Genomic DNA, 72,089 nt, shown 5'->3' on the forward strand with positions numbered 1-72,089 from the left:
GTGAAGCCCGATATCCAGCCCATAAACTTGAATTCCTGGCGTTGAAGTGGGCCATCGTAGAAAAGTTTCAGGATTACTTGTATGGAAACAACTTTACAGTGGTGACTGATAACAATCCGTTGACCTACGTACTGACGTCTGCAAAGCTCAATGCTGTGGGTTATCGTTGGCTAGCGGCCTTGTCAACGTTTAACTTTGAGATCAAGTACAGGGCTGGGGCCAGAAATCAAGATGCTGATGCGCTCTCCCGAATTCCCCGTGCATCATGGGATGACCCATCGTCTGTGGAAGAGAGAGAGAGAATCCTTGAGTTTGCAGTACAGCACCTGGACTCTTCAACAGAGTTAAAGAGCCTCTCCTGCAATGTTATCGACGCCGTCTGTACCCGTCACCTGTCTGACCGGGGTGGCTGTGACCTGCCTGACATGACCCTTGTTGAGTCTCTCGCCATGGACGTCGATGCTGTCCCTGACGTCTATGGCGATGAGCCAGACTTTGAGAGATGTGTGCTCATACCCACGTACACCAATGATGAGTTGATCCAGCACCAAAGAGACGACCCCACCATTGCATGTGTGATCAAAGCTCTGGAAGCAGGAAACAGTGTACCGGGAGATCCGGCCACTCATTCCCAAGACCCCAAGCTGATGATCAGAGAGTGGAAACGTTTTGTCATGAGAGATGGCCTCCTGTACCGAAAACGGCAATGCGACGACCACCTAGCTTACCAGCTTGTGCTTCCTGAACCGTTGAGGGCCTCCGTGCTGAAGTGCCTTCATGATGATATGGGCCACATGGGGATCGACCGCACTGTCGACTTGGTGCGGTCGCGCTTCTATTGGCCCAGAATGTCATTTGATGTTCAGCACAAAATCAAGACCTGTGGACGATGTGTCAGGAGGAAAGCACAGCCCGAACGTGCCGCTCCCTTGGTCAACATCAAGACATCCAGGCCGATGGAACTTGTGTGCATGGACTTCCTTTCCATTGAGCCAGACAGTCGAAACATCAAAGACGTTCTAGTCATCACAGACCACTTCACTCGCTACGCTGTTGCCATCCCAACAAGAGACCAAAAAGCATGGACAGTGGCAAAATGTCTCTGGGAGCAGTTCCTGGTGCACTATGGCTTCCCAGAACGTCTTCACAGTGACCAGGGACGAGACTTTGAGTCCAACATCATCAAAGAACTTTGTGCTGTTACAGGAATACGAAAAGTCCGAACGAGCCCTTACCATCCGAGAGGCAACCCAGTTGAGCGTTTCAATCGTATGCTCCTGGATATGCTTGGCACTCTGAAGGACAAAGAGAAGAGTCACTGGTGTGACTTTGTGAAGCCGCTCACTCATGCGTACAACTGTACCAGGAATGAAGCTACTGGTTACAGTCCATATGAGTTGATGTTCGGCCGACACCCAAGATTACCAGTCGACATTGCGTTTAACCTGCCAGTCAGAGAAGCAACACCCCAGTCTCATTCCCAGTACGTTCAAAAACTCAAGTCTCGTCTTCAGGAGAGCTACAAGACTGCCACAGCCAATGCTGAGAAGCTAGCGCAGCGAAACAAACACAACTTTGACCAACGGGTGCGAGAAACCAAACTGGAAGTGGGAGATCAGGTTCTGGTCAGGAATCTCCGTCTAAGATGCAAGCACAAGTTGGCTGATAAATGGGAGCCTGTGGCCTATCGTGTTCTGCAGAAAATGGGAGATTTACCTGTGTACAAGGTCCAGCCAGTGAGTGAAGATGGACCAACAAGAACTCTCCACCGAGACCTCCTGTTGCCATGTGGACAACTATCTGATGGAGATGATGAGCCAGCTGCCCCAGAACCCATCTGTCAACCACGTACCAGAGCAACTGACAAGGGAGATGAGTCAGCTACCCAAGAACCTGTTCGCCGAACTCAGACCAGAGCAAATCCATCCCTAAATGCTCAGGAGGAGCCTGATGATTCATCGGATGATGATGAGGGTCCAGCCAGCCCATCACCTTTCATTGAAAGACGGTTCACCCGAACCTGTGACGTCACAAAGACATTGCCCCTTGCTGCAACCTCTGATTGCCGTCCACTTGACAGACATTCCCCTTCAGTGATGCCACAACAGGCCATCTCAGCTCTGAACCGCCCTCAGACAGGTGTCACTGACATGCCTGTGGTGAATACATCAGAACACAATGATGAACCAATTCCTGTGACAGAAGGTGAGGTGTCCCACGGTCCTGAGGATATCCCTACTGTAATCTCCTCGGAAGAGGAGACTGAAGCAGAGCCAAACTTACCTGGTCCCAGTAGTGAACGTCAGCAAGCTGAGAAACATGCAGACACTCTTACACCCACAGAACCTGTAGCTTCACAGCCCCAAAATACCCCCACAGACACTGTTACAGATACAGCAGGTGAAACCCTAGTGCGTAGGTCAACTCGGACCCGACAACCCCCAGGTCGTTTTCATTACCCCCAACTAGGTCAACCCCTAATTTCATTTGCACAAACCATCCTAGAAAGCTTTAACACTGCACTCAGTTCGATATCCACTAGTGATAATTCTTCGTTAATACTGAATGTGTAATCGAATGTAACGCATGAAGGGACTCATGCAGATTCAGGAGGGGAGTGTGTAGCCCTGCTAGATTTTAATGCACCGCACGCGCATGCGCATAGACTCTGTCGCGCGCATCTGTAGATTGAACGTCAAGACTTTAGCTCGAACCTCACGAACCCTAGAACGTCACTTTGAACTTGTCTTGATATAACTTTTTACAACTTCTTCTTTAACATCTTATACTTCTTTCCACCGTTGAACTTCTCTTTTTCCCGTTTTCTACTTGAAGAACACCTTTTCTCTTTTGTAATACACCTGAAGAACTTCGGTGAGTTATTCAAACGCTTCGTGAATCAGAATTTCCATAGTGAATATAATAGTGATTTAGAAGCCATAAAGGTTATACAAAAACCAATCGAAGTATTTACTCTGTAGTATAGACCCTTACCTGTTGAATATGAGTGGTATTCCCACGTTTACTTTTGTTATTCAATCTTAACATTGAATTTACTTGACGTGAATGTCCGTAGCAAATGTGTTTATGGAATATGTAATGGTATTAGCCCACCAATAAATTAATATTAGCCTGCTAATATTGTGAGGGAAATAGTAATTTGTTTGACTTCTGATCGACATTTCAGTGTATAGTGTGTATTGGTATACACTTCCTTTCATTATACATGTAGTTTTCCTTAATGATTCACATTTGTTTGCCTTGTAATTCATATGTACTGTATACGGTCCGCTTAAGCTAGTGTTGGTTTACTGTTAGCTTGCACTAGCCGTCAGCTAGCTACAGCTGAGACATTGCTATGTTTCAGGGCACTATAGCGGTACTGACTGATTGTTTACATGTTGATACTGATGGAGATACTGATGCTATAGAAAATATCACATAAAAATTTGGATTGGAAGTTGATGAGTAACTGTCATGATATTTCGTGTAGATTGGTTTTTTTGATACGGATTGATTCACCGCGAGCTCCAGAGAAAACCTGAAGATGGCGAGCCTGTCCCTTGAAACCCCCCGTTCTCTGATGCGCCTGTAGCAGTCTGGCCAACTGCTGCAGGTCGCCTTCACCAACTGTTCCTGTCTCAAGGAGTACAGATAAGACATTTAAGATACTTTTCTCTTTCCTGGAAAAAAAGAAGACCCTACTTTATATACTCTAACTTGACTTGACTTTCTTTAATAGACTTGTGTGTGAATGAATGCTTTGTGAACGACTTTTGAGTGGGATTGCACTGTTACCGTATCAGTATTACTTGCACTTATTTTTGTTTGTATGTACAAAGTTGTGTATTTGGGTGAATACCCAACAATTGCCATACGGCTTTTATTTTATTCTGGTTTACAAGTTGTAAGGTCTTTTCCCTCAATTTAATAGTGAGCTGAACGGCTCACTATTATTGTTATCACTCTGATATCTGATTTGTAGTTGAACACCTGGGAAGTGAATGTGAAGTGCACTATTATTAGCGATAGTGGTGTTTTTTTTATTTATTCACTACTCCCAGAGCACAGATGTGAATTACATTCTATTACTATTTTGTTTAATTTTGTATTGGATATATACGTATCGCTTTTGCAACTCTGCCTGTTTTCTCTTCTCTAATAACTCTAATCTCTAATACTCTTCTTTTAACCGCTCTTCTCTTCTTCATACCAGGAATCTGTACAAAATAAAGTTTTACAGTTTTTTTTATATATTTCTAGTCATTACCTCATTTCACAACTCAGGAATCTAGTAGTCTAAATAAGTGGTAAATAGCACAATACAGGTCCAAGTGAGAGAAGTGCTACATTATGCTAAGAACCGAACAACTAAGTAAAGAGACACGACATCCATCATTACTTTAAGACGTGAAGTGTCTTTTTAATTAATAAAAATAAAGAAAACTTTGAATTAGGTGTGTCCAAACTTTTGACTGGTACTGCTTATAAATGTTTATGTATTCAATGGGAACACTGATGTCTCATAGTGGTGACTGCTGATCTCAGATCCAACCCCATGCCGAGTGTAATGGGAAATATGTGCGTAACTTTTACAGTAGGGTTATGACTGAAAGTGTTTTCAAAATTTCTACTTTCCTGATGTTGCATTTGGTGAACTTTTACTTACTTTTTATATAACAATAAGTTGCTTAACAATTGTAATAATAATACAAATTTAATAATAAATTAAATTTGTATTAATTAACAATTATTACAACAATTGTTCATTATAATTGTTAATTAATACAATTGTTAGTTAATTAGAATTGTTAATACAAATTTAATAAAATTATTACATTTGTATTAACAATTATAATTATTACAATTGTTAAGCAATTTATTGTTATATAAAAGTACTTTACACATCTTTCAATGAATTTATTTTATAATCATGATTTATTTATTTAATATACATGTATTTATCAAAAGTGAGGTGATGCTGGGTGCGGGAGGTTTTTGCATGACCCAATAAAAATAACTTCAAAAAAGTAATATATGAGTAAAAGTTCACCAAATGCAACATCAGGAAAGTAGAAATTTTGAAAACACTCACAGTCATAACCCTATTTTACAGCACTGCAGCAACAATGGCATTTTAATGAAATGATTAAGTGAATTTGACATCCACTTTGTCAACATCTGTGAAATATGTGCATAGAAGTGTATATATTGAGTGTTCAAATTTAATCTATATGTAAAACTGCACATTATTCTTTATTTAATAAATTGACTTTCAGAAAGACAAACCATTTGGATTGAGGTTATTACACAGTGGCTTTATTTATTGTTCGCAGACTTTTTTTTTTTAATTACAGTTCTTCCTTGTTAAGGTGTGTTCATTACTATACTGAAAGTGAGTTAATTTATTACATTTATTTGATTATGGTTTACGCTATAAGTGTCTAACATTAAAACTTTACGGTGGTGTCTTTTCTTACTGTCACTGCTTGAGCTTGAGGGTTGTATTCAGAGTCAAGGATTTAATACAGAGCTCAGACATTACAGAATTGATCGCTATTCAAAAGTTGGTAATTTGCATACTCTGAACATGAAGTCCAGAAAATTGACTGAAGTAGCCAAGTACCAGGACTCTGAACATACAGTGGATATAAAAAGTGTTCACACCCTGTTAAAATGATAGGTTTTTCTGATGTAAAAAAAAAACGAGACCACAATAAATAATTTCAAAACTTTTCCTACCTTTAATGTGACCTATAACCTATACAATTCAATTAAAAAACAAACAAATCTGTTGGGGGCGGCACGGTGGTGTAGTGGTTAGCGCTGTCACCTCACAGCAAGAAGGTCCGGGTTCGAGCCCCGTGGCCAGCGAGGGCCTTTCTGTGCGGAGTTTGCATGTTCTCTCCGTGTCCGTGTGGGTTTTCTCCGGGTGCTCCGGTTTCCCCCACAGTCCAAAGACATGCAGGTTAGGTTAACTGGTGACTCTAAATTGACCGTAGGTGTGAATGTGAGTGTGAATGGTTGTCTGTGTCTATGTGTCAGCCCTGTGATGACCTGGCGACTTGTCCAGGGTGTACCCCGCCTTTCGCCCGTAGTCACCTGAGATAGGCTCCAGCTTGCCTGCAACGCTGTAGAACAGGATAAAGCGGGTAGAGATGATGAGATGAGATGAAACAAATCTGTTTGGGGGGGGGACATAAATAAAAAAAAAGTACAATAAGCTGGTTGCATAAGTGTGCACACCCTTAAACTAATACTTTGTTGAAGCACCTTTTGATTTAATTCCAGCATTCAGTCTTTTTGGGTTCATGCTTGCCATCAATGAAAATGACTCTGATTAACCCCAAATAAAGTTCAGAGATTTACTCAGTTGCATCCTCCAGCAAAAGCCAGGGTTCGCAGAGAGCTTACAAAGTGTCAATGTTTCAAACATTGTTGAAAGGTATCAGTCAGGAGAAGGGGACAAAAACATGTCCACGCCATTAGATCACAGTGAAGACCATCATCAAGAAGTGGAGAAAATATGGGACAACCGTGACATTACCCAGAACTGGACGTCCCTCCAAAGTTGATGAAAAGACGACAAAAACTGGTCAGGGAGGCTGCCGAGAGGCCGACAGCAACACTGAAGGAGCTGCAGGGATTTCTGGCAAGTACTGGTTGTGTACTACATGTGACAACAATCTCCCGTATTCTCCATATGTCTGGACTATGAGGTAGGGTCAAAGAAAAACATCCGGGCCCGGCTACATTTTGAAAAAAACAAAACAAAACATCAACTCTCCCAAAAGCATGTGGGAAAATGTGTTCTGGTCTGATGAAACCAAGGTTGAACTTTTTGGCCACAATTCCAAAAGGTATGTTTGGCGCAAAAACAACACTGCGCATCACCAAAAGAACCCCATACCCACGGTGAAGCATGGTGGTGGCAGCATCATGTTTTGGGGTTGTTTTTCTTCAGCTGGAACAGGGGCTTTAGTCAAGGTGGAGGGAATTATGAACAGTTCTAAATACCAGCCAATTTTGGCCCAAAACCTTCAGGTGTCTGCTAGAAAGCTGAAGATGAAGAGGAATTTCATCTTTCAGCATGACAATGACCCCAAAAAAGTTTTGGAACGGCCCAGCCAGAGCCCAGACCTAAACCCAATTGAAAATCTGTGGAGTGACCTGAAGAGGGCTGTGCACAAGAGACGCCCTCGCCATCTGACAGATTTGGAGCGCTTTTGCAGGCTGATAGACTCCGACCTAAAAATACTGAATGCTGTAATTAAATCAAAAGGTGCATCAACAAAGTATTAGTTTAAGGATGTGCACACTTATGCAACCAGCTTATTGTACGTTTTTTATTTTTTATGTTTTTCCCCCCTAACAGATTTGTTTTTCAGTTGAATTGTACAGGTATTGTATAGGTCCCATTAAAGGTGGGAAAAGTTTTGAAATTATTTATCATGGTCTCATTTTTTACATCAGAAAAAACGATCATTTTAATGGGGTATGTACACTTTTTATATCCACTGTATACAAATGTTGATGAACAGATTTCTCATGTCAGTGTGGCTGATCAGGGAAACTCTTGGATGAAACGGAGATGGAAATTCTTCAGCCTCTGCAGCACATCCTTCATGGTCTCCTCCGGAGTTGCCAGGGAAATCCTTTAGAAAACAGTACATGCACATGTTCAATTAAGAGACCATACAAGGCTGAGTGTCATGTGCCGAGACAGTGCATAAAAACTGAGCACACATTGTCAAGGATAATTGAAACATCACAGATAACATCCCAAAAAATACACTACCACTGACTTTATATAGGCTCCCTGGATAATTAAGTTATTCCACAAAATCGAGTCGTACATGAGCTGATAGCCAACGAGGCATGTCACACCGAGTTGGCTCTAAACCATGTACAACAAGATTGAGTGGAATAGCTGTTTTATTCTAAACATTCCCTGGATTTTGAGAAATGGAGCATTTTTGTTTTTTTGCAAATATGATAAATAAAAAACGACAAAATGACAGGAGCAATTTGTGAAAAATGCTATAATAATTCTTGGGGAAAAAAAGTTCTTACCATCAAATACTTTCATTCCATTTTTTGTTGCTTTGTTTTTATTTTTTAAATTTGTTATTTTTGGGGGTTTTGTTTTCAAGTCGAGTTTTTATTTCGTCCTTGGTTGGTTCAGCAACATGCGCCGCCATTTTGTTTTTCTCTATTCATGGTAAATGAGCTGATAGCTTAGTAGTAGAGTGGCCAATCAGAGCACGCAATTGCTCATATCCAGTGAATGTGGATAGCATAATAAATTATAACCACCAATAGCAAACTAGTAGTTCTTATTTCTGCAGTAAGATCATTCAGGAAAAAAAAAATGTATATAACTCCAAGTGAAGGTATGAAGAGCACCTAATGTGATAGGTTTCCTCTTTTTGTCCGTGCATACATCCAGGTCCGACGCACAAGCCTTTATCCTCCAGCAAATACAAACAGTACAAGAAGTCTGGCTCCAGCTGCTTGTCCTATACACATACATATATACACAAACATATATACGATATACATTTGTGGTCAGAAGTTTACGTACAGTGACATTTACACTACCGTTCAAAAGTTTGGGGTCACCCAGACAATTTTGTGTTTTCCATGAAAAGTCACACTTTTATTTACCACCATAAGTTGTAAAATAAATAGAAAATATAGTCAAGACATTTTTCTGGCCATTTTGAGCATTTAATCGACCCCACAAATGTGATGCTCCAGAAACTCAATCTGCTCAAAGGAAGGTCAGTTTTATAGCTTCTCTAAAGAGCTAAACTGTTTTCAGCTGTGCTAACATGATTGTACAAGGGTTTTCTAATCATCCATTAGCCTTCTGAGGCAATGAGCAAACACATTGTACCATTAGAACACTGGAGTGAGAGTTGCTGGAAATGGGCCTCTATACACCTATGGAGATATTGCACCAAAAACCAGACATTTGCAGCTAGAATAGTCATTTACCACATTAGCAATGTATAGAGTGTATTTCTGATTAGTTTAAAGTGATCTTCATTGAAAAGAACAGTGCTTTTCTTTCAAAAATAAGGAAAGTTCAAAGTGACCCCAAACTTTTGAATGGTAGTGTATGTCATCTTGGATATGAATGTCATGGCAATATTTGGGCTTTCAGGAATTTTTTTGAACTGTTCTTTTTCTGTGGCAGAATGATTGTACAGCATATATCTTTAATAAAAAAAAACACTAGAATTTGGTGCACAAGTTTTAATTTTCTTTGGGTTTTCTGAAATCAGCATAGGGTCAAAATTATACATACAGGGTCAAAAATTGACAAATGCTCACTTAGATTATTAATTCAGAGCTGCTGAAACTTCCAAAATGTCTTTTATCTTGCCAAGGCCAAGGTTTCTTTACTTCCTGTTAGTGATCATGATTGACTACAACTGGTAGCTTCTCTGTGCCTTCATAAAAAGGGTTTGTTTACAGCACTCATTGGATTGACGAACACACAGTAAAATGGGAAAGTCCAAGGAGCTCAGTGCAGATCTGAGAAAGAGGATCGCAGATATACACAACTCCATAATGTCTCTTACAGCCATTTCTAAACAACTGCAAATTCCAAGATCAGTTCAAACAATTGTATCCAAGTTATTGTGAGGTGTAGACACTTTGCCAAGCCACTTTGCTTCAAGAAAACCCAAACTGTCACCCTCAGCTGAAAGGAAATTGGTTTGGATGGTCAGGAACAACCTGGGAACCACCATGGCACAGCCCTGCCATGAACTGGAAGCTGATGGATCACTGTCTACAGTTCAGATCACCATGGACTAAGAGGCTGCTATCCAAAAAATAACCCCCTGCTCCAAAACTGACACCTTCAAGCTTAACTAAAGTTTGAAGCTGACCACACGGACAAAGAAAAAGCCTTCTGGAGGATAGTTGTATGGTCAGATGAGACAAAGATTGAGTTGTTTGGCCACAATGACCACCATGTGCAGAGGGACACTGTACCAGCTGGTGGTGGTGGTGGTAGGATCATGTTCTGGGGCTGTTTTGCTGCCAGTGGAATTGGTTCATTGAAGAAAGTGGATGGAATAATGAAGAAGGAGGACGACCTCAGAATTCTTCAGCATAAACCATCAGAAACTTGAACAAGACTTGGGACTTACAACAGGACAATGAACCCAAACACGCATCAGAGCTGGTTGTGGAGGATAAAGCAGGCCAATATTAAGCTTAAAACAAGCCCTGACTTCAACTCTATTGCAAATATATGGACCGTGTTTATAAGCCGAGTCCATGCCAAGAAAAAAAAATTAATTGAACTCTACCATGAAGAGTCGTGAAACATCCAACCAGAATTCTGCCAGAAGTTTGTTCATGGTAAACAAAAATGTTTGGTCAGTGTTTATCTTGCGAGGAGACATTTTACCCAAATATTAGGTGTGCTGTATAATTATATATATACAGTGGTGCTTGAAAGTTTGTGAACCCTTTAGAATTTTCTATATTTCTGAATAAATATGACTTAAAACATCATCAGATTTTCACACAAGTCCTAAAAGTAGATAAAGAGAACCCAGTTAAACAAATGAGACAAAAATATTATACTTGGTCATTTATCTACTGAGGAAAATAATCCAATATTACATATCTCTGCGTGGCAAAAGTATGTGAACCTCTCGGATCAGCAGTTAATTTGAAGGTGAAATTAGAGTCAGGTGTTTTCAATCAATTGGGATGGCAATCAGGTGTGAGTGGGCACCCTGTTTTATTTAAAGAACAGGGATCGATCAAAGTCTGATCTTCACAACACATGTTTGTGGAAATGTATCATGGCACGAACAAAGGAGGTTTCTGAGGACCTCAGAAAAAGCATTGTTGATGCTCATCAGGGTGGAAAAGGTTACAAAACCATCTCTAAAGAGTTTGGACTCCACCAATCCACAGTCAGACAGATTGTGTACAAATGGAGGAAATTCAAGACCATTGTTACCTTCCCCAGGAGTGGTCGACCAACAATGATCACTCCAAGAGTAAGGCGTGTAATAGTCGGTGAGGTCACAAAGGACCCCAGGGTAACTTCTAAGCAACTGAAGGCCTCTCTCACATTGGCTAATGTTAATGTTCATGAGTCCACCATCAGGAGAATACTGAACAACAGTGGTCTGCATGGCAGAGTTGCAAGGAGGAAGCCACTGCTCTCCAAAAAGAACATTGCTGCTTGTCTGTAGTTTGCTAAAGATCATGTTGATAAGCCAGAAGGCTATTGGAAAAATGTTCTGTGGATGGATGAGACCAAAATAGAATTTTGGTTTAAATGAGAAGCATTATGTTTGGAGAAAGGAAACCACTGCATTACAGCATAAGAACCTTATCCCAGCTGTGAAACGTGGTGGTGGTAGTATCATGGTTTGGGCCTGTTTTGCTGCATCTGGGCCAGGATGGCTTGCCATCATTGATGGAACAATGAATTCTGAATTATACCAGCGAATTCTAAAGGAAAATGTCAGGACATCTGTCCATGAACTGAATCTCAAGAGAAGGTGGGTCATGCAGCAAGACGACCCTAAGCACACAAGTCGTTCTACCAAAGAATGGTTAAAGAAGAATAAAGTTAATGTTTTGGAATGGCCAAGTCAAAGTCCTGACCTTAATCCAATGGAAATGTTGTGGAAGGACCTGAAGCGAGCAGTTCATGTGAGGAAACCCACCAACATCCCAGAGTTGAAGCTGTTTTGTTCAGAGGAATGGGCTAAAATTCCTCCAGGCTGGTGTGCAGGACTGATCAGCAGTTACCGGAAACGTTTAGTTGCAGTTATTGCTGCACAAGGGGGTCACACCAGATACTGAAAGCAAAGGTTCACATACTTTTGCCACTCACAGATATGTAATATTGGGTCATTTTCCTCAATAAATAAATGACCAAGTATAATATTTTTGTCTCATTTGTTTAACTGGGTTCCCTTTATCTACTTTTCAGACTTGTGTGAAGATCTGATGATGTTTTAGGTCATATTTATGCAGAAATATAGAAAATTCTAAAGGGTTCACAAACTTTCAAGCCCCACTGTACAGGGCTCGTGCCATGTCTGTGTTCATCAATGTGTGTATTGAGGTTTTTCACCCACATGACCAAGTCATGTGAGGCTGCCATTTTGGACATCACGGCTCGAATCAGTTTGAATGCGAGGAAGGCGACAAACGAAAAACATAAAAGAAAAAGGAGCGAGATGCAGAAAACACCTTCACTATCCAGCGACGTAGGGCATTTACAGGGTGAGCAGAGGGAGAGGTATTTGCAAAAATTGAGGTTAGCAGGCTTAGAGAATGACGTTTACCTGCTTCCACCAGGATTGTTCACTGACAGCTAAGGTTTGTTCATTTTCATTTACTTTCAGTCCTCAGGATAAACAAAATGTTATTAAATGCCATTGAAATAACTTCTTAGTCTGTTGAGACATGGCCCATTAGAAGTTTTTCCTTTACTGTATTTACTAGTTTACTGAGCTAGCGCGCTCCGGGGCAGGCTGGCTAGCGCGCACAGAGCACCATAATATAATATCAACAAATAATAATATATTGGACGTTTTTCTCCGGTCTGCACGTTGAGATGTCTGTAAACCAATCAGGATGCTCTTTGTCTAGCATGCGCTTCATGAACAGGCACACGCGCAGTCTCTCTCTCTCGCACACTCCATCATATGCACGATGCAGACATTAATGTTTTGCGTGCACGCGCTTGCTCGCTTACTCTAGATTCCGGGAGATATTCTCCAATTTGCGGGCATCAGGGAGCCACTATCAATATGCGGGAGACTATTGAGTCAGAGGAGGTCTATGTTTATGGAAGACAGGATGGCAAAACAAATTTGGTCTGTTATGCATATTTTGGATGGAAATGGAAACATTCTTGAGCTAAATTATTTTAATGCTAAATATAGTATGAGTTGCTCCAGTGAGACCTATAGGAAAGTCACACAAAATATCCCAAGAGCCTTGATCCAATTGTTAAAGGTGTCATTGCATCTTTTTTTCATTAATTGTGCGGTGGTCTCTAGTATGAATGAATGCCATGTGAGCCGGTTTTGGTGAAAAAAATGCTGTGGTTCTCCTGTTTCAGGCTGTTCTAGTTTGCTGGAGGAGTGGGTGGCAGGAGAACGACAGGATTTCAGCTCTTACTCATTAATATTCATGACATGTAAACGTGTTACCTCTGATTGGCTAACAGCACTGTGATGCTACCTCCAGTGGGTCAGAACAAGCGGATGTGGGTGTCTTTGTAAAAACTGTTTTGATTGGCTATTATGGTCTCGACATCGATGTTTTGACGAATAACAATGTAAACACGAATTTTACATCCCATTCAACGAGATTTAAACGAGACTAAAGATGGCGACTTACAAATAATGTGTAAACATCGTTGGAATTAATAAAGTTTGAACAGCATGAAGGAACATACCCCAACCCTCCGAAATTAATAAAAAAATTCTCAACGGATTTGGCATAATATAAAAAGGTCGTTTGTTACTCAGAAAAAGTGGAAAAAACTCTCATCCCTGCCTAGCTTGTGACCATGTTATGCATGCTAATGTGGAGAATATGAACATGCTATTTTGTAACAAAAACCTTTGAAGAAAAAGTTCATGTTTTAGTTACAGCTTGTGAGCTGGTGGTCGATCGTCTTGACTGCACAGATCCAGGGATTAAATGAAACCTCGAAGCAAAACCACTACTGAAGGCACCGAAGTTTGAAAAGTCACTGTGGTTGAAATGATCAGAACACAGTACTAACGCTGCATTATACTTCACTGGTGGTGTTCCAAAGATAAATTCCAACCATTTCTTCTTCAGATCTTCTATCTTGGGCAAGAAATGTAATGTTGATGTGTTACTGCCACAAATAACACAGGCACGAACTTGTTCAGACATGTTTTCTACTTGCTGTTAAGCCTCGGTTACAACCGGCCGTACGTGCTCCTACGGCCGGTCTACGCGCAAAAAACGCAAGAAACACACGGAGGGCACGCGTGAAACGCACGGCGGGGGCGCGTGTGACATGCTGATTTTCAAGCCGTAGACTGGCCGCAGACCGGCCGCAGAGGTTCTTTGTCATGTCAAACAAACTCTACGGGCGCTTACGTTTTTTTTCAGGTTGCAAGACCAACTTATGGCCAACGTGTGTCTTTCTCCATGAACAAAAAAAACGCAGCGATTTGGGAAACGCCAAAAATCGCACAGCCAAAAAATCGTACGTCCGGTTGTGACCTAGGCTTTAGGTCCTCTTCGTTAGCTACTGACGAGATTGGCTCTGCTCAGTGTTGCCAGATACTGCTGACGTTTTCCAGTCCAAAATATGTTCAAATCCGCCAAAATGCACTTAAAACCACCCAATCTGGCAACACTGGCTCTGCTATCTCTCCTCGCGCTTAAATCCGAACTTCCTTCCCGTGGGCGGTCGCAAGCCAAGGTGGGCGAGGCCATGAATACTAATTTTCGAAGTGACGTCACTTCGTATGGCTTTTTCTGATCCGCTTGTTTTTCCGACTATTTTCTTTCATAAGCTAATGCAGGGAATGGGAGTAGAATTACATTTTCACATGCAGCATGCATATGCAACTCGGAGTGAACTATGGTATTTCAAAAAGAGCCAGTATTAAACGTTTTTGGTGGAAGGGCACCTTTAAGAATAATATTTTGAACATACCAACTCCAAATTTACACAAAGTAAAGATACATGGTCTGGATTTAGTAGACGAAAAATGTAACAATAAATTTTTAATGCAGTACTTAGTAAACACTTTATATCCAAGTATAACAAAAAGCTCACTCATTCTGAAAGATTATAACAATTCTGATTTATTATCTATTCGAACAAGATACTTAAAATTCCCAATTTCCCCAAAAGGTAAAGAAGTTCATTTTAAAACTATAAATAACATTGATCCCTCAAATGAATTTATAAAAAGAAGATTTAAATTTGATGTAGAAAACTGTTATATTTGCAAAACAGATATGGAAACGACAGAGCACCTGTTTTACAAATGTGAAATTGTCCAAAGTTTGTGGAAATCTCTCCATGATTTAATATCGTCCAGCTCCAGAAACATTGGCTCCTGGTCCTTTCAAAATATTCAAATGGGAGTAATCCTTAAAGATAAGAAAACTGAGTTTTTGGTGAATAATCTCATTATTTTTTACAAAATATTACATACACAAGTGTTGATATGCCAAATCCCCCCCTTCATGGCCTGCTCTTAAGAATGAACTGTCCTTGTTACAAAATTGTCTGAAATATACAACCCCGATTCCAAAAAAGTTGGGACAAAGTACAAATTGTAAATAAAAACGGAATGCAATAATTTACAAATCTCAAAAACTGATATTGTATTCACAATAGAACATAGACAACATATCAAATGTCAAAAGTGAGACATTTTGAAATTCCATGCCAAATATTGGCTCATTTGAAATTTCATGACAGCAACACATCTCAAAAAAGTTGGGACAGGGGCAATAAGAGGCTGGAAAAATTAAAGGTACAAAAAAGGAACAGCTGGAGGACCAAATTGCAACTCATTAGGTCAATTGGCAAAAGGTCATGAACATGACTGGGTATAAAAAGAGCATCTTGGAGTGGCAGCGGCTCTCAGAAGTAAAGATGGGAAGAGGATCACCAATCCCCCTAATTCTGCGCCGACAAATAGTGGAGCAATATCAGAAAGGAGTTCGACAGTGTAAAATTGCAAAGAGTTTGAACATATCATCATCTACAGTGCATAATATCATCAAAAGATTCAGAGAATCTGGAAGAATCTCTGTGCGTAAGGGTCAAGGCCGGAAAACCATACTGGGTGCCCGTGATCTTCGGGCCCTTAGATGGCACTGCATCACATACAGGCATGTTTCTGTATTGGAAATCACAAAACGGGCTCAGGAATATTTCCAGAGAACATTATCTGTGAACACAATTCACTGTGCCATCCGCCGTTGCCAGCTAAAACTCTATAGTTCAAAGATGAAGCCGTATCTAAACATGATCCAGAAGCGCAGACGTCTTCTCTGGGCCAAGGCTCATTTAAAATGGACTGTGGCAAAGTGGAAAACTGTTCTGTGGTCAGACGAATCAAAATTTGAAGTTCTTTATGGAAATCAGGGACGCCGTGTCATTCGGACTAAAGAGGAGAAGGACGACCCAAGTTGTTATCAGTGCTCAGTTCAGAAGCCTGCATCTCTGATGGTATGGGGTTGCATTAGTGCGTGTGGCATGGGCAGCTTACACATCTGGAAAGCACCATCAATGCTGAAAGGTATATCCAGGTTCTAGAGCAACATATGCTCCCATCCAGACAACGTCTCTTTCAGGGAAGACCTTGCATTTTCCAACATGACAATGCCACACCACATACTGCATCAATTACAGCATCATGGCTGCGTAGAAGAAGGGTCCGGGTACTGAACTGGCCAGCCTGCAGTCCAGATCTTTCACCCATAGAAAACATTTGGCGCATCATAAAATGGAAGATACGACAAAAAAGACCTAAGACAGTTGCGCGACTAGAATCCAACATTAGACAAGAATGGGTTAACATTCCTATCCCTAAACTTGAGCAACTTGTCTCCTCAGTCCCCAGACGTTTACAGACTGTTGTAAAGAGAAAAGGGGATGTCTCACAGTGATAAACATGGCCTTGTCCCAACTTTTTTGAGATGTGTTGTTGTCATGAAATTTAAAATCACCTAATTTTTTCTTTTTAAATGCTACATTTTCTCAGTTTAAACATTTGATATGTCATCTATGTTCTATTCTGAATAAAATATGGAATTTTGAAACTTCCACATCATTGCATTCCGTTTTTATTTACAATTTGTACTTTGTCCCAACTTTTTTGGAATCGCGGTTGTAGACAATAATATATAATTAGGTGTATTTTTTGGTGCGCACTGCGCGCGCACTATGACTCAAAATAATAGTACCGGCAAGAAATAAGTTACTTTCACTCCTGAGTAAAATTCATACATGAACAAATTTTGGCGAGTTGATTTTCTGTTTGGCTAGTTACTTTGGAAGGTAACTAGTCTGGCTGGCTGGTGAACAAATATATACTAGTGCATCTCAAAAAATTAGAATACCATGAAAAAGTTCCTTTTTTTCATAATGTAATTCAAAAAGGTAAACTTTCATATATTCTATATTCCTTACATGTAAAGTGAAATATTTAAAGCCTTTTTTGTTTTAATTTTGATTTTTATGGCTTATAGCTCATGAAAATCAGAAATCCAGTATCTCAAATTATTAGAATATTCCCTAAGATCAATCAAAAAAAGGATTTACAATACAGAAATGTTCAACTTCTGAAAAGTATATTCATTTATACACTCAATACTTGGTTGGGGCTCCTTTACCATGAATTACTGTATCAATGCCGTGTGGCATGGAGGTGATCAGTCTGTGGCACTGCTGAGGTGTTGTTGAAGCCCAGGTTGCTTTGATAGTGGCCTTCAGGATATCTGTTTTTTTGGGTCGGGTGTTTCTCATCTTCCTCTTGACAATACCCCATAGATTCTCTATGGGGTTCAGGTCAGGCAAGTTGGCTGGCCAATCAAACACAGTAATATCATGGTCAGCAAACCATTTGGTAGTAGTTTTGGCACTGTGGGTAGGTGCTAAGTCCTGCTGGAAAAGGAAATCAGCATCTCCAAAAAGCTCATCAGCAGATGGAAGCATGAAGTGCTCTAAAATCTCCTGGTAGAAGCCAGAAACCGGTTTGGCTTCAAAGCAGCACATTCCACAGGGACTGCCCTTTTGGCTGTCATTGAAAAGCTACTTGCAGATCAGCCAAACTGTCATCAGTCCTCATCCTCCTCAACCTTTCAGCAGCATTTGACAACCACAAGACTCTTGTCCATCCTCATGAGTCTCGGAATTCATGATACTACATGGCAATGGTTTGCTTCCAGCCTGGAAGGTCAGTCATGCCAGGTAATATGGGAGGATCTACATCTGCTCCATGTAGATTTTCCACTGGTATCCCACAAGGTTCAGTATTGGGTCCCCTTCTATTCTCGCTTTCTACTCAATCTCTTATTGAGGTCATATCCTTAAATGAATCCTCATACTACTTTTATGCGGATGACAATAAACTCATCCTCTTCTTCCCTCAGACACTCATATTTCTGCTCTCATCTCAGCATGGATGGTAGCACATCAGCTGAAACTTAATGCCAGCAAAACTGAACTGCTGTTTATCCCAGATAATTCATCCCCAAATCAGGATCTTGTGATCTCCCTGGACAACTCACCTTTGGTCACTGCATGCAACCATGGACAATCAGCTGTCCTATTTGTCTCACGTTACTAACGTGTCACACTCCTGTTGATTTTCCCTTTACAACATCAAAAGGATTCATCCATTCCTGTCCGCATAGGCCAATCAGTTGCTTGTTCAGTCCCTTGCCATTTTGGGACTGGGCGACTGCAACTCGGTCCTAGCAGGTCTGCTTCTGAGCACCATTTGATCTCTGCAACTGATCCAGAATGCAGCTGCATGACACTTTGCAATCTTCCTAAGTTCTCACACTACCATGTTGCTGCGCTCCCTCCACTGGCTTCTTCCTGTAGCTGCCTGCATCAGATTTAAAACACTGATACTTGCCTACAGAGCCAAAAATGGACCAATGCCCACTTACTTCAAAGCACACCTCGCACTGCACCACACTCTCTACGATCCTCTTGCACTGCTGAACCAGTTCTACCATCTCTCAAGGTACAAGGAAGGCATGCATCAAGACTCTTCTCTGTTCTGGCACCTAGGTGGTGGAATGAATTTCCCCTAGATATCTGAACAGCTGAGTCACTGGATGTTTGCAAACGACATCTAAAAAACTACTGCTTCCCAAAGTACTTAATTTGGTACTTTCAGAAAAGATCTTGTGTTGTCTGTGCTTTTCTTGCTACATTACCTCCCCAACAGAGTTTTTAGATGGATAGTATTTAGTCTATGACCTAGTGAATTGGTATCAGAATGTATTTATTGATAGAGATTTCAAAGCACTTATGTAAATTGCTCTTGATAAGAGTGTCTACCAAATGCAGTAAATGTAAATGGACTAACTCCTTTCACAGTATTCCATAAGTCACATGTTCTACAGAAGATCACATCATCTGAGTTTCCTGAAGATCACAAGAAGAAGAAAAGTAAGTTTTGTCAATCCATTTTTGTTTGTTTGTTTGTTTAAATTTGGATATTCACAAAGGGTGGCACAGTGGTGTAGTGGTTAGCACTGTCGCCTCACAGCAAGAAGGTTCTGGGTTTGAGCCCAGTGGCTGACAGGGACCTTTCTGTGTGAAGTTTACATGTTCTCCCCATGTCTGCCCAGGTTTTCTCCAGGTGCTCCGGTTTCCCCCACAGTCAAAAGACATGCAGTTAAGTTAACTGGCTACTCTGAATTGTCCGAGTGTGTGAATGGTTGGTTCCCAAGCCCAGAAATGGGAGAGTTGTGGTAGGAAGGGTATCCAGCATAAAACTATGCTCCAATTAATATGACGTGGATCAATAGTGCTGGACAAGGGAGAAGATGATGATGATTCTGATATTCACAAATGAGATCACTTTGAAAGTATAGCCCTATTGCCTAAATTATATTCTGAAAGTAAGTTCATAACAAAAACAAATTAAATAATAATTAGAAGGTGTTTTATGTTCTTATTCGCATAGATGCAAATTAGCCACCTTTTATATATTTTATCATTTTGTTTCTTTCTTAAATATAATCCTGTTTCTTTCTACTCTGTTAATCATTTCAGAACAAAATGCAGCCTTTCAGGAAAGAAATATTATTTATTAAAAAAATAAGAAGAAGAGGAAGAAGAAGAATGTTGCCTGAACATTTCTGAATGGTTTAATGTGCGGAATCGTCCAAATGTCCCTTAAACAGACTATTTGGTTCAAAATGGTACAAGAAAGCAAGTTATAAATTAAGTTACAGCAAGATTTTTAAAAAAAATTTAAATCCAGGTCTGGTTTTAATATGTTACAAGGAATATGTTCTATTAGCTAATGGTATATGATAGTTTGAATGCAATTAGTGTTGTTAGCGACTTTAGTATATTTGGTTATCTTACCTTGGCATGTTTTATTGCAGACTGGGACAAATGCAGACGTGGGAAGGCAAAAATTCCTCCATTCACTGGCTGACAGCTGATTCCAGGTAAACCACTGAGAACCTCCACAGTCTTCTGGGCATTATTCCTTATTGTGTTCCTAATAGACTGAACTTCCTGGAAATTCAAGTTTATAATGAGAAGTATAAATTTGAAATTGGTAAAAAAAAAATTCTAGTGAAACAAAATTATTGCATTAACACATCGTACTTGAGTGTAGAGTTCATACGAAGGCTGTGTGGGTTGTGGAGGGTTGACCATCACATCCACAGCGATTTGTCCACTTAATGAACTGCATGAAGTTGTGGAGAAGAATCTGAGGATGTATGGAATCACTAAAGGGTCAAGGTTCAGCAACTCCAAATAACCTCCACGCAGACCGCACCTGACCACACAAGGGGTTTTGCATAAGATCAGTTGCTGATTTTTTAAAAATTCCCAGACATGGATATTATTAACTGCCATCGAGTTTAGAATCCAAGGATTCTGAACTCGATGAATTTAGACACTAAATGAGTTTAAATTTGAATTGGATACAATTCAGTATTACATTAATACACTTTTCAATATATGTTTTATAAATTATATATGTATATTAATACATGTGTATTTACAGTACATGGCCAAAAGTTTGTGGACACCTGACCATCACACCCATGTGCTGAAGATCCAGATGCTCAAAGTGGTTCTTCCCTAAACAATTGCCTAGATTTCCCATCACATAAATGGCATTTAGCAGATGCTCTTATCAAGAGTGACATACAACACACCCAGAGCCGCCTGGGGAGCAGTTGGGGGGGTAGATGCCTTGCTCAAGGGCACCTCAGCCATTCCTGCTGGTCTAGGGAATCAAACTGGTGACCTTTTGGTCCCAAAGCTGCTACTCTAAAGTGTTAACAGTTTCAGTCACTTAAAGTTAAAAGCCAAGTGCTTCAATTAATTTTTTTGTTTTATCTATTTGTTAAAACAAAATTGACAACTCCATGTAGATAAATGCCATGGCTTCAAATTAACAATGAGTCATGTTATTGGTTACATTTGAAGCAGGAAATTTTACATCCAATCACACTAGTGATGTTAAAAAATAAATTGCACAACGCAAAGGCAATTTAGTAAAATTTCCACAGTTGTGGTCTTGACTGGTCTTGAAATAAAATCCTGAGTCCTCTATGTCTGAGACTGAGACAAAACTGAGTAAAAATGTGGTCACTTCCGAGACTGAGACCTTCAAAAAGTGTTCTTGAGACCAGTCTTGAGTACTACTACACTAGTTGGCACTGTGTTTTGGGTCATTCTCTGTGGGTCATTCTCACTTTTTCTGCAAGCCCAAGCCATGACGCCAACTCCACCATGCTTGACCCATGCGGTTGTATGGTCTTGAAAACAAAATCCTGAGTCCTCGATGGCTAAGACCGAGTAAAAATGCGGTTGATTCCGAGACAAGATCTTCAAAAGTGGTCTCGAGACTGGTCAACGCTAGTATCACTGATTTGATTTAGCAGATGCTCTTATCCAGAGCAACATACAACACACCCAGAGCAGCCTGGGGAGTAGTTGGAGGTTAAGTGCCTTACTCAAGGATACTTCAACTATTCCTGCTGATTCAGGGAATTGAACCAGCAAGCTTTTGGTCCAAAAGCTACTTCTCTAACCATTAAGCCATGGCTTTCTAGAAAGGCTTTGCATGCTGTAGCATTACAATGTCCTTTCAATGGAACTAATGCTGCTTTTCCACTACAAACGCGGCTGAGTTGGGCTGAACCGTGCCGTGCTGAGTCGAGCTGAGCGGGGCTGTTGGGGTTGCATTTCGACTACAACCGCGCTGAACCGTGCTGGCTGGAAGTGGGTGGACACATTGGGTGGAGTTAGCGAAAGTGGGTGGACGTCACATGATGTCGTTAAGCGGCGCAAACAGTGACATCAGTGAGCTTTTAAGCGGTAGTCTCACGACCCGGAGAGTAAACAATAAACATGGAGGACATGGAGTCGTTAGTGTTGCTGATCTTGGTGCTGTGGCTTGCTGTCACCGACAACGCCAACAGATACTGGCAAGAGCGTATAGATGAGGCGAGGCGCATAAGGCTTCAGAAATTCTCGTAATTCTTCTTCTTCCGGGTTTACGGTGTTTACAGATCCCAGCGTGCTCGCGGGGCGTGTGTGGGCATGTGAGGACACTCCTCCTCACCAATCAGTGCACAGGGGAGTGTCTGCTCACGCCCCCAGCCTCACTCGGCTCGCTTTGGCTCGCTTCAGCCCTACTCCAAAACGGTGCGAGTTTTAGGGGCTAAGCAGGGCTGAAGCGAGCCGAGTCGTGCTGTTTTTTGGTAGTCGAAACGCGAGCCATGTCGAGCTGAAGCGAGCTGAAGTGAGCTGAAAAAGGGTAGTGGAAAAGGGCTATAAGAGGCTCAAACCTGATCCAGCATACATTGTGCCCTTTCCTGGATGCTGATTTTGTACCAAATCATGATTAACATCACCTGTTCCAAATCACATCATTATTTAATTGTTTTACATCATTACTAGCACTAAATTGCCCCTGTTACAACTCTTTTTGGAATGGGTTGCAGGCCTGAAATGCAGGAAAGGATGTATATTAACAAATGAAATGAAGTTGATGGTGGTGTAGTGGTTAGCACTGTCACCTCACAGCAAGAAGGTCCTGGGTTTGAGCCCAGTAGCTGGCAAGGGGTTTTCTGTGTGGAGTTTGCATGCTCTCCCCGTGTTTGTGTGGGGGTGCTCTGGTTTCCCCCACAGTCCAAAGGCATGCAGGTTAGGCTAATTGGTGGCTCTAAATTGACCATAGGTGTGAATGGTTGTGTGTCTCTATGTGATAGCCTGGTGACTTGTCCAGGGTGTACCCTGCCTCTTGCCCATAGTCAGCTGGGATAGGCTCCAGCTTGCCTGCTACCCTGTAGGACAGGATAAGTGGCTACAGATAATGGATGGATGAAGTTGACCAGACAAAACATGAATTATCTTGGGTTCATACTGTCTGCAATGAAGTCAAAGTCAATTTAGAAATCTTTGTTTATTTGCATTTTTCATACTGTTCGAACTTTTTTTTTGATTTGGGATTGTAAATGAATGGGCACATATCCTCACAAACATACTCCAAAATCTAGTGGAAAGTTTGAAAGTATGAGATGTTCAACAGGCACATATGGGTGTGATTGGTCAGGTGTACACATGCTTTTGGCCTTACAGTGTATATACAGCTGCAGTCAGAAGTTTGCATTCACAGACATGAATATCATCATCATGGACATGAATGTCATGGCAGTGTTGGGCTTTCAGTGATTTCTTTGAACTGTTCTCTTCCTGTGGCAGAATGACTGTACAATATACATCTTTAATAGAAAAATAACAAGAATTTGGTTCACAAGTTTGAAATTATTTTGGATTTTCTGAAATCAACACAGGGTCAACATTATATATGCAGGGTCAAAAATATACATACACCCACTTAGATTATAATTCAGTGGTGCTGAAAGTTCCAAAACATCCCTGAACTTGCAAAGACCAAGGCCTCTTAACTTCCTGTTAATGATTATGATTGACTACAGCTGGTAGGTTCTTAGTGCCGACATAAAAAGGGTTTGTTTGCTTGTTAGCACTAATTGGACTGACCAGCACACAGTACAGGGCGGCATGGTGGTGTAGTGGTTAGCACTGTCGCCTCACAGCAAGAAGGTCCCGGCGAGGGCCCTTCTGTGTGGAGTTTGCATGTTCTCCCCGTGTCCACGTGGGTTTCCTCCGGGTGCTCTGGTTTCCCCCACAGTCCAAAGACATGCAGGTTAGGTTAACTGGTGACTCTAAATTGACCATAGGTGTGAATGTGAGTGTGAATGGTTATCTGTGTCTATGTGTCAGCCCTATGATGACCTGGCGACTTGTCCAGGGTGTACCCCGCCTTTCGCCCGTAGTCAGCTGGGATAGGTTCCAGCTTGCCTGCGACCCTGTAGAACAGGATAAAGCGGCTAGAGATAACGAAATGAGATGAGTACACAGTACAATGGGAAAGTCCAAGGAGCTCAGTGCAGATCTGAGAATGAGGATAATAGATTTACACTTCATTGAAAGCCCAACATTGCCATGACATCCATGCCCATGTTGACATTCACATCTGTGCATGTAAACATCTTGACTGCAACTTTAAAAAAAAACATACTCTCCCATGACACTCTTGGAGATGGAGTGAAATGACGCCAACTCCATGGTGTTGGAGTATGGGGGACCCATTTCAGACAGCACTCTTCTATATGAATAAAACTCAATTCCTTTCCCATACACATTGTCCTGATACACCTGTTGTGACAAAATGAAAAAGAAGAAAGCCATTTATGTTTTAAATATCTAATATGGCTCTGGGGCGGCATGGCGGTGTAGTGGTTAGCGCTGTCGCCTCACAGCAAGAAGGTCCGGGTTCGAGCCCCGTGGCCGGCGAGGGCCTTTCTGTGCGGAGTTTGCATGTTCTCCCCATGTCCGCGTGGGTTTCCTCCGGGTGCTCCGGTTTCCCCCACAGTCCAAAGACATGCAGGATAGGTTAACTGGTGACTCTAAATTGAGCGTAGGTGTGAATGTGAGTGTGAATGGTTGTCTGTGTCTATGTGTCAGCCCTGTGATGACCTGGCGACTTGTCCAGGGTGTACCCTGCCTTTCGCTAATAGTCAGCTGGGATAGGCTCCAGCTTGCCTGCGACCCTGTAGAACAGGATAAAGCAGCTAGAGATAATGAGGTGAGATGAGATGAGATGAGAATATGGCTCTGTGAATTGTCTAGTTCACAGAATATACAAAATGCAGAATTAAGTGCAAAGAATAGGATTCACTTCAGATATGAAGCTATCTTCTCGTGTTTATGTGGTGGTACTCTTAAATGTAGGAAAGAAAACATACAAATTATGTACTTAAGGAGGTATCTTCAAGAATTTGCTTTAATTAAAGATAGCTACCTCATCTACCATTAAGAAGAGCCGTTCTTCTGCAGCAAAGCGAATCACTTCTGCAATCGAGTCCTTACTCTGCACGTGACCTGGTGAAACATTCATGCAACTTTGGTTAAAGAGCTTTACAGAGCAATGAAAATGACATGGTTTTTGTTTTTTGTTAGTGATTTAAATGTGTAAAACTGGTTCCTGGGTGGTCTTATTAATTTTGCACCTTCATGTCAATCGCATTTTATGCTCTAAAACCCTGGTATAAAGAAGAGTTTTTATTTAGTCGTGCAGCAAGGTGTTTCAACAATTGGCATGCCATTTAATCCCTGTAGCTCTTTAAAAAAATTAATGTTTTTTTTTTCTTAACAGGGCTGAGAGTTTAAGCACAGAATTAGCAAAATCACAAAATGTGGTTAACAAGCATACATGTGAATTTGTGTTCCTATTCATTACACCCACAACTGTATTTCAAAGGTGTAGGTGCAATAGGCTTATCAAATCAATCTCATGTAAAAGGGATCAGTCTTATAAATTCATTAATCGTTAATTCAAGTGTCTAATAGTTTATAACTAAACTATTAAAATCAATGGAATAACTTAGTGGTGATGCTGCTATAGTTTTAGTGAGTATTGTAGCTCTAATGTAATACATTTTCTCTAGATCTATAACAATCATATAACATCATATAATATCCAAAGACAGCATGGAGCGCAGGTCCAGGGAGAAAACAGTTCTGTTCCTTTTGCTTTTACAGCTCGTCAGCTGAAGATCTTTGGTGTCCCGTCGGTCATCCGATGATCTGGAAGGAATCTTGTTTGTAGTTTGTCGGCGTTGAGCAAGGGAAAAGGGATCTGGTCACCTTTTCTCTTTAAAATACTGCGTGGGCTGCAGTAACTAACCGGTTCAGTTATTATTGCAGCTATGCGAAGATCAAATACATTGAACTTTGGCTAAAGGTCCAGTATCAATAGCCCGTTCTTTGTTCTTCTTTAGCACAGATACAACGATGTCTCTTTCACGTGTGGGGATCCACCACCAGAGAGAGAGAATTTCGATTCCACCGCGGGTTTTAAATCACAGTCGTGATGTCACTGTATTTGGTATCCGGTATCATCTCTGTTTCCAATACCATTACAGTGAGTGTGAGAAGAATGGGCAGAGATAGAACATGGCATCGAGTACAGGGATTGTTGTGTTTAATGCTGGAACAGTGAAAGGGGAGAAGATGGGCCATAAAGTGAAGCAGGGAATTGTGGGTACTATGGCTATGGCATGGCAGCCCCCTACACAGGTATCCTTCTCAATCAATATTGTGGACATGTTATGGATGTGTCAGTGAAGCAGGATACATATCAGAAAATATCAGCCAAACTGGAGATCAAATCTACAACCCCAATTCCAAAAAAGTTGGGACGCTGTGTAAACCGTAAATCAAAATAGAATATGATAATTTGCAAATCATGGAAACCCTATAATTCATTGAAAATGGTACAAAAACAACATATCAAATGTTGAAACTGAGAAATTTTGTTGTTTGAAAAATATATGGTCATTTTGAATTTGATGTCAGCAACACATTTAAAAAAAGTTGGGACAAGGGCAACAAAAGACTGAAAAATTGTGTAATGTTAAAAAAAATCTAATTTGGTTAATCAGTAACAGGTCAGTAATATGATTAGGTATGAAAAGAACATCCCAGAGAGGCGGAGTCTCTCAGAAGTAAAGATGGGGAGGGGTTCACCGCTCTGTGAAAGACTGTGTGGGCAAAACAGTGCAACAATTTAAGAATAACATTCCCCAATGTAAAATTGGAAATAATTTGGGGATCACATCATCTGTGGTCCATAATATCGTTAAAAGAATCTGGAGAAATCTCTGTATGCAAGAGACAAGGCTGAAAACTGACATTGGATGCCTGTGATCTTCAGGCCCTCAGGAGACACTGCGTTAAAAGCAGACACGTGTCTGTAGTGGAAATCACTGTATGGGCTCAGGAACACTTCAGAAAACCGTCATCTGTGAAAACAGTTCATGACTGCATCCACAAATGCAAGTTAAAACCAGATATAAACAATATCCAGAAACACCGCCACCTTCTCTGGGCCTGAGCGCTTTTACAATGGACTGAGGTGAAGTGGAAAATTGTCCCAAGGTCTGACGAATCAAAAGTAGAAATTCTTTTTAGAAATCATCGACACCACATCCTCCAGGCTAAAGAGGAGTGGGACCATCCGGCTTGTTATAAGTTCACAGTTCAAAAGCCAGCATCTGTGATGGTATGAGGGTGCATTAGTGCACATGACATGGGTCGCTTGTACATCTGGGAAGGCATCATTAATGCTGAATGATATATACACGTTTCAGAGCAATATGCTGCCATCTACACAATCTTTTTCAGGGAAGGCCTTCCTTCTTTCAGCAAGACAATGCCAAACTGCTTTCTGCACATATTAAAACTGCATGGCTCCATAGTAAAAGAGTCTGGGTGCTAAACTGGCCTGCCTGCAGTCCAGACCTGTCTCCCATTTAAAACATTTGGTGCATTATGAAGCGCAAAATACGACAAATGGAGACCCCGAACTGCTAAGCAACTGAAAGTGTATATCAGGCAAGAATGGGACAACATTTCTCTTTCAAAACTACAGCAATTGGTCTCCTCAGTTCTCAAATGTTTACAGAGTATTGTTAAAAGTAGAGGTGATGCAACACAGTGGTAAACATGTCCCTGTCCCAACTTTTTGAAAAGTGTTGCTGACATCAAATTCAAAATGAGCGTATAGTTTTCAAAAAACAATAACATTTCTCAGTTTCAACATTTGATATGTTGTCTTTGTACTATTTTCAATGAAAGATAGGGTTTCCATGATCTGCAAATTATTGCATTCTGTTTTTATTGACACTTTACACAGCATCTCAACTTTTTTGGAATTGGGGTTGTAGTGGGTGCATCACTCATTTATTCTAGCCACACATGTTAATAACCCAAAGTCACTTAAATACTTGAGGATTTAACTTTTTTTTAAACACTCATTCAGTGATTAATCTTAATTAACCTTGTTTTGTTTATCCTTATTTTATTCATTTTTCTCACCTGCAATTCATGTAAATATACTCGATATACACATTTTAAAATCAGAATAAATGAATATGCACACAAATAAATCTGCTAATAGCACCAATATTTTCATTACCTGTTGGTCCTGGATTGATGAGGTACAACACCGTTGGGTTGCATCGCCCCCTGGCTGTGTGCAGGGCTCGGCACAGTTCTTCAAGCTGCACTGCCCATCCTTGCTCCTCACACAGGTAGTAAGGCACCACAACTCCCCCCACATCAGCCACTGCCATGTTAAAGGTGAAGTGGGATGGTACAGGAATAAGAACACCAGTCTTCAATGAACCTTCACTCTGAACCAGCATCTTCAGTACCATCTACAGAGAAAAATACTGGTAAATTGCAGTTAATGTTCCAAGATGAAAAGTACAGTATATAAAAATGTGCTTATAGTTCTGGTGTTTCTCACTGTGAGGTGTGACTGGGCACCATTAGTGATGAATATGTTGTCAGGATGAGAAACAACACCATCACGTTTAGTGATAAATTTACAAATGGACTCCTGGATTTTTTCAATCCCTTGTGCTTCAGTATATGATCCTGGTGATATAAAAAAGATTAATAATCATAATAAATGTTACACCAGTCATGAAATTATGAAAACAATCATGAAAGTAAACAGTACTGAGAGTACTTAAGAAGTTATGGATATTATTATATCAGTACACAAGTTCAATTGTTTCTAATTCTATAATTATTGCAGTAACCATCAGGAGCTATTTGTGAAAATTTTTTTTGAGCCATCTGCTGTCCATGAGGTGACTTTCAAATACCATAACAACTTTGATAAGCTTTCACCTTGTCACATCCACGATTAAATCTATGTACAACCCCAAATCAGAAAAAGTTGGGACAGTATGCTGAAATTGAAATTAAAACTGAAAACAGTGATTTGTAAATAATCTTTGACCTGTACTGCACTCATGCCAAACCGCTTTCTGCACATATTAAAACTGCATGGCTCCGTAGTAAAAGAGTCTGGGTGCAAAACTGGCCTGCCTGCAGTACAGATCTGTCTCCCATTAAAAACATTTGGTGTATTATGAAGCGCAAAATACGACAAAAGGAGACCCTGAACTGCTAAGCAACTGAAACTGCATATCAGGCAAGAATGGGACAACATTTCTCCTTCAAAACTACAGCAGTTGGTCTCCTCAGTTCCCAAACGTTTACGGAGTGCACTCAAAACAATACAATAGCATATTATTTGATCTTCTACTACATTAATTTTATTGGGGTTTTTTTTCCCAAAAAAAAACAAACCCAAAACCCAACAACAATTATTTCAAATTAAATTTTTGCAACACATTTCAAAAAAGTTGGGACACTAAAGCATTTACCATTTAATAATGTTGCCATTACTTCTCACAACACTTGTTTAGGGACTGAAGACACCAAGTGATGAAGCGTTCCAGGTGTTATTGTGTCCCATTCTTCCTGCAAACAGGTCTTTAGGTGTGCAACACTACAGGGTCATCATCGTCATATTTTTAATTTCTAAATTCTCCACACATTCTATATTGGGGACAGAGAGAACACACCCTCTTCTTCCACAGCCATGCCTTTGTAATGTGTACAGAATGTGGTCTTGCTGAAATCTCCCTGGAAAAGATATCGTCTTGAAGGCAGCATGTGTTGCTCCAAAATCTCAATGTATTTTCTGCATTAATGCTCCATCACAGAAGTGTAAGTTACCTTTGTCAAGAGCACTGACACAACCCCATACTATGACACGCCCTGGCTTTTGAACTTGTTCCTGGTAAAAGTCTGGATGGTACTTTTAGTCTTTGATCCAGAGACGCAGTTTACATTTCTTCCAAGAAAGACCTGGAATACTGATTCATCTGAGCACAGTACACATCTCCACTGTGTGATGGTCCATCCCAGATGCCTCTGAGCCCAGAGAAGTCGACGGCGCTTCTGGACACAGTTAACATAAGGCTTCCTTTTTACACAGTAAAGTTTTAACTGGTATTTGTGGATGTAACTCTGTATTGTAGCTTGGCAAAGGTTTGCCAAAGTGATCCCAAGCCCATGTGGTCCTATCAGCTATAGATGAATGACAGTTCTTGATGCAGTGCTGTCTGAGGGATCGGAGATCATGGGTGCTCAGCTTAGGCTTGTGCCCTTTGCCCTTTATGCACCAAAATTCCTCCAGATTCCTTGAATCATTTAATTATATTATGCACTGTAGAGGGTGAAATATTAAAATCCCTTCCTATATTTCTTTGAGGAACATTGTTTTTCAACATTTCAGTAATCTTCTCATGCTTTTGTTGACCAACTGGAGATCCTCGGCCCATCTTTGCTCCTCAAAGACTAGGCCTTTTACTGATTTTGTACATTTTGTACAAATCACATCATTATTTAATTGTTTTACCTCATTACTAGCCCAAAATTGCTCCTGTCCCAACTTTTTTGGAATGTTTTACAGGCCTGAAACACAGGAACGAATGTATAACGTGTGTGTGTGTGTGTGTGTGTGTGTGTGTGTGTGTATATATGAGTGTTTAGTCTATGTCTAGTTCTTATCTAGAGTGTTTTATACTGTTTATATTGCCTGTTTGAGTGTTTAGTCTTTGTCTAGTTCTTATCTAGTGTTTACACTGTTTATATTGTCTGAGTGTTTAGTCTATGTCTAGTTCTTATCTAGAGTGTTTATACTGTTTATATTGTTTGTTTTTTCAATTATTCTATTTTTATTTTTATTTATTGCATTGCCTGTTTGCACCGTGGGTCAGAGAGGACTGAAATTTCATCTGTGCTATATGTTGAGCATGTATAGCATATTTGACAATAAAGTTGACTTGACTTGACGATATTAACAAATGAAATTAAGTTGACCAGACAGAACATGAAATATCTTGGGTTCATTCTGTCTGTAATGAAATACAAGTCAAAGTCAATTTAGAAATTGCTGCTTTCTTTGTTTATTTGCATTTTTCATACCGTCCCAACTTTTTCTAGCTTTTTTTTTTTTTTCTGAAAAGTGGTGTGGAAGAGCACTTTTGTTCTGTCCTGGGGGTGGAGCTGATTTATGGACCAGAAAAATGTTAAGAGGAGTCTGAAATGAAGAAAAAGGCCAGATCCAATTTGTTTCAATAGTGCAAATCAAAGATTTCTTCAGGCGTCTTTGATGATATGTTATTGCAGTGGGTCTAGAAACACTTTTAAACACCACACACTGCACTTTCAAAGATTCAGTGAAACTCATAATGTATTTCAGAGAACATGTAGCATGATCTTTTTTTATGTGGCCTTTCCTTCATGAACGTTCTTTTAGCAACATTAACATTTTTGGATAATGCTTTTCTTAACTGGTTTTAGTTGCCAGGCACTGCTATGATAAGGATATACAGTGCCTTGAAAAAGTATTCATACCCCTTGAACTTTTTCACATTTTTCCACCTTACAACCACGAACTTAAAAGTTTTTTATTGAGATTTTATGTAATAGACCAGCACAGAGTAGCACATAATTGTGAAGTTAAACGAAAATGATAAATGGTCTTCAAAATTTTAAACAAATAAAAATCTGAAAAATGTGGTGTGCATTAGTATTCAGCCCCCTGTACTCTGATACCTCTAAATACAATCCAGTGCAATCCATTGCCTTCAGAAGTCATCTAATTATGTAATAGAGTCCTACTGTGTGTAATTTACTTTCAGCATAAATACACTTGTTCTGTGAAGGCCGCAGTGGTTTGTTAGAGAACACTGAAGAACAAACAGCATCATGAAGACCAAAGAATTCACCAGACAGGTCAGGGATAAAGTTCTGGAGAAGTTTAAAGCAGGGTTAGGTTATAAAAAAATATCCCAAGCTCTGAACATCTCAAGAAGCACTGTTCAATCCATCATTCAAAAATGGAAAAAGTATGGCACAACTGCAAACCTACCAAGACATGGCCATCCACCTAAACTGACAGAGCCAGCAAGGAGAGCACTGGTCAGAGAACCAGCCAAGAGGCCCATGATCACTCTGGAGGAGCTGCAGAAATCCACAGCTCAGGTGGGAGAATCTGTGCACAGGACAACTATAAGTCGTACACTCCACAAATCTGGCCTTTTTGGAAGAGTGGCAAGAAGAAAGCCATTGTTGAAAGACAGGCATAAGAAGCCATGTAGGGGACACAGCAAACATGTGGAAGAAGGTGCTTTGGTCAGATGAGACCAAAGTTGAACTTTTTGGCCTAAATGCAAAGCGCTATGTGTGGCGGAAAACTAACACTGCTCATCACCCTGCACACACCATCCCCACTGTGAAACATGGTGGTGGCAGCATCATGCTATGGGGATGCTTTTCTTCAGCAGGGACAGGGAAGCTGGTCAGAGTAGATGGGAAGATGGATGGAGCTAAATACAGGGCAATCCTGGAAGAAAACCTGTTGGAGGCTGCAAAAGACTTGAGACTGGGAAGGAGATTCACCTTCCAGCAAGACAATAACTCTAAACATACAGTTAGAGCTACAATGGAAAGATTTAGATTAAAGAATATTCATGCGTTAGAATGGCCCAGTCAAAGTCCAGACCTAAATCCCATTGAGCATCTGTGGCAAGACTTGAAAATTGCTGTTCACAGACGCTCTCCATCCAATCTGGCTGAGCTTGAGCTATTTTGCAAAGAAGAATGGGCAAAAATTTCAGTGTCTAGATGTGCAAAGCTGGTAGAGACATACCACAAAAGACTTGCAGCTGTAATTGCAGCAAAAGGTGGCTCTACAAAGTATTGACACAGGGGGGCTGAATACTAATGCACATCACATTTTTCAGATTTTTATTTGTTTAAAATTTTGAAGACCATTTATCATTTTCGTTTAACTTCACAATTATGTGCTACTCTGTGTTGGTCTATCACATAAAATCTCAATAAAAAAACTTTTAAGTTCATGGTTGTAAGGTGGAAAAATGTGAAAAAGTTCAAGGGGTATGAATACTTTTTCAAGGCACTATATGTTATAAAGTTATTTAAACAGATCACCTATGCTCCCTCCATTACATTCCCTCAGAATGCTTTGTGCTCTCTCTCTTGCATCCAGGGGTAAACTCTCATCATTCAGGAGGGAGGGGTAGAAACAAGCGGACAGCACCTGCACCACAGTCCCCAAAGAAATGTTTTAGAAAACACACATGCAGTAATAGCCACAGTGATGTGATGTCAAGTAGATGTCCTGTAAATACCCTTATCTCTGATCAATGTTTTAGTAGGGTTGACTCCTGGTCAGATTAGCTTTAACTTCTCAAAGACTTTTGATTAAAGTTATTAAAGCCAGGATTGAGGGTAAGACTGATGACGATGTCTCGAAAGTGGAAAGTTAATATGACGATGAATAGTGAGTTTACCTGACGACAAAAGGTGATTGGTTTTAATCCCATTCTGTGGGCATCAGCAGATGAAATATCGAGAACTTCTTTATAGTTTTTCTCCAACCCCTGTAACACAGAGTAGCATCTCAGGAGCATTCACAAGATAAAAATCATTTCTCAAAAACTGCATGTGTTTTCTTTTCAAAAGCAGAATTATGGACAAAACAAAAAGCACCCATACAGTGGTACAGTCTAACAGAACAAGTGCCAGTAATATGAATATATTAACTGTACATACAGGAACTAAATTCTAGCCTAACGTTTATTCATAGCTAAAAAAAATAAGAAATTATAAAATTGAATAAAATATGGATTTTGTGCAGTAAATACCCAATCAAACTAATATACTTCATTTTTAATCTACCTATTTTCCACTTCACACAAAACAGTTATCAGTTTTTGGGATAGAAAAGACATGAGCCTACTATGTATATATTTTTCCCCACAAAATTACACATCATAAATAACCCTGGTAAAGTCATGGTTATCATTAGATAAATAATATTTGAACCTTGTGGTTATTTTAGAGCACATTATTACATGTTTATGAGATTGATAATCAATCAATTACAACCAAAAATAACACTGACTCTGTCCTTAGTTCCATATATCTATTGTTTGTCTATTTGGTCCATTAATTCTTAAAAATAAATAAATAAATAGATAATAATAATAATTTAAAAAAAAAAACACTTAAATGGGTGATTTTTCTTTTCCAAGCTGCACTCAAACATGTTTCACAGAGTACTGAATGTATGATGGTTTAACGTAGATTGTTCCTAATATACATGTCAGTTTACAGCATTTTTAAGGGATTTACCCATGCAATGGTTTAGTGAAATCCATTTTATTATTTCATCATGTAGGCAGCCAGGATTGTCAGGGTCATTTATTTATTTGTTTGTTTGTTTGTTTGTTTGTTACTTGCGAAAATCAGAGATTTTTGCAAGTATGTTGATCTGTCTGTTTGTCCATTTGTTTGTTGGTGCTCTTGTGTCATCATTTCTTGACCAATCTTCACCAAAATGCACAGGACAACTTACGAGGGTCACACAAAGACATCATTAGTTTTTGGTGGGTCAAGGTCAAAAGGTCAAGATCACCAAGGTCAAATCTTGGAAAAATACTTAATTGGCCATAACTTTCGTTTCTTTGCAATATTCGCAAGTATCGTGCTCTGCACAACTTTTCATTTGTTTGTTTGTTGGTTTGTTTTAAACACTAGATTGGGATATGGGTGGATTGCAGGTTATGGTTAGGTTGTGGTTAGTATTCTTTTTTCCCCATGTTAGATTAAAAATAGTCTGCTATGGCAAGCAAGGCAAGGCAAGTTTATTTATATAGCGCATTTCATACACAGTGGCAGTTCAATGTGCTTTACAGAGGTAAAGGCAAAACAGTAAACAATAGAAAATAAAATTACATAAAATAAAGGGGGAAGAAGAGAGAAAAATAAAAATAATATAAGAATTAAACAATAGTAGAAATAAAATAAAAAAATGAAGTAAAATTTCAGTAAAAAACAGCAGAATAAAATGGAATAAAAGTTAAGTAAAGTTTAAAACATGTAAAGATGATGATATTTATCAGTTAGCAGAAAGCGTCTGAGAACAGCTTGGTCTTTAGTCTAGATTTGAAGCTGCCAACAGCAGGAGCATTTTTGATGTCCTCTGGCAGTTGGTTCCATAGCTGTACTGCATAGTAGCTAAAAGCTGCTTCACCACACTTTGTTTTAACAACAGGTTTTACCAGTAAATTTTGCTGCTGCGATCTGGTAGATCTGATTGGGTTAGGCCGCTGCAACATATCAGAGAGGTAATTGGGCCCTGTACCATTTAGAGATTTGTACACCAGCAGCAATGCTTTAAAGTCAATTCTGTAGCTTACTGGAAGCCAGTGAAGGGACCTTAGAATTGGAGTAATGTGCTCTGTTCTTTTTGTTCGTGTTTGAACCCTAGCCGCTGCATTTTGAATCACCTGAAGTCGTTTGATGGTCTTTTTTGGCAGGCCTGTGAAAAGGCCATTGCAGTAATCAACCCTACTAGAGATGAAGGCATGTATAAGTTTTCCAGATCATTTTTTGACATAAGTCCTCTTAGTTTGGAAATGTTTTTTAGGTGATAAAATGCCGATTTAGTGATTGCTTTCATGTGACTGTCAAAGTTTAGCTCGCTGTCAATGAAAACACCAAGATTTTTAACCATATCTTTTGTTTTAATCCCCTTTGTGTCAAGAATAGTGGTAATCCTGAGTCTTTCATCTTTTTTCCCAAATAGAATTACTTCTGTTTTATCTGTGTTCAGCTGAAGAAAATTTTGTGACATCCAGTTGTTGATTAGGTTGATACACTGGTAGAGACATTCAGGGGAGGCATAATCATTAGGTGATAGAGCAAAATAAATTTGGGTATCATCTGCATAACAGTGATACAAAATTGAGTTGTTCTTGATAATTTGTCCAAGTGGGAGCATATAAAGGTTGAATAGTAATGGTCCAAGGATCGGCCCCTGGGGGACACCACAGGTCAAGGACATTGATGTTGAGGTACAATTTCCCATGGTAACAAAGAAGCTTCTATCTTTTAAGTATGATTTTAACCAATTGATAACTTTACCAGTCAACCCAACCCAGTGTTCAAGTCGATATAGCAGTATGTTGTGATCAACAGTATCAAAAGCTGCACTGAGGTCCAGTAACACCAGGACCGATGTTTTGCCTGCATCAGTATTAAGACGTATGTCATTTATAACTTTAATCAGCGCTGTTTCAGTGCTGTGATTGGCACGAAATCCTGACTGAAAGTTATCAAAACAGCTGTTTGATATCAAGAAGGCAGTTAATTGATTGAAGACAATTTTTTCAAGGATTTTCCCGATGAATGGTAGATTTGATATTGGCCTGTAGTTGTTCAATACTGAAGCATCCAGATTATTCTTTTTAAGTAGGGGCTTTACGACGGCTTTTTTCAGGGACACAGGAAAAATGCCAGTCTCTAGGGATGTATTTATGATCTGAAGCACATCTGTAATTATGAGGTCAGGGTTAGATCTTAACACTAGCCCGCTAGCCCGTGGCTAGTGCAGATAGCCACGGGCTAGTGCAAAATCTCTGCTACTAGCCCGTGTTGGCTAGTGCAATAACTTGACATGGGTGTGGCCATCTTGAATCACGCAAAATCTGATACAAAATCTTTTAGCTCATTCTATTTATTGTACATGGTGTAATGCATTGTTGCTGAACATTACTGTCACAGTTCATTGACACAGGTTGTAACTGTGTACCATGATGAGTGCCTAATTTGCCAGACCTACCACAAGGTGGCACCACCATTCAGCACATTTAATATTCTGTAAGAGTAGGTGGCAGGGCAGTGGGGGCTGATGTCAGCCATGTTTGAAAAGTTTTGAGATGTGAGTAAGAGGAGATTTGCACTGAATTTGCAAGACAGCTTAGTTTTTAACTGGCCTATCCATATGGCCAGTGATTCTGAGTGAATGAAGCATAACCTTGTGAGTATGAAAATTCAAGATGACTCCAAATCAGTCAGTTTTTAGAATTGAAATACATGTCACATTGTGCTTGTATGGCAAGGCATTAATGCCATAACATACAATTTAAAGTAATGTATTGTTATCAGTAGTTTATCATTTTGTATTTTGAAGAGTGCATTCACAATGTTTGCTCACTTGTAATTTAATTAATTTGCAGGAATGGAACAGAATTTTTAAAAATTGTGGCTGTTAAATTTTAGTTATTTTATTACCTATAAATTGTCAGTATATTATGAGCATAGAGGTAAATATCAAAGTTGATATGCCTGAAATAGAGACATGTTAAGGCCAGCTTTCTTTACCAGATTTTTTGTTGTTAATTTACTGCAGTTTTGGTTCCAGGTCCACCACTAGCCAATGCGCATAGAGCAAATAAAGTCTGAATAAAGCAGAATTGTGTTGTCATCCTCTACACACAACAGTTGTTGTGTGTAGAGGATGTGACAATTCTTTCAATTGTCACAGGAATTGGGCTTAAAATAGCAGGCTAGTGCAACACTCTGCGGGCTAGTGCAATTTGCAAGCCACTAGCCCGGCTGGCTAGTGCAGAAAAACCTTAAGCTCTAACCCTGGAGGTGAAGAACAGACTTAAAAAAGTTGGTGGGCAGAATGTCCAATTCAGATGTTGAGGAACTGAGATTTTGTACAGTTTTTTCAAGAGTCTCGTAATCAATCAATCAAACAAAATTCTGACATTGTGTTGAAATTGTCTGTCTGTGTCACTGGTGATTGCAGCTTTTCAGTTATTTGCAACTGAGATATATTATGAGCAATATTCTGCCGTATTTTATCAATTTTACCTTTGAAGAAGGATGCAAACTCATTGCATTTATTAACTGAGAGAAGTTCAGGTGCTAATTGTGGTGGGGGATTAGTTAGCTTCTCTACTGTTGAAAATAGCACACGGGCATTGTTCATATTCCTGTTGATGATGTTGGAGAAGAAAGACTGTCTTGCTTTACCAATTTCATAATTATATTTACAAAGCATCTCTTTATGGATTTGATAATGGATGTGAAGTTTAGATTTGCGCCATTTTCTTTCGGTCTTCCTACATTCTCTCTTTAGCAGTTTAACAGCTGGGTATTGCTTCCATGGTGCTTTCTGCTTGTCATTGACTCTTTTGATGTTGAATGGAGCAATATCATCCATAATTTGGGTCATATTTAAATTAAAAATTTCCAGTAAGTCGTCTCCAGAGTCTGACATTTTAGTTGAGATCTGTGAGAGAGCTTGCTCAAAGAGAACACGTGTTGTCGTTTATGACTCTCCTACCCATAGTCATTGAGCTGTTCTGATTGTGAGGGGGCATAGAAACATCAGAGCAAACACAGAAATGATCAGATAAGGCTAGGTCAACAACAGTAGTAGAAACAGTAAGACCCTTTGCGATAACGAGGTCAAGGGTATGACCACGAGAGTGGGTCGGCCCCTGTACATGTTGTACTAGGTTGAAGTTGTCAATAAGTGCAAGTAGTTCTCTGGCATAAGTGTTTTCAGGATTATCTACATGCAAGTTAAAATCCCCAGATATAATAAGACAGTCAAACTCTAAGCAAATGACTGACAACAGTTCACCAAACTCTTCCAGAAAAACTTTGGCTGAATGTCTCGGAGGCCTGTAAATAGTTAATAACAATATGTTAGGAGAGCATGTAACAAGTGCACATAAGTGTTCAAAGGATGTAAAATCACCAAGTGAGGACTGTTTACATTGAAAAGAGGCTTTGAATATATTTGCGACCCCTCCACCTTTCCCATGTCGGGTAGCACTCATGAAATTAAAATTTGGGGGAGCTGCTTCAATAAGGGTGGTAGCACTCTTTGCTTGAGCCAGCCATGTTTCAGTTAGAAGCAAAAAATCAAGATTGTGTTTGCAAATAAAATCATTAATTAAAAATGATTTGTTTGAAAGTGATCTAACATTCAGAAGAGCTAGCTTTACAGAAAGTCTAGAAGTAATATCCGCTTGGGCACTCTGATGTTGTTTTGAAACAGGAAGGAGACTAGACTGGTTTACCCCCTGGGTTAAATATGCTCTATGTTTTCTATTTCTTATCAACACAGGAATAGAGAATGGCATAGGCATACTGGGTCCCAGCTTGTTTTCAAAACTACACCCAATGCAGGGACCCACAGCACATCATACAAGACTCTCTGTATATTCCCTGAGGTTGGGAGGGGGAAGGATTGGAGATGTCATGTATTTTTTAGATGGTGAAAAAGATTGGTAGCCAGCTGAAAGTCCTGGGCGAACACAGTTCAGTCTGTTGGTTGATTTTCGATGAACTGGGTACACTGCTTGTCGCAAATGATTTGGGCTGGAAAAAGAGAGTGCAGCCATTGGCAGCAATCTCTGCATACTTTTAGGGAAATCCATGCAGGGGGGAGACGGGGATGGTACAATAAAGTCAGAAGAGCGAGACTGATATTGGGACTTTGGTGAGGTTTTTGTGAGTGTCTCCATGACTGTCTCTGTGGTGACTGTCTCCCTGACAGTCTCTGTGATACTTGCATGGGGTCGAGATGTGGATGATGCAGCCTTGGCATGATTGTCTTTGGTCAGGTCTTCAATCTGGATGGGCGATGCAGATATCTGTGGCTGCCCATTGTTAACAACATGCTCACATTCTCCATGTGTGTTGGGGTTCAACCCAGTCTGAAACGGTCAATCGGTCAACTTATTTCTCGGGACCCCCGCCCTCGTACTACCCAGACGTCTGGGACGGAACACCGCAAAAAAACAGAGAACCAGAGATCGGTTTCACTGCTGTTTAATCGCCATTAAGAAAAAAAAAAAACATATCAAAATAAACAAAATGTTCCCAAACAATGTCCAGCCGAGACAGAAGGTCATTTTAACTGAACCGAAGTTAATCCTTAATTTTGTCACCATTTTAATAAATTACTGCCTTCTTGGTCAAGAATAATACTTATATAAACCTAACAATGTGATTGTTGATGTCCTTGGCAGTCTGCCCCAGATGGTCCTTGGCAGTCTGCCCCAGATGGCTGTGTGTCCTTGTTGAAGCATCTCTGCTGTGCTTCATGGGTAGTTGTTTTGGCTTTGCAGAGGTTTTGTTGATATCTGTAACTGGGTCAGTCTGTGAGCACTTATCAGCAGTTCTGCTCAATGTTGGCTGAGAAAAGAATGCATGCTGGAGAGAGAGGCTGTAGTGATCAGCCAAAACTTTGGTCCCAATCCGGCTGAGTTCAGTGCTATTTGGCCTGAAGAATTCTCTGCGATTCCAGAAAAGGTTAAAATAGTCTATGAAGTTCATACCAAATGAAAAACAAGTTTTTCCAAGCTAGGTGTTAAGACTGAAGAGTTGAGTAAATGCAAAACTTCCCCTTGCAGGGAGTGGGCCACTGATAAAAGATTGCATTCTAGTCTTATAGATGTCAGAAAAAAGTTTTCTGAAATCATCTTGGACAAACAGCTGTTCTCTGAAAACATCATTTGCTCCCACATGCACAACAATACGTTTGATAGTTTTATGCTCGGACATGAGTTTCAAAATGCTGTCTTTGGTGTCAGAGATGGGTGTATTTGGAAGGCAGCAAATAATCATCCCATGTCCTTTTAAATGTCTTCCAGTGGAATCACCAAGAACAAGGGTTGTGGGATCAGGTGGTGTTACGAGCTGCTTTTTGCCTCTTCCCACAGCTCTTCGGTTGTGGTGCGATCTCTTTCTATGGTGTGCTTGTCCACCTGAAAATTCCGCTTCCACATCCCTGAGGCATTCAAATTTGTTCTGAAGCCTTACGGGCTGTGGATTTTCCATAGGACTGTAAATCCTATTGTAGTTTGTAGACCTGGCTCTATTTCTAATAGCATGGCTGTGGAGCATGGGTTGCATAGTATCAGAACGAACTGGTGTTGAGGTAATTACTCTTCTGTTTTTATTTTTGGGCCTGCCACCCATCGTGTGCCAGTTTTCTGTACTCACATTTTGCTCTGTTAGATCGATGCATTCATCCACTCGATCTGCAATGCCATCGGCCTGTCGGGGTGCAATCTCTGCATTCTCAGCCACTGTTTCTGTACTCCTTTCGTGAGATATCTCTCTTAGTTCGTCTGTCTTTGGCAAGGCATCAACCTTTGATTCTAGGATAGAAATCCTCTGTTTCAGTTCTGTGCATTTTCTGCAGGAGCTCCTGGATTTTTTTGCCCCCTGGCATTTTGTTTTAAAAGCTAACTTATCTTGTAAAGGTGAAAAATAAAATGAAGAAATAGTGGAAATTAAGTGAAAAAGTAAAATAAAATAAAGATCAAGCAGAAGCAAAGCAGGAGCAAAGCAAAGAAGCGTCCTACTCGCTTGAGTAGGTGGAGCAAAAAAAACAAGGGAAAAGCGTCAGTACAGACAGAGAATAAAAGACTATACAGTTCCTTGCAAAAGTATTCATACCCCTTGAACTTTTTCACATTTTTCCACCTTACAACCACGAACTTAAAAGTTTTTTATTGAGATTTTATGTGATAGACCAACACAGAGTAGCACATTACTGTGAAGTGAAACGAAAATGATAAATGGTCTTCAAAATTTTAAACAAATAAAAATCTGAAAAATGTGGTGTGCATTAGTATTCAGCCCCTGTACTCTGATACCTCTAAAAACAATCCAGTGCAATCAATTGCCTTCAGAAGTCATCTAATTATTTAATAGAGTCCTACTGTGTGTAATTTAGTCTCAGCATAAATACACTTGTTCTGTGAAGGCCTCAGTGGTTTGTTAGAGAACACTGAAGAACAAATAGCATCATGAAGACCAAAGAACGACAGGTCAGGGATAAAGTTCTGGAGAAGTTTAAAGCAGGGTTAGGTTATAAAAAAAATATCCCAAGCACTGAACATCTCAAGAAGCACTGTTCAATCCATCATTCAAAAATGGAGCCTTGGCCCAGAGATGATGTCTGCCCTTCTGGATCATGCTTAGATATGGCTTCTTCTTTGAACTATAGAGTTTTAGCTGGCAACGGCGGATGGCACGGTGAACTGTGTTCACAGATAATGTTCTCTGGAAATATTCCTGAGCCTATTTTGTGATTTCCAATACAGAAGCATGCCCATATGTGATGCAGTGCCGTGTAAGGGCCTGAAGATCACGGGCACCCAGTATGGTTTTCCGGCCTTGACCCTTATGCACAGAGATTCTTCCAGATTCTCTGAATCTTTTGATGATATTATGCACTGTAGATGATGATATGTTCAAACTCTTTGCAATTTTACACTGTCGAACTCCTTTCTGATATTGCTCCACTATTTGTCGGCGCAGAATTAGGGGGATTGGTGATCCTCTTCCCATCTTTACTTCTGAGAGCCGCTGCCACTCCAAGATGCTCTTTTTATACCCAGTCATGTTCATGACCTATTGCCAATTGACCTAATGAGTTGCAATTTGATCCTCCAGCTGTTCCTTTTTTGTACCTTTAACTTTTCCAGCCTCTTATTGCCCCTGTCCCAACTTTTTTGAGATGTGTTGCTGTCATGAAATTTCAAATGAGCCAATATTTGACATGAAGTTTCAAAATGTCTCACTTTTGACATTTGATATGTTGTCTATGTTCTATTGTGAATACAATATCAGTTTTTGAGATTTGTAAATTATTGCATTCTGTTTTTATTTACAATTTGTACTTTGTCCCAACTTTTTTGGAATCAGGATTGTACTTTTAGGACCTGTGTGAAAATCTGATGATGTTTTAGGTCATATTTATGCAGAAGTATAGAAAATTCTCAAGGGTTCACAAACTTTCAAGCACCACTGTATACCATGAGTAGAGAAAAACAAAATGGCGGAGCATGTTGCTGAACTAACTGAGGATGAAATAAAAACTCTACTCGAAAACAAAACCACAAAAAAGGCAACAAAATATGAAATAAAATTATTTTTGATGAGAAGGACATTTTTTTCAAGAATTATTATTCCAGCATTTTTCACAAATTGCTCCTGTCATTTTGCTGGTTTGTTTACATTCTTCATCTTTAAGCATTACAATTTATTGAATTTTTTAAAACTGGTTCAAAAGCTCAAAGAAATTTGAAAGTTAAATAACTGAAAAGTTCAAGGAAGAATTACATAAATGTCTAAAGCTATTCTATACCTTGGCATGACAGCAAGACGGCAATTTCTACAAAAAAAAAAAACACCACCAACAACAACACTAAAGCCAATTTGTGCAACCATTGATAGGTTTTTAAGAAGTCTGCCTAAGCTTGCTTTTCTCCACAGGCAGCTCTCTGGTCTTCATGTTGGTTTATCCTTTTTAACAACAAATGCATTCTTCACAGGTGAAACCCAGGGCTCAAACGAAGAGTGTTTATTCACTCTACACTGTCAGAAATAGGGGTACAGTAGGAGTTTCTGTTTCCCTTGGTACAATCTACACTATTGTACTCCCTGAGGGTCATTATTATATATGTTCCCCAGCAGTATATAATGGGAACAAATAAAGGTCTGAGAGGGTACTGCCCCAGTGACCAGCCGTTATACCCCTAAAGTTACAATAATGTCATACATGTCAAGTTATATGGTTTCCCCATATTTTGTACGGGAAAATGCAATTTTTTGGCTAATACGGCCTACACTGATTTTCATACGGGAAAATTACGTTTTGTATCAGAGATTTTTTCTGTTACTCTGAGAATTTTCTTAGCATTCACCATTTATTTTTTCAAACACGCATGCCCAAGGAAACGGAACTATTTTCGATTTATGTGGTTTTATAGTTGCACATGGTTTTCTCTGTCATTTGTAGTTGAGCTACACCCCCCTCAAAGTCAATACTTTGTAGAGCCACCTTTTGCTACAATTACAGCTGCAAGTCTCTTGGGGTATGTCTTTATTATTATTATTATTATTATTATTATTATTATTATTATTTATTTATTTATTTGCCATTCCTCAAGGCAAAACTGCTCCAACTCCTTCAAGTTAGATGGGTTGCGTTGGTGTACAGCAATCTTCAAGTTATGCCACAGATTCTCAATTGGATTGAGGTTTGGGCTTTGATTAGGCCATTCTAAGACATTTAAATGTTTCCCTTTAAACCACTCCAGTGTCACTTTAGCAGTATGTTTAGGGTCATTGTCCTGCTGGACCGTGAACCTTCATCCCAGTCTGAAACCTATGGCTGACTCAAACAGGTTTTCCTCCAGAATTGCCCTGTATTTGGTGCCATCCATCTTTCCTTCCTTATTGTGTGTACCCCGCCTTTCGCCCGTAGTCAGCTGGGATAGGCTCCAGCTTGCCTGCGACCCTGTAGAACAGGATAAAATGGCTAGAGATAATGAGTATTATTATTATTATTAAAATAAAGTTGGGACATCAAGAGGGCACAAAGGATGTTTAGTCAGCTAGTTTCAAGTTGTTGGGGTTTTGTTTTTGTTTGTTTTTTTAGATGTAGTTGGGCCAGCAAGTTTGCTGAGATTTGGCAATCTATCTCTTGGCCAATCTCACTCAAAACTAATGCTCCTGATCTCCTGATCATCGCTTTGGATAAGAGAGTCTGCTAAATGGTATGGAATATAATGTAATGTAATGTAATCTATGGCCAAGTTTCTGACTTTTTTCCTTACACTGCCGATGATTACTCTCTTTCTACTCTACTCTCTGTAACATGTTTTCTGCGATGTGACAAGTTTTATAACTGCAAAAATGTAAGAGGAAAACTAACTTGTTTCATGGTCATACCAAAGCAGTAAATGCATCTATATACAGGTTAAAAAAAGTCATGTCATTCTTTAATTATAAATTGTAATCATTGTCAAATTATTGAATCACATCCATGACCCTTGGTTATTTGTCTATAATAGAACCATGAGTACTTTATTCCTTACTTGTTATAACTTGGTGGTACATTAAATTCACTAAGGACAACATAGAGTTAAATAAACAGACAGATGATAAGCAGGGTACAGAGTTCAGTCTGTCTAACTCCTCATGATTCACATCGTTCTTTTTCTGGTTACAGATTCTCCAGACATTGACCGGATACAACAGAAACATTAGACAGGCTATTTATAAAGTTAATAATCCTAAAGCTTATAGATTATTAGACTTTACTTATTAGGAAGTTATTCAGCACTTTCCTGTCTTATCTGGTTGATTTTCCTCAGCAAAATGTGACCCAGACACTAATACAGATAAAACCAAATGATCTGGAATTATATTTTAATTTGCATTTAAAAAAAAAGATTTTATAGAATCGATGTAATTACAACCCCGATTCCAAAAAAGTTGGGACAAAGTACAAATTGTAAATAAAAATGGAATGCAATAATTTACAAATCTCAAAAACTGATATTGTATTCACAATAGAACATAGACAACATATCAAATGTCGAAAGTGAGACATTTTGAAATTTCATGCCAAATATTGGCTCATTTGAAATTTCATGACAGCAACACATCTCAAAGTTGGGACAGGGGCAATAAGAGGCTGGAAAAGTTAAAGGTACAAAAAAGGAACAGCTGGAGGATCAAATTGCAACTCATTAGGTCAATTGGCAATAGGTCATTAACATGACTGGGTATAAAAAGAGCATCTTGGAGTGGCAGCGGCTCTCAGAAGTAAAGATGGGAAGAGGATCACCAATCCCCCTAATTCGGCACCGACAAATAGTGGAGCAATATCAGAAAGGGGTTCGACAGTGTAAAATTGCAAAGAGTTTGAACATATCATCATCTACAGTGCATAATATCATCAAAAGATTCAGAGAATCTGGAAGAATCTCTGTGCGTAAGGGTCAAGGCCGGAAAACCATACTGGGTGCCCGTGATCTTCGGGCCCTTAGACGGCACTGCATCACATATGGGCATGCTTCTGTATTGGAAATCATAAAATGGGCTCAGGAATATTTCCAGAGAACATTATCTGTGAACACAATTCACTGTGCCATCCGCCGTTGCCAGCTAAAACTCTATAGTTCAAAGAAGAAGCCGTATCTAAACATAATCCCGAAGGGCAGGTGTCTTCTCTGGGCCAAGGCTCATTTAAAATGGACTGTGGCAAAGTGGAAAACTGTTCTGTGGTCAGACGAATCAAAATTTGAAGTTCTTTATGGAAATCAGGGACGCCGTGTCATTCGGACTAAAGAGGAGAAGGACGACCCAAGTTGTTATCAGCGCTCAGTTCAGAAGCCTGCATCTCTGATGGTATGGGGTTGCATTAGTGCATGTGGCATGGGCAGCTTACACATCTGGAAAGACACCATCAATGCTGAAAGGTATATCCAGGTTCTAGAGCAACATATGCTCCCATCCAGACGACGTCTCTTTCAGGGAAGACCTTGCATTTTCCAACATGACAATGCCAAACCACATACTGCATCAATTACAGCATCATGGCTGCATAGAAGAAGGGTCCAGGTACTGAACTGGCCAGCCTGCAGTCCAGATCTTTCACCCATAGATCTTTCACCCATAAATATTTGGTGCATTAACATTAACATTGGTTAACATTCCTATCCCTAAACTTGAGCAACTTGTCTCCTCAGTCCCCAGACGTTTACAGACTGTTGTAAAGAGAAAAGGGGATGTCTCACAGTGGTAAACATGGCCTTGTCCCAACTTTTTTGAGATGTGGTGTTGTCATGAAATTTAAAATCACTTAATTTTTCTCTTTAAATGATATATTTTCTCAGTTTAAGCATTTGATATGTCATCTATGTTCTATTCTGAATAAAATATGAAATTTTGAAACTTCCACATCATTTCATTCCGTTTTTATTTACAATTTGTACTTTGTCCCAACTTTTTTGGAATCGGGGTTGTAAATGCATAGGAAAAACAATTATGTTTGATATACAGTGCCTTGCAAAAGTATTCATCCCCCTTGGTGTTTGTCCTGTTTTGTCCACAAACGTGTTGTGAAGATCAGACTTTGATAGATCCCTGTTCTTTAAATAAAACAGGGTGCCCACTCACACCTGACTGTCATCCCATTGATTGAAAACACCTGACTCTAATTTCACCTTCAAATTAACTGCTAATCCTAGAGGTTCACATACTTTTGCTACTCACAGATATGTAATATTGGATCATTTTCCATCCATCCATCTTCTACTGCTTATCTGGATCTGGGTCGCAGGGGTACTGTAGCAGCCTAAGCAGAGCAGCCCAGACTTCCCTCTCCCCGGCCACTTCCACCAGCTCTTCCAGGAGAATACCAAGGCATTCCCAGGCCAGCCGATAAATGTAATCTCTCCAGCGTGTCCTGGATCTGCCCCGGGGTCTCCTACTGGTTGGGCATGCCCAGAAAACCTCATTTGGGAGGTGTCCAGGGGGCATCCTAACAAGGTGCCCAAACCACCTCAACTGACTCCTTTCAATGTGGAGGAGCAGCGGTTCTATTCCGAGTCTCTCCTGAATGACCAAGCTTCTGACCCTGTCTCTAAGGGAGAGCCCAGCCACCCTGCATAGAAAACTCATTTCTACCCGCTTGTATCCGCGATCTCATTCTTTCGGTCACTACCCATAGCTCATGACCATAGGTGAGAGTGGGAACGTAGATGGACCAGTAAATTGAGAGCTTTGCCTTTTGTCTCAGCTATCTCTTTACCATAACAGACTAGTTTAGTGTCTGCATCACTGCTGACGCTACCCCGATCCTTCTGTCCAACTCCCACTCCCCCTTACCCTCACTCGTGAACAAAACCCTGAGATACTTAAACTCCTCCACTTTAGGTAGCAACTCCCCCCTGACCTGGAGTAGGCACTCCACCTGTTTCCGGCTGAGCACCATGGCCACGGACTTGGAGGTGCTGATCCTCATCCCAGTTGCTTCGCACTCAGCTGCAAACTGTCCCAGTGCATGCTGTAAGTCACAGATTGATGAAGCCAACAGGATTACATCATCTGCAAAAAGCAGAGACGTGATCCTGATGCCACCAAACCAGACACCCTCTGCCCCTTGGCTGTGCCTAGAAATTCTGTCCATAAAAGTTATGAACAGAACCAATGACAAAGGACAGCCCTGGCAGAGTCCAACATGCACCAGAAACAAGTCTGACTTACTGCCGGCAATGCAAGCCAAACTCCTGCTCCGGTCATACAGGGACCGAATGTCCTGCAGTAGTGGGCCCTGAACCCCATAATCCCAAAGCACCCCCCACAGGGCACCACAAGGGACATGGTCATAAGTCTTCTCCAGGTCCACAAAACACATGTAGACCAATTGGGCAAACTCCCATGCACCCTCCAGTACCCTTGCAAGAGTAAAGAGCTGGTCCAATGTTCCATGACCAGGATGAAAACCCCATTGTTCCTCCTTAATCCGAGGTTCGACTGTCAACCGGACTCTCCTCTCCAGCACCCCAGCATAGGCTTTCCCAGGGAGGCTGAGAAGTGTGATCCCCCTATAGTTGGAACACAGTCTCTGGTCTCCCTTTTTAAAAAGGGGGACCACCACCCCAGTCTACCAATCCAGAGGCACTGTCCCCAACCTCCATGCAATGTTGAAGAGGTGTGTCAGCCAAGACAGCCCAACAACATCCGGTGCCTTCAGGAACTCAGAACGAATCTCATCCAGCTCCGGAGCCTGGCCACCAAGGAGCTTTTTTAACCACCTCGGCAACCTCAGCCCCTGTGATGGGTGAGTCCTCCCAAGCACCCTCAGACTCTGTGTCCTCCTCGGACAACATGCAGGTGGGATTGAGGAGATCCTCAAAGTATTCCTTCCACCATTGGATGATGTCCCCAGTTGAGGTCAACAGCACTCCATTTTCACTGTAAACAGTAGGGACAGAGTACTGTTTTCCTTTCCTGAGCCGCCAGATGGTTTGCTAGAATCTCTTCAAGGCCGAAAGAAAGTCACTTTCCATGGCCTCACCGAACTCCTCCCACACCCAAGTTTTTGCTTCAGTGACTGCCAGAGCTGTATTCCGCTTGGCCCATTGGGATCTGTCAGCTGCCTCTGGAGACCCACAGGCTAACCAAGCCTGATAGGACTCCTCCTTCAGCTTGACTGCTCCCCTCACCACAGGTGTCCACCAGCAGGTTTGGGGATTACCGCCACGACAGGCACCAACAACCTTGCAGCCACAGCTCTGCATGGCTGCCTCAGCAAATGGAGGTGAGGAACACTGTCCACTCGGACTCAATGTCCCCATCCTCTCCCGGTATGCAGCTGAAGCTCTGCCAGATGTGACAGTTGAAGATCTGATGGACGGGAGCCTCTGCCAGATGTTCTAAGGATACCCTCACTACTCGTTCGGGCCTGCCCGGTCTGTCTGGCCTCCTCTCCCGCCATCTGATCCAACTTGCCAACAGGTAGTGATCAGTTGACAGCTCTGCTCCTCTCTTCACCCGAGTGTCCAAGAGATACAGTCGTAGATCAGATGAAATGACTACAAAGTCAATCATCGATCTGCAGCCTAGGGTGTCCTCATGCCACATGCACTTATGGACACTCTTATGCTCAAACATGGTGTTTGTTATGGCCAAACCGTGCATGACATAAATGTCCAACAACTGAACACCACTCGGGTTCAGATCAGGCACGCTGTTCCTCCCAATCACACCCCTCCAGGTCTCACGGTCATTGCCCACATGAGCATTGAAGTCCCCCAGTAAAACAATGGAGTCCCCTTGTGGTGCACTGTCTAGCACCCTACTCAAGAACTCTAAGAAGGCTGGGTACTCCGAACTACCATTTGGCGCATATGCGCAAATGATAGTCAGAGACCATTCCCCGACCCAAAGGAGCAGGGAAACGACCCTCTCATTCACTGGGGAGAATGCCGATGTTAGCACACCAAACTGGGGGGCTACCAATAGCCCCACCCCTGCCTGGTGCCACTCACCCTTGGCAACTCCAGCATAGAAGGGCGTACAACCCCTCTCCAGAAAATTGGTTCCAGAGCCCAAGCTATGTGTTGAGATGAGCCCAACTATATCTAGTCGGTACCACTCAACCTCACGCACTAGCTCAGGCTCCTTTCCCACCAGAGAGGTGACATTCCATGTCTCAAAAGCCAATTTTGTCAGCCGGGGATCAGTATGCCAGGGCCTCCGCCTTTGGCTGTCACCCAATCCACAGTGCACCAGACCCTTGCGGCACCTCCTGCGGGTGGTGGGTCCACAGGATAATTTTCCTCAATAAATAAATGACCAAGTATAATATTTTTGTCTCATTTGTTTAACTGGGTTCTCTTTATCTACCTTTAGGACTTGTGTGAAAATCTCATGATGTTTTAGGTCATATTTATGCAGAAATATAGAAAATTCTAAAGGGTTCACAAACTTTCAAGCACCACTGTATGAGCTGATATCCTAGTAGGAGAGTAGCCAGTCAGAGCACGCAATTGCTCATATCCAGTGAATGTGGATAGAATACAGTGCCATGAGAAAGTTTGGGCACCCTTGACAAATCCCAGTATTTTTCATTCATATATAATTGGGTGTTTGATTCTACAACTTAGTCTTGACATATGAAATAAATAAAAGACACAGACATATTTCAGCATTGAAGATAAGTTTATTGGGCTAACAGAAAAAGTGCAATATGCAGCAAAACAAAAATAGGCCCGTGCATAAATTTGGGCACCCTAACAGAAACATTCCATCAATATTTAGTGGAGCCTCCTTTTGCAAAAATTACAGCCTCTAGACGCTTTCTATAGCCACCAATGAGTGTATGGATCTTGGACGAAGGCATCTTGGCCCACTCCTCCTTGCAAAACATCTCTAATTCCTTGAGGTTTGAAGGTCTACGAGCATGGACAGCTTGCTTCAATTCATCCCACAGATTTTCAATGATATTCAAATCTGGGGACTGGGATGGCCATTCCAAGACATTGTACTTGTTCCTCTGCATGTATGCCCGAGTGGATTTTGAGCAATGTTTCGGGTCATTGTCTTGTTGAAACATCCATCCCCGGCGCAACTTCAACTTTGTTACAGACTCTAGCACATTATCCTCAAGAATCTGCTGGTATTGAGTGGAATCCATGCGACCGTCAACTTTAACAAGGTTCCCAGTACCAGTACTCGCCACACAGCCCCACAGCATGATGGAACCTCCACCAAATTTCACTGTGGGTAGCAGATGTTTCTCTTGGAATTCTGTGTTCTTTTTACGCCATGTGTATTGCCTCTTGTTGTGACCAAATAACTCGATTTTTGTTTCGTCAGTCCACAAGATCTTATTCCAAAAGGATACTGGCTTGTCCAAATGTGCTTTTGCATAGTTCAAGCGACTCAATTTGTGGCGACTGCGAAGAAAGGGCTTCTTCCTCATCACTCTCCCGTACAGTCTTTCCTCATGCAAATTGCGCTGTATTGTTGCCCTATGCACAGTGACCCCATCTGCAGCTAGATCCCTTTGCAAGTCTCTGGTGGTGGTCTGTGGGTTGTTTTTAACAATTCTCAGCATCCTTCGTCTTTGCCTCCCTGAAATTTTTCTTGGCCTACCACTTCTGGCCTTGACAAGGACTGTGCCTGTGGCTTTCCATTTTCTTACAATGTTCCTCACGGTAGACACTGACAGCTGAAATCTTTTGGAAAGTTTTTTGTAGCCTTCCCCTAGTCCATACTGCTCTATAATCTTCGTTTTGAGGTCATGAGAAAGTTGTTTTGAGGCCCCCATCTTGCAGCTCTTCAGAGGACAGTCAAAGAGAAAGAGAACTGGCATTTGGCCACCTTAAATAGCCTTTGTCATGATTGGATGCACCTGCCTATTAAGTTCAAGGCTTAATGAGCTCACTTAACCAACTTGATGTTTTCAATTACTCTGTGATGATTAGTTACAGGTTTTCAAAGCAACAAAATGTCAAGGGTTCCCATACTTTTGCACAGCCTATTTTTCACATTTGATTTAATTTCATACAAAGGAATACACCAATAATTAAAATCAGTGTCTGCAAAACAACCCAGCACTTGGCTCTGATGGGCAAAGGAAGGACATGCCACTAGGGTGTTTTTCTGTGGAGACAGAGTCAATTATTGTACAACCTCAGACGGGGTGCCCAAACTTTCTCATGGCACTGTAACAAGTGTTATTAACTTTAAAACAATCCATTCCTATCATTTTTACTCATCTAAAAATTGGGTGGGCTGCCACCAAAGGGGCCAACACATCTAGATGTAAATATCAAGAAATGAAAGCTGAAATTTTGATCTATCAATTCATATTCATCATTTGACTCCAAACCCAAATGTCTTGGGCATGGCCGTAACTACCATTGAGGACACCGAGGTCATGTCCTCGGTATTTTTTTCAGAAATTTCAAATTGGTCTACACTGAATTCGAGCAGTGATCAATGTAAAACGCAGCGTCCGCATCCACGTCATCTGTATTTCCCCCCAATAAAATTCACATTTGTCTAATGTCATCTGAAATCTCTCAGCCTCTATCTCTATCGTTGCCGTGTCTAACGCAGCGTCACGCGGCGTAGCCTATACTAGTGTCGGCCGGGGAAGTTGGGTTTTGGATAAAACAGGCAGGGTGTAGTCTATGCTCTATCACATATGCCTACCTAACCTAACGTAGGCTAATAGTCACATAGCATTATAGAGCTTTACCCAAGTGCAAAATGAAAAAGTTGCAACAAACTAAATTAAGGTTTAGACAGCCAACAGAAGAGCAGGGAAAGAGAAGGAGGGAAGGTGAGAAAATATTGTCAGTGCAGTGGCAGACCGTTCAGCGGTGTCATGCCAACTTTCCAAGGGGAAATGTTTCATTGTCATTGCCTATTACATTTTAGTTAGCATTTTGAGAAACATTCAAAACTACGTTGTCACAGGCAGCCCTGTGCAGGGCTGAGTAAATGGGCTTGTTCGAGTAACTCTCTCTCTCTCACTCTCTCTCTCACACACACACACACACACACACACACACATAATACACTCACACACACTCTCTAATACATAGTCTTCACACAGAACTAATAGCTTTACATTCTAATGTAATTTAAGATAATGAAATGTAAATAATGCCAATACTTCAGGTAGCTGAGCAATACACTCAGTTCAGTTTTGACTTTTATGTCAGACAAAACTCCACAGTTATGATGGCACAGTTTTAGAATTGTTGAAGTAAATGTGTTATGAGCCAAACTTACATTACAGGCAATGGTGAGAACACTCTGTTTCAGAGAATGCATGCAAATGGATCTCAATTCAAGACAGCCAGATAGACTGATGCCTTTACATTACTGCTCAGAATGTCTCTACACCACGGGCGATTGCTCTAAGACTGTGGTCTCCAAACCACGGCCCGCGAGCCAACTACGGCCCGCGGGCAGCGACTTTATGGCCCGCCAAGTGACGTCTAAACAAAGGTCAGGCATGCGCAATGCGATCCCTCCACATCCCTGGGTGCCTTCCGCTAATCACAGAGTGAGTAAAACAATATATCATTGACAGATGAAATACTAACAACAGACAATGGCTACCACTTCAAAGAAACGTAAAGTTGACCGCGAAAATCGCCAGTTTAAACCGGAATGGACGGATGAGTTTTGTTTCATTTTACCGGCATATCAGAACGCTAAGCCAACATGCCTGATATGCATGCAAACTGTCGCAGTCTGCAAGGTTGACAACATCAAGAGGCACTTCAGAACTATGCATGCTAGCTTTAATTCCAACTTCCCAGAACATTCTGATCAACGCAGACAAAAAATAACCACCATGCAGTCTTCTTTAAAGCGCTCAGTTTTTAGAATTGAAACGTGTAACACGGCACATCAAAGGGCAAGAGCAGCGTCTTTACGTGTTTCGTGGAGTCTCGGAAAAGCAAAGAAACCTTTCACAGACGCAGCCATGGTTAAAGAGTGTGCGATTGGTATGGTGGAAGAGGTTTTATGCCACGATATGAAAACCCAGCAAACTGTCGTGGAGCTATTAAAGCAGGTACCGTTGTCAGCCAACACTACCGCAAGACGAGTCGAAGTTTTAGCCGAGGATTGTACATCCAAACTGAAGGCGGATCTCGTTAAAGCAGATGCCATGTCCCTGGCAATAGACTCGTCGTGTGACCGAACGGATATGGAGCAACTGTCTGTTTTTGTCAGATTTTTTGATGGGAATGCATTCAGGGAAGAGCTGCTATGTTTGCTTCCTCTACCTGGGCGCTCAACGGGGGAGATTATCTTTAACGAGCTGACACGGTTCTTTGAGAAGGCTGGCTTGGACGTGGACAAAATTGTGTCAGTTGTCACTGATGGAGCCCCGTCCATGGTGGGACTTCGACAGGGATTGGCGAGCAGGCTGTCCGCAATTAACCCAAAGATGTTGACATTTCACTGCATCATTCACCAGTCAGTGCTGTGCGCGAAACTCGACAACAAAATGAAAGATGTCATGGATTTTGTGACCAGGCTAGTGAATTTCATTCGAGCGAATTCAAGTCTGCAACACCGGGTTTTCCGAGCCTTCTTGGAAGAAATGTCAGCTGAGCACAGAGACCTTTTGCTGCAGAACGACGTGCGCTGGCTGAGCAAAGGCCGTGTGTTGGAGCGTGTGTGTGACCTGCACGCCGAGCTTGTTTCGTTCCTCTCCAGCCTGCAGAGTCAAAAAGCGCAACAGTTCCAGACTTTTTTGACCGATCGGAAGGAGATGGCATACGTGTGTTTTTTAAGCGACATAATGTCTCATCTGAATCACCTTAACCTTAAACTACAAGGCAAGAATCACACTGTTGCAGACATGTACGAAGCTATTGAAGCATTCCAGGGAAAGCTGAACATTTTCGAGAGAGACATTCGAGGGAGAAAGTTGCACTTTCCTCGTTTGCAACAGCACTGTGAAAAGAACGGCATGCGCGAAGATCCAGCAATGGTGCACTTCGTGACCAAACTGGCGGAGAACTTCAAGGAGCGATTTGAAAGCAACCGCAAGCTCTCCCGTGACATCCTCCTTTTTCTGAGACAGCCGTTCTCTGTGACGCCTGATGGCCAGTGGACATCGGAGGCCAAGAAACTGCTGCCTTCTATAGATGAAGCATCGCTTCAGATGGAGGTCTCGGAAATGGCAACATCCGACACGCTTAAAGCGCACCACCAGGAGAGCGAGTTGGCTGAATTCTGGATCAATGTCGACCGTGATCGATTCAGAAACACCAGATCAGTTGCAATGCTCCTTTTGACAAGTTTCCCCTCCACATACATATGTGAAGCCTCATTTTCGGCAATGAACTGTCTCAAAAATGACGCAAGAAACAGATTGTCTGACGCACACCTTGGCGATTGTTTGAAGATTGCCACAACAGAATACAAACCAGACTTCAAGAAGGTTGCCTCCTCATCCAGTCACTGCCATCTCTCACACTGATTGGTGAGTAAAATATTTGTGTCTATCAGTAGTAGGCCTATTACTCAGTAAGCATTTTATTATCCCAGACATTTAATATCTGGTCTGTTTGCTCTCTCTCTATCTCTCTCTATCTCTCTCTTCAGTGACTGACGTGGCTGATATGGTCCTGCAGAATCCTCTATCTCTCTTCAGTGACTGATGTGGCTGATGCGGTCTTGTAGAATCCTGCACCTCTCTCTCTCTCCGGCTAGGAAGGTGGTTAGTTGTGTATAGTTTGTCCATTGCCCATGTATACTGCTTTTCCTGGCACTAGTGTGGCAGCAGATATAGTTGTGTGGCAGCTGATGTTTTATTTTACATTTGTAAAGAAAGCTGATGTTTTATTTTACATTTTTAAAGAAAGTGATAATTCTGTGCACTGTCTCCCTCCCTCCCTGTGTGTGTGTGTGGAGGATGGTTGTTAGTTGTCCATACTTTGTAATACACAGCCCTTCTGGACACTTAATATTTGTTTTTTTTTTCATATTGCAAAATGTTTGCTACTGCGAGTAGGCCTAATAAAAATTACTATTTTTTTAGTACCACCTTCTGTGTCTTGCATGGCCATGTGGGGTGGGTGGGTTTGGGGTGGGGGGGTGGCTGCGGCCCTTGGCCTCACTTACTGTTCATAATTTGGCCCTCCATGAAAACTAATTGGAGACCACTGCTCTAAGACAACGAGGGAGGCTCAGCCTCCTCTAAAAATGCCCTTATAACTTTAATGTGTGCGTGAGTTTCTCCCCCTCGTGACAGCGCGATGCAGCGCAGCCTCAGTGGGCTTCAATGGCATTTGGGAGCTATGCGCTTTTCAATCTCAAAATGCAAGACGATTATTGGACAAATACTGCGAAAACGCCCGCCTACGGACTCCGAGCCTCACATGGGAGGGACATGGCAGTTTCCGCGAGGAGACTGGTGATTGGTGAAAGCGGCCGGATATTTTCTTTGATTGACAGCTCGTTTCAACTATAGACAGGCAGCGGTGAATTTCAGTTCAGTCCCATGCGGATTCGCAAGTGCTGTGGTGTATTGTAAGAGATCAGCTTACATTTCGATTTCATTCATTACATACGGTTTCTACCAGCTTTTTTAGTTTGTATATATTTTCATTGTAAATAAAGTGTAAATATAGTGTTGTCAAGTTTGCTATCTTAGTTCCAGAAATTTCGTTTATTTGAGTGACTGAACTTGAGGGGGCTAGTCAGCTAGCAAGAAAGCTGCGCACGGATGCCAAGCATTGCTGATTTAATTTTGGCGAAGCCATTTGCCAATCTTCCTTTCGAGGAAAAAATTAAAGAGCAGGGTAGACCAACGCCTCAAATTGACTTGGTGAAAAAGGTAGGGGATAATACTCGTTCCTTTCAGCTGTCCTGGTACGAGAAAGTGAATTGGCTAACAGCAAGTGACCCACATCAACAACAGTAAATAGGCTACTTTAGTAATATGTCATGGATGGACCAAAAATATAGAATCTATTTAAAATGTTTATGCTGAGTATATTATATTGGAATACAACCCCGATTCCAAAAAAGTTGGGACAAAGTACAAATTGTAAATAAAAACGGAATTCAATGATGTGGAAGTTTCAAAATTCCATATTTTATTCAGAATAGAACATAGATGACATATCAAATGTTTAAACTGAGAAAATATATCATTTAAAGAGAAAAATGAGGTGATTTTAAATTTCATGACAACACCACATCTCAAAAAAATTGGGACAAGGCCATGTTTACCACTGTGAGACATCCCCTTTTCTCTTTACAACAGTCTGTAAACGTCTGGGGACTGAGGAGACAAGTTGCTCAAGTTTAGGGATAGGAATGTTAACCCATTCTTGTCTAATGTAGGATTCTAGTTGCTCAACTGTCTTAGGTCTTTTTTGTTGTATCTTCCGTTTTATGATGCGCCAAATGTTTTCTACGGGTGAAAGATCTGGACTGCAGGCTGGCCAGTTCAGTACCCGGACCCTTCTTCTATGCAGCCATGATGCTGTAATTGATGCAGTATGTGGTTTGGCATTGTCATGTTGGAAAATGCAAGGTCTTCCCTGAAAGAGACGTCGTCTGGATGGGAGCACATGTTGCTCTAGAACCTGGATATACCTTTCAGCATTGATGGTGTCTTTCCAGATGTGTAAGCTGCCCATGCCACACATACTAATGCAACCCCATACCATCAGAGATGCAGGCTTCTGAACTGAGCGCTGATAACAACTTGGGTCGTCCTTCTCCTCTTTAGTCCGAATGACACGGCGTCCCTGATTTCCATAAAGAACTTCAAATTTTGATTCGTCTGACCACAGAACAGTTTTCCACTTTGCCACAGTCCATTTTAAATGAGCCTTGGCCCAGAGAAGACGTCTGTGCTTCTGGATCATGTTTAGATACGGCTTCTTCTTTGAACTATAGAGTTTTAGCTGGCAACGGCGGATGGCACGGTGAATTGTGTTCACAGATAATGTTCTCTAGAAATATTCCTGAGCCCATTTTGTGATTTTCAATACAGAAGCATGCCTGTATGTGATGCAGTGCCGTCTAAGGGCCCGAAGATCACGGGCACCCAGTATGGTTTTCCGGCCTTGACCCTTACGCACAGAGATTCTTCCAGATTCTCTGAATCTTTTGATGATATTATGCACTGTAGACGATGATATGTTCAAACTCTTTGCAATTTTACACTGTCGAACTCCTTTCTGATATTGCTCCACTATTTGTCGGCGCAGAATTAGGGGGATTGGTGATCCTCTTCCCATCTTTACTTTTGAGAGCCGCTGCCACTCCAAGATGCTCTTTTTATGCCCAGTCATGGTAATGACCTATTGCCAATTGACCTAATGAGTTGCAATTTGGTCCTCCAGCTGTTCCTTTTTTGTACCTTTAACTTTTCCAGCCTCTTATTGCCCCTGTCCCAACTTTTTTGAGATGTGTTGCTGTCATGAAATTTCAAATGAGCCAATATTTGGCATGAAATTTCAAAATGTCTCACTTTCGACATTTGATATGTTGTCTATGTTCTATTGTGAATACAATATCAGTTTTTGAGATTTGTAAATTATCGCATTCCGTTTTTATTTACAATTTGTACTTTGTCCCAACTTTTTTGGAATCGGGGTTGTATATATTTTTCTGGATATGAATTAAACACAGCTACAATTTGGAAAACATTTTTAAACAAAAACACAGCCGAGAACATTTCACACTACAGACCTGGATTAAAAGTGAAGGGTTATTAAAATTGTCAATAAAACATTTCTCAGTCAAAATAAGTAAAATATAGGGAAAGTGTCATTGAATGAAATGTGTGGCACCCAGCTCTACTGCTGAGGTTCCTGACAAAGAGCTGCTTTCAATAATGATCAATTTTTAAACATGCCACAATTTTAAAATATAAAATGTTAAAATATACCCCTCCCCCCCAACACCACCATCATGTATATTGGACAGTAGGCTAATGGGCCAAAAGAACCTGTTATTTCACAGTTTGTTACCCTGCCAACAATCAGCCAGATCAGAGGCAAGAGTATGGGCAAAATTGATGTTTTTTCTTTTAAAATCTGGAAATATCGTAACCGACCAGCCTCCCCTGTTTGAAAGACTACCAGCCGCCACTGCTCTACACATACATACACCCACAAATAACACACAAACTCTCTCTCTCTCTCTCTCTCTCTCTCTCTCTCTCTCTCTCTCTCTCTCACACACACTCACAGTATTATTATAAGGTGTAATACTAAAGCTTACAATTCAGCAGTTCACACCCTTTCTGTCATGTGTATGCTGCAATGTAAATAATGCCAATACTTTAGGTAACTGGTACTTTAGATATGTATACTCAATTCAAGAGTTCACTACTTTTCTACTTTTATGTCAGATAAAACACCACAGTTATGGTGCCACAGTTTTAGAATTGTTAAATGTGTCCTCCACCAAATCTATCCTTATTTATTTATTTATTTATTTAAGTTGTGCCGGGGGGCTTCGGTGCTGTCAGCCATGTTTGACCTCGGTATTTGAAAAATCCTGGCTATGGCCCTGGTCTTGGGTATATAGCAAAAAGAAAAAAACTGGCCTTGCCATTACAATACTTCCAGAGACTGTAAGTTAAAAGCACATTAATACCCTTAACATGGGTTTTGAAAGCTTGCTCAGTGTCTAAAGACTACTTAGTAGCAATATCACACATTTTATTTCAGAAATCATTTCCAGAAATGTTACTAACACTCAGACAACTTAAGACTGGCTCCAATACAGAGATTGTCTTACCTGTTCAATTTCTGCTGTAATTTGTCTTGCACATCTGTTTAAGATGTCCTGTGCTGAGAAACAGTGGTCATTTAGCTTTGGGATGATTTTTCTCAGGAGGGGCATGCTCCTTATATCATTATTTGTAGCCTGCATTTCTCACGTCTTGTACTGACAGATGAGTAAGCAGAGCCAAATTTGTTTGATTCACCATGATGTGTATCTGTCCTGTTTTTTTTTTTTAAATGCCCACCCACTTAGCATATGTGTAACAAATTTACCACTTTTCTTACCTCACCTGATTAACCCTTGTGTGGTGTTCATATTTTTGTACTCAGCCAGTGTTTGTGGGTCTGGTGGGCCTGCTGCATTTTGGTGTTTTAAATTCAACACAGTCAAACAATTTTACATTAAATACTTAACAGATGTTTACTTCACCCCAATTACAAGCAATATATGAGTAGCATATATGGTTCAAATGAAAACATGTCCCACAGACCCGAACACCATACAACCCTCCTATTATGTTATGGGTTAAATTGACCCGTTTTAAAGTTTGAATATCTAGGAAAAATAGTTAAAAGTATTTTTTCAGTATGAAACTTCTTCTGCTTGCCTTAATTAGTGTAATCAACATATAATATGAAAATGGTTCATCTCACATATTTGCAACCACCCCCTGCATGTTTATATCACATAGATACTGTTCGGGTCAATTTGACCCAGCAGTCAAACTGGAGATAAAAGGGTGTCAGAAATGTCAGACTATTTCTTTCTTTGCAACTGTGAGACATGTTTCACCCCTCTTTGCAACTGTGAGACATGTTGTTAACGGGTAGGCTTATTTCTTCTGCCTACCTTGCACTGCGGAATAATAATTCTAATGAATGAACAGACGTTCAGACATTTGTCTCTTCAGCCATCAAACTCGGCATAGTTTATTGAACTGTACACGACATGCTGCTCTCCGAGAGAGTCAAAAACAAGAGAGAGAGAGAGGATGGTAACATCCCCCTTTTATAAACTAGCCACACGTAATTACATGCCATATTTGATGCAACAGCGCCCCCCCGACAAATACAGTTACATGCATTCATACACTTATCCACTCTCAACACGTTTCACCCCAAACACACACACACACACACACACACACACCCCTCTTGTTCATATTGCAATTGCTTGTTTGTTGTATTGCCATTTTGTTCATTTCTGGTTCACAAACAGTGCATGTATGTAAAACAAAATTTCAATGTTGTGTAAACTATTGTGTTTTATATGTTGGTCTTTCAAAAGTAATAAAGTGGTGAAACATGAAAAAAGTTTGAACATTTTTTTTTTTGAAAAACGAGTGAATTATCATAATTGGACCATTACTTGTTAGAGGTAAGGAACACCATTGCACTAAATATTGATAGAATAGTTAGTAATGGAGGGCGGCACGGTGGTGTAGTGGTTAGCGCTGTCGCCTCACAGCAAGCAGGTCCGGGTTCGAGCCCCGTGGCCGGCGAGGGCCTTTCTGTGCAGAGTTTGCATGTTCTCCCCGTGTCCGCGTGGGTTTCCTCCGGGTGCTCCGGTTTCCCCCACGGTCCAAAGACATGCAGGTTAGGTTAACTGGTGACTCTAAATTGACCGTAGGTGTGAGTGTGAGTGGTTGTCTGTGTCTATGTGTCAGCCCTGTGATGACCTGGCGACTTGTCCAGGGTGTACCCTGCCTTTCACCCGTAGTCAGCTGGGATAGGCTCCAGCTTGCCTGCGACCCTGTAGAACAGGATAAAGCGGCTAGAGATAATGAGATGAGTTAGTAATGGAGTTAGTAATGAAATATTAACAATTCTTGTTAGGATTTTTTTTTTGTTGTTTCGGACATCTTTTGGATAATTAAACATGCACCGGGTCAAACTGACCCGGGAACAGATCAAATCAAATCAAGTTTATTTGTATAGTGCTTTTAACAATAAACATTGTTGCAAAGCAGCTTTACAGAATTTGAACGACTTAAAACATGAGCTAATTTTATCCCTAATCTATCCCCAATGAGCAAGCCTGTGGCGACGGTGGCAAGGAAAAACTCCCTCAGACGACATCAGGAAGAAACCTCGAGAGGAACCAGACTCAAAAGGGAACCCATCCTCATTTGGACAACAACAGACAGCCTGACTATAATATTAACAGTTTTAACAGGTATAACCTTCAACTGTCCTCATGGGGCCGTCCTTCACAGGAGCGGTGCGATAAAACTCCGACCAGACACAGGGCACCAGGATGGATCAAGCAGGTCCGAGGGGCAGAAGAGGCCAGCATCTCAATCCCAGGATCAACATGTAACTCAGAGGGACAGATTGGGGGGGGGGGGAGAAAGAAAACACAGGTTGTTAGGTATGCCCTAAAAATGACAAGTATTAAATCTGTGTGGTAGGCTCGCAGAGACGAGAGTCTTTACATCAGGCATAACACACAACAATGGCATGTTTATATGGTAAAAAATATCATGACCTGCTCTGGCTGGATGCTTGATTGGGTGATGGGAGCACACTCCTCAGCAATGATGAGATGCAGATGGGACCCTTAGGGCTGGCCAAGACAATTCAGTTACATTTCACCGGGTCTGGGACATGCGACAGAATGTCTGACGGCCGATTCCCTGCAGGCTACGATAGCCAGTCGAGGTCTCCACCCTCTACACCAAAAGATTTCCTGTTGACTCCATGTAACTCAGAGGGACAGATTTGGGGTGGGGGGGAGGGAAAGAAAACACAGGTTGTTAGGTATGCCCAATGTCACCTGAATAAGTAGGAGCAGTATACATATTGCACCGAGTACAAGCAGGGACTCCGGCAACTAACTATGACAGCATAACTAAAAGGAGAGAGCCAGAAGGTAACACAGGCATGAGGGAGCCCCGGGACATAAAGCAGCCAGCCACTACACCGTCAACAAACTCGAGTGAGCAAGCGAGTGGGGACTGACAGCATCCATACATCCCAGTTTACCAAAACACTCTATGTCTGAGGACCCTCCAGATCTACTCCTTTACCATGTATGATAAGATAAGAAATATATACTCCTTTACTCCTTTATATACTCCTTTATCATGCAATGACATTAAATTTCTTATCTTTGCAATATTTCTGAGATGAAAGAAAGCTATCCAGGTGATGTTATCAATGTGAGTTTCGAATGAAAGACTGGGGTCAATAATCACTCCGAGGTCTTTTACTGCTGCACGTGAAGAAACAGAAAGGCCATCCAGAGTCACTGTGTAATCAGAAAACTTACTTCTAGCTGTATGTGGTCCTAGCACAAGTACTTCTGTCTTGTCAGAGTTAAGCAGAAGGAAATTAATAAGCATCCAGTGTCTAATGTCCTGAACACATTCCTCAATTCTATTAAGCTGGTGTCTCTCATCAGGTTTTGCAGAGACATACAACTGTGTGTCATCAGCATAACAGTGGAAACTAATACAATGTTTACGAATAATATCGCCCAGAGGTAACACATATAGAGAAAAAAAGCAGTGGACCCAAGACAGAACCTTGTGGAACACCAAACTTTACCTCGGTACGTCTAGAAATATCACCATTTATATCAACATACTGATAATGATCAGTTAGATAAGACCTGAGCCAGGAGAAGGCCATGCCCTTAACTCCCACAACATTTTCTAGTCTATCCAGAAGAATGGAATGATCAGTGGTATCAAATGCTGCACTAAGGTCAAGCAACACAAGTAGCGAGACACAGCCCTGATCAGACGCCAACAGTAGGTCATTTACTACTTTAACCAGTGCTGTCTCTGTGCTATGATGAGGTCTAAATCCTGACTGATACATTTCATGGATGTTATTCCTATGTAAATATGAGCATAACTGCTGTGCCACAGCTTTTTCAAGGATCTTGGAGATAAAGGGGAGGTTTGATATTGGCCGATAATTGGACAGCTGACAGGGATCAAGGTCAGGTTTTTTAATCAGGGGTTTGATAACTGCTAGTTTAAAGGATTTGGGTACATAGCCAATCATAAGAGAAGAATTTATTATTTTTAGAAGCGGTTCAATTACTCCAGGCATTATCTGTTTGAATAGATGTGTCGGTAAGGGATCTAGTACGCAAGTTGAGGCTTTTGATGTAGAGATTAATGAAAGTAATTCAGTTTCTTTTAGGGGAGTAAAACATTCTAACTGATGATCTGATAGTTATATTGTTAACTACAAGGTCACTTTCATTGTCTAACCTTAAATTAGTAGTTTGAATTTTTTGTCGGATATTCTCAATTTTGTCATTAAAAAAATTCATGAAGTCGTTGCTACTACATACTGCAGGTGTGCATGTGTTGATAGTGGACTTATTCCTGGTTAATTTTGCTACAGTATTAAATAGGAATCTAGGATTATTTTTGTTATCTTCTATTAGGGAGGAGAAATATGTTGATCTCGCAGCACTAAGAGCTTTTCTATACTTCAGGAAGCTCTCCTTCCAAGCTAATTTGAACACTACCAATTTTGTTTGACGCCATTTACGTTCCAATTTTTGAGTGGTCTGTTTTAATGTGCGAGTGTCATCATTACACCAGGGTGCTAATTTTTTGTCTCTGACCATTTTCCTTTTTAGAGGAGCTACATTATCTAAAGTATGGCGGAATGTTGACTCTAAGCATTCAGTTGCCTGATCGAGTTCTGCAGGGGCTGACAGTGACCCAATCAAAGTTGACAGCTCTGGGAGATCATTTATAAAGCTCTGTGCAGTAGTTGACGTGAAAGTACGTTTAATACAGTAGCGTGGTGAGGTGCATATATTATTACTCAGACATATTTTGAATGAGATGAGACAATGATCTGAAATAACTTCAGACTGTGGAAGTATGACTATATTGTCTACGTTTAATCTGAATGTTAGTATTAGATCAAGGGTGTGACCACCATTATGGGTCGGTCCTATGACATTCTGCTTAATCCCGACTGAATCTAAGATGGACACAAACGCTGTTTTTAAAGGGTCTTCTGGGTTATCGAAGTGAATATTAAAATCTCCAACAACTAAAGCTTTGTCTAAGGAAATAACCAGATCTGAGACAAAATCTGCAAATTCAGAAAGAAACTCAGAATATGGCCCCGGGGGCCTGTAAATAATAAGCAATGGAATTAACTGGGTAGACTTATTTTTCGAGGCTACATACATTATATGAGTATGAAGAACTTCAAATGTATTAAATTTATAACCAGGTTTTTGTGTTACACCTAGATAATCGTTATAAATAACCACGACGCCTCCTCCTCTGCCAGTTAGACGAGGCTGGTGTATATAACTGTATCCAGGAGGACTCGCTTCATTTAATGCTATATATTCATTTGGCTTAATCCATGTTTCTGTTAAACACAGTACATTAAACTCCTGATCAGTAATGAGTTCATTAACCATTAGCGCTTTAGATGTAAGAGATCTAATATTTAATAGCCCCACCTTTAGATCAAAGGTGCTGGCAGCAGCTGTACAGTCAGTATGATCTAATTTTATATTGATTAGGTTACTGGAACAAACTTTCTGAAAATTTCTACCTTTTTGTTGAGCTCAGGGAACAGACACAGTCTCGATGTAGTGGGCCCCGAGTGACGACTCTGTGCAGCTAGCAGACAGTCGGTTTAGCCTGTTCGTCTGCTCCCTGGCCTTGGCTCTGGACTGTCAGAAATTAACTAGGCCTGTTCTGAGACTATGACCTATGCTGCAGGAAATGAGAGCAGCACCTTCCCGAGTGGGATGGATACCGTCCCGCCCTAACAGGCCAGCAGTGCCCTCAAAATTAGCCCAATTATCAATAAAGCCCACACTGTTTTCAGAGCACCACCTGGACAGCCAGCAGTTCAGCTGCTGTAACCTACCTGCTGTAAGCTACATCGCCACGCCACATTGGGATGGGGCCAGAGCATACTACAGCATCGGACATCACCTTCGCTAATTTAAACACCTCTACAAAGTTACTCTTAGTAACCTCAGACTGACGAAGGCGTATATCATTAGCTCCTGCATGGATAACTATCTTTGAGAACCTGTGCTTGTCTAGGACCCTAAGATTACCTGCTATGTCCGGCGCCCTGGCTCCCGGTATACACCTGACTAAAGCTGCTGGTGCCCCTAAATGCTGAGCTAATTTCACGTGCCGTATGATAGAGTCCCCTATAACCAGAGCTGTTTCAGGTTTCTCAGTGGGTGCATCACTAAGGAGAGCAAACCTGTTCGACACGTGACGCGGAGAGGAGTGGTGCTCCCGTGGGCGAGCCTCAGCGGTAGCTTTGGCTCTACGCTTATGCCGCCGAGCCGTCACCCATTCGCCCCGCTGTAAGGGCTCTAATGCCGGAGTTGGGGGATTGCTAACTCCACCTAGGGCGTCCAGACTTTCCCTAACAGAAACTACACTGTTCTCACGCTCACTAACCTGCTCTAAAGCCTGGACACGCGCTTCTAGCACTGTAATCTTCTCTGTCAGAGAGCTAACTAATCTGCACTTATCACAAGTAAAGCTAATAAAGCTATCGCTAGTGACGGAGGAAGAATGACTAAACATCCTGCACTCAGCACACTGAACAGCATTGCTGTTCCTGACAAATGAACATGTAGCGCTCTTGCTTCTTAATTTAATAATAAGAACAATATGAACAACCACATCAGCTAGGTTCGAAGAGCTGGTAATGAGTTATTATAAATCATACAAATGAATTGGAGAGTTGGGTACAATTGAACAGGTGACAATTTTATTGTCCTCAAAACAAAGCACTATAAAGTGCAAGCAGTAATATAAAATTAAACCACCCAAAGAGCTCTTCCCCAAATTGAAATAAATTAAATGTGTGTGTGTGTGTAGAAAAGTTCTTGAGTGTGTGAATGTCTTCTCCAATGTTCACAATATTACTACGTTGCTACCCGGGTGGGCTTTAAAGATCTTATCTGGAATCCGGTTGAGATTTGATTGGTCAGTTGGTCAGTCAGTCAACTCAATCTGTAGGCAAAGCCTCGCTCGCCGGCTGGCCACACCGGTGGGTAGGAGTCTGTCCACAGTCCTCAGATCTCGGATGGCTCACCACTGAACCGCACTCACGGTTCAGAATCAGTTCTGTCTGGAATCATAAAAACCAATCTACACATAGTGCAGAATGCAAGAAATTAATCTAGGAACTTTTAACACTGACTTCTCTGTCAAATCAAACTCAGCTGTTCAATCATGAAATGACTGAATACTAATGACTACTATTTTGGTGTAAGCAAAATGGATTGGCTATCACCATCAAAAATGAATAAATGGTATTTGAATATAAACAAATGAATTATCTATTACCATTCACAGCAGGACAGTATCTAAATCACAACATATTACAATTTTACTAAACATTTCTCTATTTATCTGTTAAAACTATATGTAAACTTGTTGTGTAAATATGTTCAAGTCTTGTAATACAGATCATTTATTATTTATTATAGATGTATTTCTATGAACAGTTTCATGAATAAATGGCGAATCAAAACAACTGTATGTGAACCGGAGAATCAACCTCTAGGATGATCTCCCTGAATGGTTTCCATGGTAACACTACATTCACACGACCAACGTTCACACAATTTTACTAGGGCGCGAGCCTGCATTAGCCAGCTAGCCAACCCTACAGATTTTCAGTATAGAGTTAGCCTACAGCTAACAGAAGTTGCCAAACAATTTGGAAATAGGATTAAACTATAGCAATGATAAAGATCTACCACTGCTGATTAAAACATTTAATACTAGCAAAATATCGCTTATCAGACTCCGACTGGTTTTTATAAAGTGTAATTATCATGGTCTATATCACAGCATTCGATTTTACAATAACGGTCAAGTTAACAAGTAGCTCTGCTTACCGGAGTTTCGTGGTGAAAAATACAACAGACTGGAACGCTGTTCACGTTGGCTTTCACTTCTTGGATAAATCTTTGATATAAAATAACTAATTAGCATTGAATCTGATTACATTTAACAGCGAATTTGGCAATCGCAATGTAATTTTTACCTTTTCCTTTCGGACGTTAGGCTCGGTGTACTCTTAGTGTCAAGGTGGAACAAGGAACTAATGTGATTGGCATAACAACCGCTGAATATGGTGCCCGTGCGCCACCCTGAGGTCAAACTGTGCTATAACATTTTACTGTTAATAATAGCTAAATGGTAACCATTTCCTATGGCAGGGGTGGCCAACCAGTTGGAGACCAAGAGCCACATTTTTTACTGTATTACCGCAAAGAGCCACATCATACACATGGCACACGAACATCACCCATCTCTTCCTCTCTCTCTCTCTCTCACACACACACACACACACACACACACACACACACACACACACACACACACACACACACACACACACACCTCTGCTCAGCCAGATTAATAGTAAATGTCACACACCAACATATTTACTCCTACAGTACTAAGACCACAGGCTGAGGCCAGTCATTTTTAACAATGAACATTGTGTGCACTTACTATGCATGCTGCTTAGTGGGACTCATGGCATTACCAAAAAAAAGCCACACCATACACATGACCGCACATGAACATCGCCCCTCGCTCTCTCTCTCTCTCTCTCTCTCTCTCTCACAGACACACACGTTCACGCACCTCTGCTCAGCCAGATTAATAGTAAATGTCACACGCCAACATGAGAGAAATTTACTCCTTCAGTCAGTACTAATACCACAGGCCAGTCATTTACAGCAATCAATATTGTGTGCACTTACTATGCATGTTGCTTAGTGGGACTTCTGACATTCCTTGCCTTGAACAATCCTCTTCAAATCTGGCTTGTATTCCATCGTTGCCACTCGAAGCAGTTCTTTCACATGGGTTTCAGTCAGAACAGAACGATGCTTTGACTTCACGTGTTTCATGGTAGAGAACACAGACTCGCAGACATGTGTTGACCCAAACATTGACAGTATCTTAAGCGCAGCCCGTTTCACATTCGGGTATTTTTCCAATGGCACACTTTTCCAAAACTCAATGGTGCCTTCCCTCAAAACAGGTTTCAGTTGGTCTTCCTCACGAAGATCGATCATCTCCAACTCAGCCGCAGCCTCATCTGTGACAAGCAGGGCTTTCAAACAGTCCATCTCCGCATTGAATGGGTCGACGAGGAACGTAACCTGTGGCCTTTTCAGTTGTACATCACGGAACCGGGTTACAAAGCTTTCGTGCAGGTTTTCAATTAGTGTTGCATATCTAGCTCCTTGCTTATTCAGGGAGGCGGGAAGCTTTGAAATGAGCTAATGACGACTGACATATAAGGCAGAATGGCTTGCCATTACGTTCAACAAAAAAGTATAAACTCTCCCACTCTGTTAAAAATGTCCTATGTTCGTCTTCATATTTTCGTTTTGCTGTGCATTTTTTCATTGCCATTTTGAGAGGCTACTTGACACAAGATACACCTTGCCCAAAAACTTAGCGATTATCTCACGCACATGCGCATTTGACATGACCTGAAAATACCGTAATATACCCAAGCAAAGCGAAGATGCATTTGACGAAAATACCATACTGAACTCTCAAGCAAAGCGCACACGCACATAAAAAAAAACACAAACACAAACTTCGATATGAACGTAAGAGCCGCATGACACCGGGCAAAGAGCCGCATGCGGCTCGCGAGCCGCGGGTTGGCCACCCAAGTCCTATGGGTTACAAACATAAAAGGGGGGTTAAGGCAAAGTCCAGTGCTTGTTGTGCAGGTGTGTTGGTCGGCATTCTTAGAATGTGTCCAAACATGGACCACCTGGCATGTGATACTTTTGTTGACAGTGGGCTGGTATTGCACAGCTTACAGTGGTGCTTGAAAGTTTGTGAGCCCTTTCGAATTTTCTATATTTCTGCATAAATATGACCTAAAACATCATCAGATTTTCACACAAGTCTGAAAAGTAGATAAAGAGAACCCAGTTAAACAAATGAGACAAAAATATTCTACTTGATCATTTATTTATTGAGGAAAATGATCCAATATTACATATCTGTGAGTGGCAAAAGTATGTGACCCTTTGCTTTCAGTATCTGGTGTGACCCCCTTGTGCAGCAATAACTGCAACTAAATGTTTCCGGTAACCGTTGATCAGTCCTGCACACTGGCTTGGAGGAATTTTAGCCCATTCCTCTGTACGGAACAGCTTCAACTCTGGGATGTTGGTGGGCTTCCTCACATGAACTGCTCGCTTCAGGTCCTTCCACAACATTTCGATTGGATTAAGGTCAGGACTTTGACTTGGCCATTCCAAAACATTAACTTTATTCTTCTTTAACCATTTCTTTGGTAGAACGACTTGTGTGCTTAGGATCGTTGTATTGCTGCATGACCCACCTTCTCTTGAGATACAGCTCATGGACAGATGTCCTGACATTTTCCTTTAGAATTCGCTGGTATAATTCAGAATTCATTGTTCCATGAATGATGGCAAGCTGTCCTGGCCCAGATGCAGCAAAACAGGCCCAAACCATGATACTACCACCACCACCACCATGTTTCACAGATGGGATAAGGTTCTTATGCTGGAATGCAGTGTTTTCCTTTCTCCAAACATGACGCTTCTCATTTAAACCAAAAATTTCTATTTTGGTCTCATACGTCCACAAAATATTTTTCCAATAGCCTTCTGGTTTGTCCACGTGATCTTTAGCAAACTGCAGATGAGCAGCAACGTTCTTTTTGGAGAGCAGCGGCTTTCTCCTTGCAACCCTGCTATGCACACCATTGTTGTTCAGTGTTCTCCTGATGGTGGACTCATGAACATTAGCCAATGTGAGAGAGGCCTTCAGTTGCTTTGAAGTTACCCTGGGGTCCTTTGTGACCTCGCCGACTGTTGCACGCCTTGCTCTTGGAGTGATCTTTGTTGGTCGACCACTCCTGGGGAGGGTAACAATGGTCTTGAATTTCCTCCATTTATACACAATCTGTCTGACTGTGGATTGGTGGAGTCCAAACTCTTTAGAGATGATTTTCTAACCTTTTCCAACCTGATTGAGTCCCCAGGGCTCAATCCTGGGACCATTACTATTCAACCTTTATATGCTCCCACTTGGACAAATTATTAAGAATAACTCAATAAACTTCCATAGCTATGCAGATGACACTCAGCTTTACTTAGCTATGTCACCTAATGACTATGCCCCTTTTGAGTCTCTTCATAGATACATTGACCAAATTAACAAATGGATGTCTCACAATTTTCTTCAGCTGAACGCAGATAAAACTGAAGCAATTATATTTGGCAAAAAGGAGGAAAGGCTTAGGATTGCCACTGTTCTTGAAACTAAGGGGCTTAAAGCAAAGGATACTGTCAAAAACCTTGGTGTCCTTATTGACAGCGAACTTAACTTCAACAGTCATATGAAAGTGGTAAAAAAGTCTGCATTCTATCACCTAAAAAATATTTCTAAACTCAGGGGTCTCATGTCAAAACATGATCTAGAAAAACTTATTCATGCTTTCATCTCCAGTAGGGTTGATTACTGCAATAGCCTTTTCACAGGTCTTCCAAAAAAGACCATCAAAGAGCTTCAACTAATCCAAAATGCAGCAGCAAGGGTTCTTACAAGAACAAAAAGGGTAGTCCATATCACTCCAATCCTAAGGTCTCTGCACTGGCTCCCAGTGAGCTATAGAATTGACTTTAAAGCACTACTTCTTCTATTTAAAACATTAAATGGGATGGGACCCAGCTACCTATTGGATATGTTTCAATTATATGCACCAACTAGGTCTCTAAGATCACAGGAGAAAAACTTGCTAGTAATACCAGCTGTCAAAACGAAGTGTGGTGAAGCAGCCTTTAGTTGCTATGCTGCTAAGCTTTGGAACCAACTTCCAGATGATATCAAAAATGCTCCTACTGTTGTTAGTTTTAAATCCAGGCTCAAGACAAAGCTGTTTTCAGATGCTTTCATTTGATTAATTTTTACCTAAGTAATTAATTTCCTTTAACATAATTTCTTTTAATTTTGATTTTAATGATTTTACTTTCTTTATTTTAATTTCTTTTTAATCTTGGATTTTAATGATTTTACTTTTACTTTAATTCTTTGTTACTGTGATCCTCGTAGATTTTGTCTGCGGGACGATTTTATTTGGTGATCCTTGTAGATTTTGTCTGTGGGACGATTTTATTTGGTGATCCTCGTAGATTGTGTCTGCGGGACGATTTTTGGTGATCCTCGTGGAAGAGCCACGGGAAGAGCGCGCTTTATGAGTTAAACCCATAATAATAATTAATCTCGAGGCTGATTCCTTTTTTGAACTTTTATTTCATTTTATTATTTTATTTCTACTACTGTTTAATTCTTATTTTTCTTCCCCAATTATTTTATGTAATTTTATTTTCTATTGTTTACTGTTCTGCTTTTACTTCT

General features: G+C 40.9%; 1 protein-coding gene across 1 annotated transcript; it reads right to left on the reverse strand.

The window, feature by feature from the left end:
- Positions 1 to 7,564: 7,564 nt before the first annotated feature.
- On the reverse strand, positions 7,565 to 59,797 carry LOC132885747 (alanine aminotransferase 2-like). Its single transcript, XM_060920319.1, has 11 exons — positions 59,693 to 59,797; positions 33,556 to 33,645; positions 33,194 to 33,302; positions 28,623 to 28,753; positions 28,290 to 28,530; positions 25,113 to 25,192; positions 24,330 to 24,466; positions 20,372 to 20,546; positions 20,123 to 20,278; positions 8,407 to 8,519; positions 7,565 to 7,655 (listed from the first exon to the last, which is right to left on the reverse strand). Exons 1-11 carry the CDS (start codon positions 59,795 to 59,797, stop codon positions 7,565 to 7,567), a joined length of 1,428 nt encoding a protein of 475 aa, XP_060776302.1.
- Positions 59,798 to 72,089: the final 12,292 nt, after the last annotated feature.

The sequence above is a fragment of the Neoarius graeffei genome, chromosome 1 (assembly GCF_027579695.1).
Source record: "Neoarius graeffei isolate fNeoGra1 chromosome 1, fNeoGra1.pri, whole genome shotgun sequence".
NCBI lineage: Eukaryota > Metazoa > Chordata > Actinopteri > Siluriformes > Ariidae > Neoarius > Neoarius graeffei.

Excerpts from the sequence above, each read along its gene's own strand:
- LOC132885747 (XM_060920319.1), bottom strand. The coding sequence starts at position 59,797 with ATGCCCCTCCTGAGAAAAATCATCCCAAAGCTAAATGACCACTGTTTC. Across the intron at positions 25,193-28,289 it reads CATCAATCCAGGACCAACAG|GTCACGTGCAGAGTAAGGAC; the intron begins GTAATGAAAATA and ends ATGTTTCACCAG. Across the intron at positions 20,279-20,371 it reads CGTATGAACTCTACACTCAA|GAAGTTCAGTCTATTAGGAA; the intron begins GTACGATGTGTT and ends TTGAATTTCCAG.